This window comes from Lissotriton helveticus, chromosome 4_2 (genome assembly GCF_964261635.1).
Source record: "Lissotriton helveticus chromosome 4_2, aLisHel1.1, whole genome shotgun sequence".
Classification (NCBI taxonomy): domain Eukaryota; kingdom Metazoa; phylum Chordata; class Amphibia; order Caudata; family Salamandridae; genus Lissotriton; species Lissotriton helveticus.
Window position 1 is genome coordinate 146759166 of NC_136064.1, and position 72089 is coordinate 146831254.

At 45.0% G+C, this 72089-nt stretch overlaps 1 protein-coding gene and 1 long non-coding RNA gene across 3 annotated transcripts in view; one reads left to right on the top strand and one right to left on the bottom strand.

The window, feature by feature from the left end:
- LOC144752135 (uncharacterized) overlaps positions 1-1205 on the top strand; it is a 1412-nt gene extending 207 nt beyond the window's left edge. The window contains exons 1-3 of one of the 2 annotated variants that reach the window (XR_013594031.1): positions 1-144; positions 217-324; positions 704-1205. The exon at positions 1-144 is cut by the window's left edge and continues 207 nt beyond it. This is a non-coding gene — a long non-coding RNA (uncharacterized LOC144752135). The remainder of the gene's footprint in view (positions 145-216; positions 325-703) is intronic. The other variant, XR_013594032.1, reaches the window with a different exon arrangement.
- Positions 1206-5470: 4265 nt separating this feature from the next.
- On the bottom strand, positions 5471-52396 carry LOC144751996 (extracellular calcium-sensing receptor-like). Its single transcript, XM_078639955.1, has 4 exons — positions 52385-52396; positions 47415-48254; positions 41942-42169; positions 5471-6400 (listed from the first exon to the last, which is right to left on the bottom strand). The coding sequence occupies exons 1-4, from the start codon at positions 52394-52396 to the stop codon at positions 5471-5473; spliced, it is 2010 nt and encodes a 669-aa protein (XP_078496081.1).
- Between the last annotated feature and the right edge of the window lie 19693 nt (positions 52397-72089).

Here is a 72089-nt window from a genome sequence, read left to right on the forward strand (position 1 = left end):
AATGTAAAAATAGAGTATATAAAATAGTTTAGTGAAAAATTACTGTATATTTTACCATCACAGATACACTACAAGTGGGCAGTTGCCTGACAACTAAACAACCAAGGAACCCCATCAAAAGGAGCTTTTGGTTACAAGAGAGAGGTAAATAGAAAAATAAATAACTATCCCCAAGCGCACAAACGAGGGGAATTTCTATCTAAAACCTAAGAAAAGCTCTATTTTTCATTAACAGAAGGGCACCAAGGACTATATGTGTAGCACCAAAAGAGGGAGACCTTAAGGAGACCCCATTTTTTGAGCGCCCACAATACGGCACCAAGGGTGAGAATCTATACTTTTCTTCTCTCTTTGGTCCATGGGTTTATTAGTTCCTTCTTCCCAATTGGTCTTCCACAAGGAATAAGACTTGTAGGGCCTGTATAGTATATGTGAAGTAAATGTATGCTAAGGAGCTAAGAGGCCAAATCAGAGGCTTTTGAACTAATGCAAACATCACTGTGTAATGATATGTACGAGAGAAGTAAATGTACGGTCACTAGGAACTGCATATGGTTGAAAGAATAACAGCAGTAAGAACCAATAGTGTGAAGCCTGAGTGGGTATACGCCAACCACAAGAGCTCAACCATTAGAGCAAAAACAGACAATAGACGTTAATGCATAATATCTGACAGTGCATATGTCTCCTAATATATTCACAGATACGGTATATTCATCCGTTCCCTGAAACCCCAGAAACAAGAAGTCCTGAGGAAGGTGCTACGATATCAAGTGACAAGCACCGAAACGCGTCGACGCACTGTTTTGATCCAAAAGAATCCAACCAGGGCCAGATTGAGCTTCAGATGGGCATTAGGTCTCTCCACTAAAGCTAGAGAGTATTTAAACCGTCTATGGCCATTGGATCTTGTCAAATATAGTGGCAGAAATATTAAGTGGGCCACTTAGATATGAGGGGTTTATTGTAAATTTGCTTTGTTTGTTGTTTACTGTGAATATATCTTGATTGCTTTTCCATTTATTGTGTATCTTGATTGATTTTCCATTTATTGTGTATCATAATATTGTGGTGATGTAACATTGTTTAATAATTATTCTTAACCCACCGGGATATGTTATCTTGGTTTTTAATTATTTTGGATGAATTTTATCTTGTTTTTATTGTCTATTTGTATGCAATTCGAATAAATCTAGATTGTTTAGCAAGACTATTTCTTTGTGGAAATCCATCCTTATGCTTGTCTGAATACCTATGATATACTGTGACCTCTCCTTGTATTACAAGAAAGGTCTGTGTGAGAAGTAGACTATTCGACTCCAGGGATCCCCCCCTTGACTAACCCTCTCCTGGAACCCCGATAGACTTGACTTAAGTAGAGAAGGAAAGATTCCATGCAGGAGGCTCTCTCTTCATTTAATAATTCAAAAAAGGCTGCTGAGTAGAAAAGGTGACCACATGGGCAGATTAGCTGCTGGGGATAATAGTCTATTTCTTTGGAGTTCTATAGTATTTCTGACCATTATGCCAACATCAAACCCATATAAGTAAGGACTCTCGACAGTGCTCTGGTCCTTGGTCCCCCCTAATGACCGAAATAAGCCTGATGCTAGCTGCAAGCTGGTATGTTGCGAGACCTGCAGATTTTCAACTGTTATTGTAATTTAAGTCAATAATCTACAGTTCAGACCACACTCTTCATTTTGCTAAATTTTGAACTTCACTCATTTGGAAGATTTATCACTAACTCAACCACAATCGGGACATTGAATATTTCATTTTTAGAAACTATTTATGGCAAGCCAGAACCCATTGATGGTGCAGTTCTTTAAAAACACTTATGGCCTCATTTTCTAGTTTTTGACACAGGGAGATCAACACACCGAATGTAGCATGTTACAATGCATACTTTTACATTGCAGTATCAAACAATGCGGTCATTACAACGACTGCGTTGTTACAATGTGATGCTATTACTACGCAAGTCATTTCATCGACTTGCAGTAACATTAGTAATGTATAATTTACTATTCCAACTCAAGCCTACGCAACAGCAGGGATTGTATTGGAATAGTATATTATACTATTGCTTATGTTAGAGCACCATCTACTACAAGTCGATGCAATTACTTGTGTATTAATGGCATTGCATTGTAACAACCACATTGTAAAGGCATGACGGTCTAATGACCATGATAAAAAGGTTGTTTCCCATCACACCACTATGCTGCACTGCCCTGCATCAAAGAAAAGGACAGGAATGCGCTGTATCTATTAGATAGTGTTCCTGTCTCCTTCACTTGCGCTGTCACCCCATTGGCTGCCTTGCGCCAACTCAGGCATCCTTGCACAATGGTGCAAGGGTGTCTGCAGTGTAGCAATGTTTTTTTTCCTGCACTAAACTATCAATGGAGGAATTTCCATCGTTCTATGTTTGGCTCAGAATTCAGCACACATAGAAGGATTTAAAATTAGGAGAAATCCAGATATTTCTCCTGGTTACACCTCCGCTGGGGTGGCGTAAGCTTATGACGGATTTCCAGGTTTACAAGTGCTTGAAAATCTGGGAATGAATCCACATCCATGGGTGATGCGTGGCAACACCCACTGTGTCACCCGTGGAACTTCTCTTTGTTGCAGAGTAGGGCAACGCAGCAACCTGCGCTGATTTGCCTTTCTTCATAGCTACAAGGCCATTAAAAGCCATCCAAAGCAGCTTTGCGTGGCCTTATAGGTATGTATCAGCACTCTGCATAAAAGAAAACGATTCACCGACGGAGGAATGGGCTTGAAAATAATTCTCTTAGGGTCACATTTACTAGATTTTGGTACAGTGCAGCAATTCACTTTGTTGCTCTATGTTGCCCTGTATCAAGAGAAAAGGGCAGGAATGCTATGACTCTGCAAGATACAGTGCATTCCTGTCCTCTTCCACCGTGCTAGCACACTAAGTGTTGCGCTAATGCAGGCATCCCTGCCATGGTGCAAGGGTTTCCACCTTGTAGGAATGATTGTACCATAACCATGCACAGTGGCGTTTGCTGTCCTTGTAAATATGGAGGAGCAAGATACACAACCAGTACCTCACAAAAAGTGACGTCCTAGTGGGGCAGGGGGCTTTGCAGAGGAGGAAAAGCCAACCCTCTATCATTTGGGGGCTAGGCCACTTTCAATTGTATTTGAATGCTAGCAGGCATTAACTGACATAGCACACATACCAGAATAGTTGTAATAACCTCAAAAATAGAGTGCGATTTCCACATAGATACATTAACCCTCTACCTCAGGCACATTTGCATCCCTGGCAGGTAGGAACATTCAGCACTCAAGAGGTGTACATCCCTAGAAGTCTAGCCACACCCCTAGGGTGGACTACCTGGTTTGTACAGCCAAAGAAGGGTTCTGACATTTTTAAAAGTAACAGAACAGAGGTGACCACATGGGCTTTTGGGGATAGAGGTCTATTGGCTTTTAAATCCCACCCCCTAAAGCCCCTAAATAAATGATTTAAGGAGCTCTTCTGACATCAGAACCTCAGATCTGATTGATTTTCAACCAAATGACAATGAAGAGACCCGGGTCTGCAACTTCAGGGCCTGAATAAATTATAGGCATCAAAGACTTCTCCTGTGGCAACCAACCTGCAACTGCTCAACTATGACTCGTCCTGGACCAGAAACTGATTCCAAGGGGAACCGGTACTCCCCTTTGCAAGCCAAAGGGAACTCCAGAACCCCCTTGGACTAGAGGTACTAGCCCCCTGGAGCCTGAAGCCAAAACCACACCCAGATCCAAAGAATCACTAACGATCTGGCTCGCCAATGGAATCACCCAAAAGTAAATGTTCTAGTGTATTGTGAGATAAGTAGTTCTAAACTCCAGCAAGTTCCGAGCGGCATCTCTGTACCCCCGCACTCCAGGGCATCGCAGTGACCAAAGGCTGAGCTTTCTTCTGTCAAGGCTCATTGGTGGCCAGTCTGGCTACTATTACCTTGGTTTCGATTCTGTGCCTTGAAGAAACCCTGCAGTATCCTCGACCTGCCACACCTGTGATTTTGCATCCCATTCCTCAAAGCTGGTCCTGTTCTTCAGCACCTGGGACAGCAAAGGCAACACTACGCCCGAGCTCTACGAGCCAAGTAAACATCAACGGACTATCAGAGCCTGGTCCCGGGACCCACCTCACCTTCCACCCCCTTTCATTGAACTCTACCTGCAAGAGACCGTTTATCACAAGTGTATTTTCTCATTTACCGCAAGGCTATCATTGCAAGATTCAAATGCACTGAGTTATTTTTCCTTTGAAAATTCCTAACTCCGGTTATACTCATCCAATTGTATCCCTTTTAGTGTCTACATTTATATCAAGATGTGCTTTATTTCTATAAACTGGTGTTGAATTTCTTTTAATTCATGACAATTAGTTGTCATCCATGTTGGTACTCCTAGGGATTTATTAGTATGACTTCAAAGGAACTGTTTGGGGTATTGTGAGATTATTGCATAGTGAAGTCTAGCCAGCCTCACTGCATAATAATCCACTATTCTACAATTGCATTCTTCCATTTCATGGGGACAGATATAAGAAAAGCAGGCAAGGCTAAATTATAGATGGATATAGTTCATGCTGGTGATGTTTTGTTCTACTAGTCACTACCCCTACAGAGCTAGCCCCACTATTGTTTACACTCCAACCTCGCCTTTGGTCAGGCCTAGTTGTCCCAAAGGTGCAGTGTACCTTGCCAGCAGAAGAGGTTTGTAGCTCAACCAGGGAAGGATGATACCCTGAACCCTTTTTAACAGGCCCCTCATTGTGTCCCTACTCACTGCACAATGAAAAGAATGACAACTTCGCTCCTTCCTCACCACTCCATGTGTGGGTCTCAATAAAACATGAGTGGTCGAAAGAAGGATCCAGAAAATAAATAGATGTATATTTGCTTGGTGTACAATCCATTGAAGTCATTTCCCTTCTGTTTCTTTCTCTGTAGCAAATATTTCCCATGTGCTCCAAATAATCACCAACAGGAAGGTGCAGTTTAGAAACCTGCTTCTCCTCTTCCTACAATCCCCACTAAAAGGAGGAGTGTAACCACCCTCTGATTATATCAGTGTGTATACCCTACACATTTGTTAGTAAAGACTCAACCCCATGCATCAGCTCAGTGAATTTATATCTTTCCTCCAATTCACATGTGGCACCTGTGTTGTTCTTTTGTATTCTAAGTCTATATAACTATCAAAAAGAGTTCAGAACAAAAAGTGTACATTATTCAGTATTAAATAAGGGATGTTACATTTAGAATTCAAGATAGAACATACAAACAAATCTAAACTGCCTAGGTTTGTAGTCTCTCTGCTGGTCATTGTGAAATATCCGATGATCCGATGCAGAGGTCTTGAATAGCCGTGCTGTGCTATGAACACACAAAACTCACATTTTCAGAAATTGATCAATCACATGTGCACTTTATAGGTTGTTGCTAGAGCTGGTCTTTTGCATTAAGTATTGCTTGGTATTCAAGTCCGCCCTCCAGAGGATGATATAACACTTGGGAATGAAGATGCATCCCAATAACCCAGCAGCTGAAGACAAGATAGCGAAGATCTCCACGGCCACCATATACTTCCCCTGTGTGCTCAGATATGCGGGTATGAAAGAGATCCAGACGGCCAGAAACACAAGCATACTGAAGGTGAGGAACTTGGCTTCGTTAAAACTTTGAGGCAAATTACGAGCATAAAATGCAACCACAAAGCTGACAGTGGCCAACAACCCGAGATATCCCAACATTAGATAGAAGAAGAGAACGGAGCCCTCGTCACACTGGATGATGGTGGTGTCCTGTATCTGTATCTTCACTGGGAACGGAGGATCAAGAAGCAGCCAGACTGTGCAAATCAGGACTGGAGCAAATGAACACAGAAGTACCACTCCACTGGGCATTCTGGCCCCAATCCACCTTGAAGAACGGCTGGTGGGATCGCGAGCATTGAACGCTATAATCACAGTGATGGTCTTTCCCAGGACAGCGGAGATACTGATGGCGAAGCTAATACCGAAAGAGTTTTGCCGGAGCATACAGGTCACCATCGATGGATAACCAATGAAGGCAAAGGAGGATAGGAAACAGAGCATAATGGCAACAAGAAGCACATAGCTGAGAACTCGGTTATTTGCTTTGACGATTGGTGTGTCTTGGTACTTTCTGAAGGCACAGAGAACAAACAGGGTGATTAGGAAAAGAAGGCTGGTTAAAAATGAAAGAGCTGTCCCCAAAGGCTCTTCAAAGGAGAGGAACTGCAGAGTTGTGGCGAAACATTGCGTCTGTCTTTCATTTGGCCACTGGTCTTCAGGACACGGCCAACAGTCAACTGAATCTGAAAGGAAAGAAGGAGGCTGTGGATAAGAATTGTATGGCAAATAAAGCAGTATATGGTCTGCCTTTGAGGTTGAGTTTAGCACAAATTTTAAGCTACAACATTAACAGCAATCCTGTTTACAATAACAATTTGCATAATTCTATTTTCTGATCAACTATTGGCTATAATGCAGGAAATTTCTGAGCCTGGAGGTAATTTTCCATGAATGGGGCCTCCAGCTGTCCAGGCAGTGAGGGTGCCAGCAGGCTCTTACACATTTCTGTTATTTCAAACTACTGCTGTGCCCCAAGTCTCTATTTCGGAGGCAAAAGCAAAAGTTGATGGACAGAATGCAGAACAATGTCATACATTCACACCAGTACAGAGATCTGAGCCTAAATCCATCGTTCTTTTGCTCACCACACCAACCCAGTTCAGACATAGCCATATGCAAATCAGTCTTGACCCTGTGCCCCATGAGAACAGTCCAGCCCGAACTGCCAAGCCAGGTCCTCCCTGGACTGGAAACAAGCATCCTAGGACCGGTATCGGGCTTTCAGCCCTCATCAGCCAGGATAGCTTGAATCCAGTGGCATGGAGAGCATGGGACTCACGTCTGAGCATACCCGTCCCACTCGGGTTGAGAAATGCAAAAACAACAGTTGATGGACAGAATGCAGAACAATGTCATACATTCACCCCAGTACAGAGATCTGCGCCTAAATCCATTGTTTTTTTCGCTCACCATGCCATTCCAGTTTGAACCCAGCCATAAGCAAATCAGTCATGACCCTGTGCCCCATGGGAACAGTCCAGGCTGAACTGCCAAGCCAAGTCCTCTGTGGACTGGAAACAAGCATCCTAGGACCGGTTTCAGGCTTTCAGCACTCATTAGCCAGGATAGCTTGATTCCAGTGGCGTGGAGAGCACAGGACTCACGTCTGAGCATGCCCGTCCCACTCGGGGTGACAAATATAAAAACAACAGTTGATGGATGTGAGAAGTTGGCCTGGCATATGCTGTCCACTATTCTAGTCAATCAATCAATCATGCCATTTGTATAGCGCACTACTCACCCGGGAGGGTCTTAAGGCGCTTGGGGGGAGGGGTATGCTACTGCTCGAACAGCCAGGTCTTGAGTTGTTTCCTGAAGGCGAGATGGTCCTGGGTCAGCCGAAGGTGGATGGGGAGGCAGTTCCAAGTCTTGGCAGCCAGGTAAGAGAAGGATCTTCCTCCGGCGGTGGCTCTTCGGATGCGTGGTACGGCTGCGAGGGCGAGGCTGGTGGACCGTAGCTGGCGGGTAGGCGTGTAGAAGGTCAGGCGGTCGTTGAGGTACTTGGGGCCCAGGTCGTGGAGAGACTTGTGTGCGTGGGTGAGGAGCCGTAACGTGATCCTCTTGTCGACGGGGAGCCAGTGCAGGTACCTCAGGTGGCTGGAGATGTGGCTGCGTCGGGGGACATCCAGGATGAGTCGGGCGGAGGCGTTCTGGATGCGCTGGAGTCTTTTCTGTAGCTTGGCTGTGGTTCCGGCGTAGAGGGCGTTTCCGTAGTCCAGTCGGCTGGTGACGAGTGTCTGGGTGACAGTCTTCCTGGTCTCGGTCGGGATCCAGCGGAAGATCTTGCACCAGTCCAAACGACCCCTTATTGATGGTAGGTTAAAGACAACCTTATAGAAAGCCATTCTAGTGGTAGCTGTGCAGAGCAAACTTCAGGCTAAGTCTTGAAGGAATGTAAAGATGCTTGTTTTACCAGTCTATAATCTTGTGAAAGGAGAACCACACCAGGTATAAATATAAATATATGAATTTAATCTAAACACACCCCTCTAGTCTCTTTTTGAGGCAAGAGGCAAAGGTACATTAAGTAAGCTTATTTAGCCCACAGTAAATTAGCACAGTATACGTTTAGCCCTAGGGGCCTCACAAACCATATACTAAGTGAGTGGTATAAGAACCACAACAGACATATGATCAAGGACTACGGCCTGTAGAACCGCTGGGGTAACCAGGAACCACCCAATTAGTGACACAGGAGACCCACGGGGGAGGTGTGCAGTGTCTAAACACAGCCGCGATTCATCATTGACTTTTATGGAGAAAATTACGGTTAGAATTTTAAAGAATAAGGACACTTAAGAGTGGATTAGGAACAAACCCCTAGAGAACTGGACAGTTCAAGAGTCAAGACCCATGGCAGCACCGAAGTACTCGTGTTACCTCACTCAGGGAAGCCGGGTGCACAGGTGTCTTTTCGTCAGGTTTCCTTGTCGTTTCCTATTTAGAACTGCAAAGAAGTGCTGCAGGCGACCACATGAAAAGTGTCAAGATGGACCCAAGTGTGGATCGGAGATCTAAAGAACCTGAAAGCAGAGGGGATAGAGTCTAGGTCACTGGCCAGCGACCAGGACAGCAATGAGCAGATGCCCACCGATGTCGGGTGATTTCAGGAGCAAGAGTTGAAACTTGACTCTTCAGCCACGAGGACCAGGAGGTGTTGACGACAACCAGGAGCTGGATTTGAACTGTCCCACATCGGATGCCGAGTGCTGCAGCATTGTTATCCAGATTGGACCCAACAAGCCTTGGCAACAGCAACCCATGCAGAATGCAATGATTGGCTTTGGAGCAGACCAGCAAGGTCTGAGGGACTCACCCTTTGGAGGTGAGACAGGGCTCATCTTGGGCAACCAGAGAAGCTCAAGAAGATCGCAAAGGCGCCTCAAGCAGAAATGCTAGAAGCAGGCCCACAGAACACTTGTGTAGTATAGACCCACTTTCTTCGGTGCAGATCGTGCTCAAGGCTTGGACTACGAGTAGCCCAATGCACAACTTCGGGAAAGTTCAGGAAGTAGGTCCTCTAGCAAATGTGCATGGTGTCCAGGATTTCGAGTCCCACGTGTCTCGTGATGGCTACAGGTCTCAGCTCTGCTGGGATCTCGTGTTGGCCTCGGAGATGTCTGGAAGTCCATGTCTTGTGTCTCAAAACCTTCGAGTTCCGGCGGAAGCCTTGGAAATGCAGATTGGCAAGATGCTTCTTTGGTGCCTGTTTGAACAGGGGAGTCACTCCTTAAACCCAAGGGAAATCCTTCCATCTTCTAGTCAAAATAGAATGTTGAAGTTCTAGTATATATGTTGCAGAATTTTGTCCAGGGTAATCTAAAGTCCTTAGGACTGGTTTCCTATACTTATATTAAGTTTTAGGGGTTGGACATACTCTAATGTCCCACCTATGGGAGGACCTGGGGAGGGGGTGGTTACACCCCTTCCCCGCTGTCCAGTTTCACGCCAATTCAGGGGCTGAGAGCCCCTGCAACCGGTTTGAACTGAGGTATGCACAGGGACACCAGGTGTGCCCCCAGCACTGTCTGAACAGCATTCACTGAATGCACACGCCCAGCCCCATTACACTAAAGCCTGTCTGGGGAGATGGTTACACCTCCCTGTGACAGGATACCTATTGTCCAGGCCTCCCCTGCTCGAGTTTCGTCCAGCAGCAGGAGGTCCGACTCGTGTCTGTGGCAGCATCATTCATTTTGGGATGCTGGGGTTCTTTTAAACTATTACTGGTCAGGTAAGTGTGTACAAGTCTTCTCCCTCTAGGAAGGTTGAATTCTACACCCACCACCAGGACAGGTTGGGGGGTAGGTTTCCAAAGTGTTTGACACCAAACACAACATATTTTGATGCAGCCATTCCAAAGTTAGCATTTATCGCAAGGTTATAATATACTTAAGAGTATATGGTATGGCTGTATCACAGAACAGCTACATAGAAGTGATTCCGAAAGCTGCAGAGGGGTCCTGCTCATGCACAGGCACCCTCTCATACAAAACCAAGCACTCTAACTTCAGGATTGTCAAGGCCTGCCATAGGGGTGACTTATAGGTTTGTATGTGTCTGTATTTAAAGGTAGATATAGGTAGCCTATATCTTAGTAAGGGTAACAAGTACCACCTTACCCAGGCTGCAGTAGCAGTCCTGTGGTGCCATTTTGGAAGGCTTCCAAGGGGTGGCATAATACATGCTTCAGCCCCTGGTAGGCCTCTGGGGTACCTATGCTCTTGGTACCTAAGGTACCACATCTAGGGACTCACAAGGGTAAGCCAGTAACCAGTCTGGAGTGTACCTAAAGTATTTGCAATCAATTTAGAGAGGAAGCAGCTAGGCTGGGTATCTGGTTAGCAGGGCCCCAACCAGACTAATGTTGATAAATCAGTGAAACACCAGCAAAAGTGGGGGTAACAATAGTAAGCAGATCCTACTTTCCTACAACGGACTTAACCTAGATCTCTTGATTGAGGGTGAATGTTTCGATTTGTTCTGCATTCCGTCCATCAATTGTGTGTATCTTGCTTTCTCGTCCCAAGTGCGCCAGGTATGCCCAGACATGGGTCCTGGGCTCACTGTGCCACTGGAATCAAGCTATCCTGGTGAAGAGGTGTGAAACCCTGAAACCGGTCCTAGGATGCTTGTTTCTGGTCAAGGGAGGACCTGGCTTGGCAGTTCAGGCTGGACTGTTCCCATGAGGCACAAGGTCAAGACTGATTTGCATATGGCCAGGAAAAAACTTGGGTGGCATAGTGAGCAAAAGAATGATGAATTTAACCCAGATCTCTTGACTGGGGGGGAATGTTTTGATTTGTTCTGCATTCCGTCCATCAATTGTGTGTCTGTTTCAGTTGCTCATCACAGCATGGCCGCATATTTTTCTGCGCAGTTGCTATCAACTTGGCATGCAGCCTTTCTTCTTTGTCCTCTGATCCATATTGTAAAAACTGGGGGAAAGAGAGGAGACCAGTGGGCACTCACTTAATCATTTCCAATTGCTTCACAGGTCCGTTGTCATTCCCGGTCATGAAGACCAGAGCATGTTGTAGTGGGGCTGCCTACGCCCCTGTACGACCATGGCCTCTTTGGCACTTTACTCACCCTGCATATGACTGCCATTTGCAGAGGGCCTGCTAGGTATCAGGGCAGCCTTCACCCTCTCAATCATTGCAGGACCCTCCTGAGCCCCTCTGTATTCACGGTGGGGCCACAGGCCATACGTTAACCACTCTTTGGGGCTGGCCAAGCCAGAACCCCACTGAAGTGCGACCTGTTCCTTTGGGTTCATGGCCATGTCCCATTCACATACTTTCTTTTATCCATTTCTTATCAATGTGTTTTCCAGTGATATGTGGAGCATCTTGTTTCTATTTCTATTTTGATGTATGATCGGTCTGTGGATCCAGAGAGTGGCCTTCGATTACTGCAGGGTATAGATCTGTGTATTGACTTATAGAGTGTGAACCCGGCTCTGTAAACAATGCAAGGGTTAATAAATTAGTATTATTAGCAGTAAGTGAAACCCCAGGGAAGGTTTAGGAAGGAGACAGGGATCTTCTTCATCATGAGTCCATGAAATGGAGCTGTTTACAGACAAGTGTTATGTGCAAAGAGCTCAAGTTTACAGTTCCAAGCCTAGACAAGGCAGGGGGCACTCTGTCGCTTGCATGGACTCAGCATTATACCACCATGTTATCAGCTCATCAACATGCCAATGATGGCCTAACATTATGCTAGTTTACATATAATACTAGTAAGACCTTATGCTCACCTGTCTTATTAGAAATCTCTCCAGCAGGGCAGGGGACACAGTCGAAGCAGCAGATGGGCTGCCCTTTCCTCGCAGCCTGTCTGAACCCAGGGGGGCAGCTCTCACTGCAGAAGGAGCTGGGGACCTGGTGTCAAAGCAGAGGAAAAGTCAGAAATATAAACCCTAACTCAGAAACAGGGAGAGTAAACAAACATAAAATAAACCCTAACTCAGAAACAGGGAGAGTAAACAAACATATTATCAAACGCATGCGCACACTCATAAAGACAAAGACACACCACACGTACCCATACAAACACACACACACACACACACACACACACACACTTACACATATCCTAGCTACATATCTGGGATTTAAGATCTATAAACACACGATGACACAGAATTGCAAATGGACCTCTATGTATGAGATATTTTATGCATTTTTATGTAGGATAAATAAATGACATTCATGTAAGGCACACATCTGAGTGAGAACGCTGTGCTTTTTGTGTCAGTAAACCATTATCTAATCATAAAAAAGGGTGTTGCCCGGTAATTGCCTTCAGTTCCCGGCATGTGCAGCAAAGTCTGACTGAGTGTCAAATAGTAACTGCATTTTGATAGAAAGGTGAGATGGCTCGGAGTGCTTATCCTCTCTGTCCATACTCACCAGCTCTTTACATTGTGCTGTAGTGACGCACTGATTCTGTGATCTGAGTGACGTAGAGCTGTCAGCTCGCCATGGCTCTCCCAGCACTTAGATCACACAGAGGGATCTCAGCAGTTTGAACGGTGTGTGCTGTCAGGGGTTCACAGCTCTCACAGGGCTCAGATGACACATTTGTAGCTTATTATTAGGATCACTCTGAAAGGCTGGCAGTACTAAGATCACAAGGTGCACTATCGAGTGCTTGGAGAGTGTGGGATGTGGGGCGCAGGTGAGCCATGAAACCAACACCTGCATGTTGCTAAAACAGGTTGGATGGGGAGCACACATGGGCAATTCAGAAAGGGAGATGTGGTACACCACAGCTCTGGCATTTTTCCAGCACTCTACCCTTTGCAAGTAGGCAAGAGTGGTTTGGTGGCAAAGCCTGTACCTTACACTTGGGCAAGTTTGGGATGTTCTTTTAAGGCCCTAATAGCTTTTGTCCAAGGCAAGGCAGTTCAAGGATGAATGGCCCACCTCTCTTGGCCCTTGTTAATGTCTCTGGAGCAGTGCTTCCCAAACGTTTTAGAATCACAGCCCACTTTTTAAAACGACAAACACTTGTAATGCACCTAGCTTTAACAGGCATGAGGTAGGTTGTTTTTCTGATGGAATAGTAAATATACTTAAAAAATGCTGTGAATTAAAAGAAATCACATTGTCTTTTATTTTTATTTTGCATTCCCCTCAAATATTAACTGTTGGTAAGTCCATGCCCAGTGCCAGAACCCCTGGTCTTTGCGAACGCCTTGACACCCATGTCTGCTATGATACCAGCACCCTCCACACACTCAACACTGGACAAACTCAAACCTGCTTCCTGGCCACACCGAAACACACCCATGGACCCTTCACCTGCCTTAACTGCAAATTCACCAGCATCCAACCTGCCATTCCACCCCACAAGACAGATCGCAACCACCTCAGATGCATACTCCTGAATACCCGCTCCGCACGCAAACACGCCGTCGAACTCTGGGACCTGCTGGACACATCCTTTCCGGACATCGCCTTCCTGACTGAGAGCTGGATGAACGACTCATCGATACCTGACATCACCATAGCCATCCAGGACAGCTACAAGATCACCCGCAGAGACTGCACAAATGGAGTAGGAGGGGGTCGCCATCATCCACAAGTCCACCCTCAAAGTCTTGACCAACTCCGAAGATACCCTCAGCACCAACGAACACCAGCACTTTCTGATCCACACCGATCCCAACACCACCCTCAGAAGAACTCTAATCTACAGACTGCCCAGACCCCAGACACAGTTCAGGCACTCCATTGCCGACCTCGTCAGTACGTCTCCACGGACTACATCCTCCTCGGAGACATGAACTTTCACCTCGAGAACAACAACAACACCAATTCCACCACCCTAGTCAACAGCCTCGCCAACCTCGGACAGCTCGTGACAATGCCCACCCACATCGCCAGCCACACGCTTGATCCTATCTTCCCTGCTAGCCCCCACGTCTCCTTCAGCCACACCATCGAACTCCACTGGACCTATCATCACTGCATCCACTTCACCTTCCGGAAACCCACCACGCACCACAATACCGAACAGATCCCCGCCACAGCTGGAGCAAAATCACTAAATACCAGCTAAACACCACCCTGGCCAGAAGCCCACCTTCTGACCCAACTAACTCAGACACTGCCGCCAACAACCTCAGATGCTAGATTGACGACTGCGCCAACACCCTCGCCACGATCAAGAATCCCTCCAACAGATGCACCAACAAGAATGCCTCATGATTCACCCTGGACCTCCAGACCTCCAAACAAAACTGCTGAAAAATGGATAGGAAATGGTACCACAAACAGACAACGGAGAACTAAACATTCCACAAGAACGCCATGCACCAACACCATCACCTCATCAGATCCGCCAAAATGTTCTCCTTCAAGGACCGCCTAGACAACAACGCACACAACAGCAAAGAGGTCTTCAACAGTGTGAAGGAACTCTCCAACCCCAGCTCTAACATCAACGACATCCCTCCATTGCAAGACCTGTGCAACTCCTTTGCCTCCTTCTTCCACTGCAAGATCGCAGACATCCATGACAGCTTCGACAACCAGACCACCACGGCACCCAACGATACCTCAGATCCCACGACAACCACCAACAGCGACCTCCTGCTCTCCTGGACTAACATCAATGACGAAAACACCATAAAATTAATGAGCACCATCCACTCCGGCTCACCATCAGACCCATGCCCCCATCACATCTTTAACAAAGCCAGCACCACCATTGCACCCCATCTCCGCAAGGCCATCAACATCTCTTTCGAGACCGCGACCTTCCTGGAGAGCTGGAAGCATGCCGAGATCAACGCCTTACTGAAGAAACCCAAGGCGGATCCGAGGGACCACAAGAACTTACAACCCATCTGCCTGCTTCAATTCCCGGCAAAGGTCATTGAGAAGACCGTCAACAGACAACTGACCCGCTACCTCAAGGAGAAGAACAACCTGGACCCATCCAAGTCCTGGTTCTGCAGCAACTACAGCACTGAAACAGCCCTCATCGCCACCATCAATAACATCAGGGCCCTGCTGGACAACGGCATAACTGCGCCCCTCATCCTCCTGGACCTGTCAGCCACCTTCAATACTATTTGCCACCGCATCCTATGCACTCACCTCCACGACGCAGGAGACCGAGGCAAAGCACTGGAGTGGATCACCTCCTTCCTCTCCAGCAGAACACAAAGCGTCCTCCTCCCCCCTTCCGATCTGAAGCCTCCAAGATCATCTGCGGTGTACCCCAAGGATCGTCCCTCAGCCCGACATTGTTAAATATCTACATGGCCCCACTTGCCCACGTCGCCAGACTACACAACCTCAACATCATCTCCTATGCTGACGACACACAGCTAATACTCTTCCTCACCAAGGACCCACTAACCTCCAACACCAACCTCCACGAAGGAATGAAAGCTGTCACCAAAGGGATGAAGAACAGCCATCTGAAGCTGAACTCAGACAAGACAGAGATCCTCATCCTCTGCTCCACCCCCTCAGCCTGGGACAACTCCTGGTGGCCGACTGCCATGGGAACTGCACCAAACCCACTGACCATGCATGCAACCTGGGATCCATCCTCGACTCAACATTCTCCATGACCAAGCAAGTCAACGCCATCTTGTCCTCCTGTTTCAATGCCTTCCTCATGCTCCGAAAGATCTACAGGTGGATCCCAAACCAAAACAACAAAAATGGTCACCCAGGCCCTCGTCAGTAGCAGGCTGGTCTACGGAAATGCCCTCTACGAGGGAGGCCCGGACAAGCTGATGAAACGTCTGCAACAAATAGAGAACGCCTCTGCACGCCTGATCCTTGACATCCCTCGCAGAAGCCACATCACACCCCATCTGAGAGACCTGCACTGGCTCCCTGTCAACAAGAGGATCTTCTTCAGGCTCCTCACCCACACACACAAGGCACTCCACAACACAGGACCAGCATACCTCAACAGACGACTCACCTTCTATACCCTGAACAGCCAGCTCCGCATCCAAAGAATGACCACCAGCGGCAGATTCTTCTCCTACCTCGCCGACAAAAACCCTGGAACACCCTCCCGACCCTACTACTGCAGAACAAAGACCTAGCAACTTTCAGGAGGTTACTCAAGACCTGGCTCTTCGAGCAGTAGCAGCACCCCCGTCCCCTCCCACCCAAGCGCCTTGAGACCCTCACGGTTGAGTAGAGCGCTCTACAAATTTACTGATTGATTGATTGATTGATTAAGTGTCATGGACTTAACCACGTCCTTAGCTATACCTTTATCAGAGTCTGACACCTTGGCATACTTATGATGTGGACACAGGCGCCGGTCTAAAGAAAGAGTTATAGGTTTTCAGATCAAGTCAAATCTGGCATAAAGTCTGAGGTTGTTAACATGCTAGAGCTGGGGGTGTTTGAGCCCTGCAGTAGTGCATAGGGCAGGTCCACTGGTTCTGGTACCCAAGCCAAACCCAATGATTATCTGTGCAGACTACAGAGGTCTAAATGAAGTCACCGAGACTTGTGCTCTCCGCGTGCCCAGAGCTTATAAGCTCATAGACAAGTTGGGGACTGCCAGGTGTCTAAGTGCATTTGACTTCACTTTAGGTGACTGGCAGTTAGCCCTCACATAAGGAGCTAAATAGAGGTCAACCTTTTTGACTTCTGAAGTCCACTTTCAGTTCAGAGTGAGTGATTTCCTTTGTTTTGACAGATGCACCTGTCACCTCCCAAAGGTTTCATGTTTGGAAAGTGTTGATAATGGGGCTACTTTTTGAGGAAGTAGAATGCTACCCAAGCAGTATCCACAATCCTTGTCAGGGTGAGCGAACCCCAAGTTAACCTGTGCTTAACCCTCTCATAGCTTGGTACAACAACTTTAAAGGTTTAACCTCGAGGCAATGTGTAAAGTATTTATGCAGCACTTCAAACAAAAATAAAGTGAAACAACACAAGGAAAACCCCACGCCATTTTAGAAAAATAGAGTAAAATGTAGCACATAATATAAAACCAAAATCTAAGCACAAAGCACTAACTCTGGCTGTCTAGTTGCACCGGGACGAAGTCATAAGTTCAGGCTGACCATGTTGGAGCACCTGTCAGCTATAGGGACCAAGCTAGTTATGATGCAGAATCTTACGTCAAGGGTGTGTTGTGCAGCAGTGTTTCTTAGGATCTTCGTGGCTGCAATGCAAGGTTCTGTGTTGTCATCAAGGATGTCATTGATGAGCACCTTATGATGCAAAGGTGTGTGTTGAAGATGCATCTTGCATTGGCTGGTTCATAAGCAGCTGCGGGGTATTGCAGTGCAGAGTCCTGAATTGTCATGGAGCATGCCTTCGATGAGGGGATTGTGATGTAAAAACCTACAAGGATGATGTATTGTGCAGCCGCGGCTCTCAGGAGGTTGCTGGCAGCAATGCAAAGCCCAGCATTGAGGATTCGTTATGCAGTGGTTCCGATCTGGAGTTTGGTGTCTGACATGTCAATTTTGTTTCCACCACAGTTGGGCCAGTAGTGCACCATCAGGCCCAATTACACAGGTCCAGGGCTGTTTGCATGCTAGGGGAGAAATGACTCGAGAACACGTTTTGAAAGCTCAAACAAGCAAAAAGTTCTGCAATTTTGGGCAATTCTGCATTCTCTGTGGAACGTGAAATTACCTAAATTCTGCAAATTCCGCAAGCGGAATGGAATTTACCGCTCCGGCCTAGTTAAAACTTATTGACTCATATTTGACCCCACGCTGTTTGGGTGTACAACAGTGTAGGAAATGACCATCCTTTGTGTAGTACACACACAGATTTGCTGGCTGAGGAGCTCTGTGCACTGCACTCTTGCTAACGAGTAGTAAAGTGCCTGTGCTCTCCCTTTAAATGTGATTTATGAGGAGTCACCCCATAGGCTGCAAGCCACTCATCTATGCCATCTCCTACCACATATGTAGGCTTTGTTTACCCTTATAGGCCCTGTGGGACTTCAAGCCATCTTGCAGTGGCTTCTCCTATGGGCCAGCCGAGCCTTATTTTCCTTTAAGCCAAGGGTCAACTTCCTCATATTGATTGGTATTGTAATACATAATTCTGGAACTACCACTCAACTATATGTAGAGTCATTTTGCTAAATATTGCTTAATATATACAAAATCATCAATAGAGTTTTTCTCTACAACATAGATTGCAACTCAAGTAAAACTTTATAATATATCGATCACAGTTAGTGCTTTCAAATCTAATTTTGTCTACTTCTTTTGCTTTCGACTTTTAAGAAAAAATCCAAACCTTCCTGTTTCTGACAAACATTACCAGTACTCTCACTGTCAACATGTACTTTATTATACATAGGGTCCATTGTGTTTGCACTTATGTCTGCGGCAGCGCGGGAAAATTAAAAGGCAAAGGCAATCCCTTCTGTGCCCGTCCACGCCCATACGGGACTGAGGCCAGACACCATGCACAAACTCTCATTTAGTCCTCTGAGGAACTTAGACAACACACTCAGTGTCATACACACTCAATCCTGTTACATGGGCACTCTTGAGCCACAAACTAATCCTGCGGACATGGAGATCCTTCTCTGAAATCTCAGAACCTACTTTCCATACCCCTGGTCGCTGGGAACTGTTAGACTCAGGTATTCGGCACTACAAACACCCGTTCTTTAGCTAAACATCAGCTCGATGTTTTCCTTCTGTTAGTGTCTGAAAAACAAGACATCTACTTCGTAACAGAAACCTGGCTGACACTTGACTCCACCCCTGACATCCTGGCTGCACTACCTAACGACTAGTACATCCTTCAAGTTAACTGCTCACCAGGAAGAATGGGCTGCGGAGTAGCAGCGACCATTCACCCTGCAGTAGATAATATTGCCATCAAATTAAAGTCTGACTCTGCCCCGCTCATCTGTGCTCTGGTCTATAGGCCTCCGCAGCACTGGCCCCTGTTCCCCCTTTCGCTGAGTGAACAAATTGTCAACCTCGTAACTACTATTGATAGGTGACTTCCACTGTTGGACTAATGACACACTAGGCGTGCCTCACTCTGCTGAATTGACTGATCTCCTAACCAACCTAAACTGTGTCCAGCAGGTATCCTCAGCCACATACATCAAAGGGCAAGTCTGGACCGCTATTCTAACAGTGTCTGCATATGGTCAGATAAAATTCACAGTAACAATCCCTACAAGCAGCAAAAACCCCACGGTGGAGGGGGGAATAATTAGGAAATTGAATATCGTTAACAAAATTGAATTTCAGGACACACTGGCCAGCTTAAACCTAACCTTTGTCCTAATGTCGATTTCTTGGAAGCAAATATCTCAGCTTGGCTACTAGCTACTAGTGATAGGCATGCCCCTCTCAAAAAACTCAAATGAGCACGTCGCTCTTGTTAGAAACTGGGGGTCTCTAGTTGGCAGAGGTAGGTACCACTGTCCAAATAGGGACCCTTGCTTCTAGTCAGGGCAAGGAGATAACCCTCTAAGATAACCCCTGCTCGCCCTCTAGGTAGCTTGGCCTGAGCAGTCTAGGCTAACCAGAGGCAATGCGTAAAGTATTTGTACCAACACTCACAGTAACACAGTGAAAACACCACAAACTGATTCCACAACAGTTTATAAAAATAAAGGTATTTAATCTAAAACTACACAAGACCAAAACGATAAAAATCCAACATACACAGTTCAAGAATATGGTTTCAAAGAGTTCTTAAGGTTGCGTTAAAGTTCTTCAAGTTGCGGTAAAAATAACCACAGATGCGTGAAAAGTTCACAGTTGCGTCACGTTTACTCACAGTACCTTTAGTTGCAACAAAGTTCCAAAAAGCAGAAGCTGGTGCGGTGGAAAACAAGCGATGCGTTGCTCCTGAGACCCTGGGGAGGCGTTTGCGACAGCCCCGCTGCAGCAGCAGGCGTGTTGCGACGAATCCGGTCTGTATGGGGAGGAAGGCCACTTGTATGGATTCCGGTGCGTAGGTTTCGTAGGAAGTCTGTTCTCGCAAAGGCACGATGCGACGATCTCGAAGGGGCTGCGACGATCTCCGGGGCGACGATGCGCGGTCCAGCGGTGATACTCTCTCTCGCAGCTCCTCGATGCGATGATCCTGCGACGACTCTCGCAGCGACGTGATGCGGTCCGCAAGCAAGCGGTGCGGCGATCTCACCCAGCGACGACAGGCTCTGCGACGATACTCGCAGCGATGTTCGATTCTCCCGCACCGGTCTGGTGCGTCCCGCAAACGAAGGGTGCGACGTCTCTGGCAGCGGCGTCAGGCGCTGCGACGATCTCGACCTCCGTAGCGGCGGGAAACTTCTCGCACTGTCGGGGATGCGCTCCGCAAGCGAGCGATGCGACACTTTTCAGATTCAAAAGTCACTCAAGCTTAGTTTCAAGCTTCCCAGCACAGGTCCAACCTCCAGAGGCCCCACAACTGGATCAAGCACTCTAGGAGGGACAGAACTCTCTCAGCAGAGTTCAGGGAAGCTGGGGGTGAAGTCCTTTTGTTCCTGGGACTTCAAAACAGGGAGCCAGCTCTTCTCAGGCCCTTGGAGATTCCTTCAAGACAGGGGACACAGCACACAGCAAAGTCCTTCCCCTCTCCTTGGCAGCAAAGCAACAGCAGGTCAGTCCAGCAGAGCAACAGCAGGACAATCTTCCTTCTTCAGAGTCAGCTTTCTCCTTGGCAGAGGTTCCTTCTTGATTTCCAGGATGATCTAATTTTCTGTTGTCAGGGGTCCTGTACTTATACCCCTAAAGTCTTTGTTCTCTGGGTGCATGTGGGCCCTGTGCCCGGTCTGAACCAGTTCTGGGTGGATCCTGAGTACTTTGTTTTGCTGGCTGCATCTTTCCTTTCAGAGTGAGGGGCAGGGTCCTCAGCCGCCCAGCAGGGGGGTGGAGCCAGCATTGTGGAAGGCAGGCACAGCCCTATTCAGCCCAGGTGCTAACTCCTCCCACCACTCCAGTTGCAACTGCAGTCATTCAGCCTAGTGCTGACTCATCCATCCTGCTGGGGAATTCCCCAGCCCCTGTCACTCACAAACCAGACAGTCAATACACAAACAGGCCCAGGCACACAGAAGGGTCAGACAAGAGAACAGCAACTTTCTAAAAGTGATGTTCTCAAACACAGGATTTAAAAACAACCTTTCCTAAAAGATGTGTTATTAAATTCTGAGTTCAGGGATACTAGATACTTATGTCCTATCTTGTTCCTATGGGAAGAAATGCTGTTAACCACTGTAGCCAGCATCCCCCATGTTAACCTATGGAGCAAGATAGCCTTACAGTAGTGAAAAACGAAAATGGCTGCCATTCACTACCAGAGCATGTCACCTGCACTAGTACATGCTCTACCTTTTACATACACTGCACCCTGCCCAGGGGGGTACCTTGGGCCTTCCATAGGGGTGACTGATGTGCACAAAAAGGGAAGGGTTAGGCCTGGTCAGTGGGGACACTGACCAGGAGGACATGGCAGTTCTAAACTGCCCATAGGCACTGCAGTGGCAGGCCTGAGACACCATTTTAGAGATACTCCTGTGGGTGGCACAATCAGTGCTGCAGGCCCACTAGTAGCATTTGTCATCACCAGCCCTGGCACACCCAGTGCACTTTACTAGGGACTTCATGGTGATACAAATATGCCAAACATGTATATTCGATCAGAATAACAATTTACACAGGGAGCACTTACACTCTGGCACTGATCAGCAGTGGCAGAGTGTCCAAAGCATCTAAACCAGCAAAAACAAAATCCAGCACAGCATCAAAAATACAGGAGGTAGAGGCAAAAAAATAGGGGGAAACCACGCCAAAGATGCCAGGTCTAACACGTGTCCCCTCCAGCTGAAAGTGGGGAGAACTACCCACCCTCTTGGGAGTTCTCTTCACTAAGGCGGAAAAACCTGGACAGACCATCAGCATTGGCGTGTTCTGTGCCAGGGCGGTGTTCCACCGTAAAGTCCATTCCCTGTAGGGAGATGGACCACCTCAACAGCTTTGGATTCTCACCCCTCATCTGCATTAACCATCTGAGGGGCCTGTGGTCGGTCTGAACACGGAAGTGAGTCCCAAACAGGTAGGGCCTCAACTTTTTCAGAGCCCAGACCACAGCAAATGCTTCTCTCTCAATCGCACTCCACCTCTGTTCCCTGGGGAGTAGTCCCCTGCTAATGAAGGCTACCGGCTGGTCTCCTCCCTCCTCAGTGATTTGTGAGAGTACTGCTCCCACACCATGCTCTGAAGCGTCTGTCTGAACTATGAACTCACTGGAAAAGTCAGGTGCCTTGAGCACCGGTGCTGTGCACATAGCAGTTTTCAGGGTTTCAAAAGCAGTTTGGCAGGCGTCAGTCCAGTCAACTCTTTTGGGCAACTTCTTGGAAGTGAGTTCTGTCAAAGGGGCGACAACGGTGCCATATCCTTTGACAAAACGCCGGTAATACCCGGTGAGTCCCAAAAAGGCTCTCACCTCTGTCTGGGTCTTGGGGGGCTCCCAAGCCAGAATGGTATCAATCTTGGCCTGTAGGGGCGCCACCTGGCCGCTCCCCACCTGGTGTCCCAAATACACCACAGATCCCTGCCTTATCTGGCACTTGCTGGCCTTGATAGTTAGGCCTGCCCTTTGCAGAGCCTTCAACACTTCGCAGAGGTGTTGCAGGTGTTCCTCCCACGTGGAGCTGAACACAGCAATGTCATCCAGGTATGAATTCCTCCAGCCGGTCAGTACCTGGTTAAGCAGTCTCTGGAATGTGGCAGGGGCATTCTTCAACCCAAAGGGCATGACACAGAACTGGAAGTGCCCCTCTGGCGTTGAAAATGCAGACCTCTCTTTGGCCCCATCAGTTAAGGCAATCTGCCAGTACCCCGAAGTCAAATCAAATGTACTGAGGTACCGGGCAGCTCCCAACCGATCCACGAGCTCATCAGCTCTGGGGATGGGGTGTGCGTCAGTCTTCGTGACCGCATTGAGCCCACGGTAGTCCACGCAAAACCGGAGTTCTGGAGGGCCACCGGGGGTAGCAGCTTTCTTGGGTACCAAGACCACTGGGCTAGCCCAGGGGCTGCTGGAGGGCTCAATCACCCCTAGCGCCAACATCTTGGAAACCTCTTCCTTGATGCTGGTCCTGATCTTGTCAGCTACCCTGTAAAATTTCTGTTTCACAGACAGACTGTCTCCAGTGTCCACATCATGGACGCACCAGTTGGTGACTCCTGGGGTCAGGGAGAACAGGGAGGAGAACTGACCCAACACTTGGCGACAGTCACTCTGCTGTTCTGGGGTCAGGGTGGGCGAGAGGACCACACCATCCACTGACCCATCTTGCTCCTTAACTGCCAGGAGGTCAGGGAGAGGATCACTATCCTCTTCCATTCCTGCATCTGTAGCCAGGAGCATGGTTACTTCAGACCTCTTAAAGTGTGGTTTGAGGCGTTTCACATGCAAGACTCTCAGGGGCTGCCTGGGAGTCTTCAGGTTAACCAGGTAGGTTACCTCACTCTTCCTTTCCACCACCTCATATGGCCCAGTCCACTTGTCTTGGAGCGCACAAGGCTCCACTGGTGCCATCACCCACACTTCCTGCCCAGGTTGAAATTCGACCACAGTGGTATTCTGGTCGTACCATCTTTTCATTTCTTCCTGGCTTGCTTCCAGGTTCGCCTGAGCGAGCTTCCTGAAGCGTTGTGTCTGGTTGCGGATGGCCAGCACATAGCTGAACACATCCTCGGGGGTTTTCCCACGGGACTTTTCCCAACCCTCCTTCACCAGTGAGAGAGGTCCTCTGACAGGGGGGCCATACAGGAGTTCAAAGGGACTGAACCCTAAGGACTTCTGAGGTACCTTCCTGTAGGCAAACAACAGGCATTTGTAACAAGACATCCCACTTACGTCTCATGGGCTCCGCTAGGCCCATAATCATACCTTTCAGGGTCCGGTTGAACCTTTCAACCAACCCATTTCCTTGAGGGTGGTAAGGAGTGGTGAACTTATAAGTTACCCCACACTCCTCCCACAGAGACTTCATGTACTTAGAGATGAAGTTGGTACCCCGGTCGGAGACCACCTCTCGGGGGAACCCCACACGGGAAAATATCCCCATCAATGTACGGCCCACCACGGGTGCTGTGATTGTCCTGAGAGGGACTGCTTCCGGGTACCGGGTGGCATGGTCCACCAAGACCAGGATGAACCTATTGCCTAAGGCTGTCTTGGGGTCCAGGGGCCCTACAATGTCTATGCCCACCCGCTCGAAAGGGGTGCTCACTACTGGGAAGGGTTGAAGGGGTGCCTTCAACTTTGTTTCAGTCTTGCCACTGGCTTGACAAGTTTGGCAAGATCTGCAAAAGGAACCAAAGTGCTTTCTCATCTGGGGCCAGTGGAAGTGGGTGACAAGCCGGTTTAGGGTCTTGTCTTGCCCCAGATGTCCTGCAAGAGGCACGTCATGAGCCAGACCCATTAGGAAGTTTCTGAAGCGCTCGGGTACCACCGGCACACGGGCTGCACCGGGCTCAGCAAACTTAGGCTCACTATATAACAAGTCATCTTCCCAGTAGATAAAGTGATCTCTGGCTGCTCCACCTGCTGCCTGATCTACAGCCTGTTGCCGCAGACCAATGAGGAAAGGGCATTCTTTCTGCGCTTGGCAGAATTCCTCCCTGGAGGGACCACCTTCCTGCTGCCAATGGGTCAGCTCAGGCAAGTCTCCCAGTTCGGCTACCTGTTCCCCTGTAGGTTCCAGGGCATCCCCCTCAGGTTCTGCTTCCTCCTGGACCGTGGGAACGGCTGGGGCTGGTTTCCCGCGCCCTCTGCCTCTTCCTCTCCTGGCAGGTCTCTGGGCCACTGTTTCAGGCTCCAGTTCTGCTGACTCCCCCCTACTGGCTGTCATAGCACGTGTGGACACACAGATCCACGCAGGCAAACCCAACATCTCCAAGTGAGTTCTGTGTTCTACATCCTTCCATGGAGAACTCTCTAGGTCGTTACCTAACAGACAGTCTACAGGCAAGGCATCACTGACAACTACCTCCAAAAGACCAGAGACTCCCCCCCATGCAAAGGGAACCTTCGCCAGCTTGCAGAGGCGCACTGAGCTGTCAGCTGCCACCACAGGGCGGAGTACACCAGGGATGATTTGGTCTTCAGACACCCACTGACACCTCACGGATGTCACGCTGGCTCCTGTGTCTCTCAGAGCCTCAATCTCCCTCCCATTGATGGTCACCTTCTGCCCATATTTCTTAGTGTTAGAGGGCAGCAAGGTTTCCTGGACCATCTCTTGGTCTCCTAGAGAGACAAGGGTCATGACTGCTAGCTCCCACCAGTCACTAGAAACCAAATCCCCTCCCAAAGCTACACTAGCTAACGCTGGGGCGGGGGCACCAGTGGGTGCTTGCTTCTTCTTGGGACACTTTGGAGCTATGTGGCCCACCTCATTGCAGTGATAGCAGGTAGGTGGGCCCCTGTTGTCTTTCTTGTCCCGCCTGCCCTTAGAGGGCCATGGCTGCTTAGGTTTGGGGGTTTGGGATTCCTTTCCCTGGGAACTATTTTGGGGCCCTTCTGAGAACTCCTTTTGGTTACCCTTGTCCACCCCACTCTTCTGCTGGGGACCCTGCCCACCTTTGGCTGTGGTACCCACAATTCCTCTGTGGACCCTGGTACTGGTCCAGCGGTCCGCCTCCTTAGCAAGCTCAATGGGGTCTGTCAGCTTGCTGTCTAAAAGATGCTGGCGCAGCTCTGGAACACAAAGACTACTCAAGTGCTCCCAACTGATTAAATGCAACAACCCCTTAAAATCAGTTACTTTACTGCCCTTCATCCAACCTTCCAGTGCACGCGAGTACAAATTTACACACTCCATCCAAGTCTCATACCTGAGACATAAGGCCCCCTTCATATTGGGGTAGGTCATGGCACCTGCTAATTCTAAGGGCTCTAGAGCACTCCTCCCAGAAGCCTCAAAATGTTTCCACAGGCCCGCCCCCCAATGCTGATCAGGCGCACCATGCATCTTCAATGCAATTTCATACGAAGTGAACCAGGCATAAATATCCTCACCCCTATGGTAATTCTGTACCAGGTCCTTGGGAATATATACTTTACCCCCATGCACTGGCTGCGCGCTGCCACCATTAGAACTGGCATCCACCTCCTTGGCTTTAAGATCCAGTTCTCTCATGCTCAACTCATGAGCCAAAAGCAATTTATTTTCCTCTAGGGCACGAGCCTCTCTCTTGTCTTCCGCTGCCCTTTTCATTTTCATGACTTCCAAGTCATATTCTCTCATTCTCTGATTTTCTTGTAACTCTTCTGGGGTGAGGCCCCTACCGGAGTGGTTGCTGCCAGCTCCTGAGCCTACTCTGCCCACTGGCAGATCTTTGCTTTGAAAACTGTTTTCCACATCCACAACATCATCTCCCTCTTGAGCCTCCCAATGGGCCCTCAAGATTTTCTGCAGCTCCTCCTTTCTGTAGGCGCTTTTTATGGGGCACTCAAACTCAAGGCAGAATTTCCTAAGTTGCTCAACTTTGTATGAACACAAATCCTCAATGCAAAACTCTAATTCTTCTTCTGCCTCCTGACTGGGTGCCTTTCCTTTCACAGACATGATGCTTGGAAGAGTTACTCAAAAATAGGAAAATCAAAACCAAAAACCAGTAGTATGCGGTGGCGTAGTCGTCTGCACTCACTAGTGATGTACACCAATTACTGTGGGTCAAGTACAAATACAAGTTCAAATCCCACCGCCTGAACACCAATGTTAGAAACTGGGGGTCTCTAGTTGGCAGAGGTAGGTACCACTGTCCAAATAGGGACCCTTGCTTCTAGTCAGGGCAAGGAGATAACCCTCTAAGATAACCCCTGCTCGCCCTCTAGGTAGCTTGGCCTGAGCAGTCTAGGCTAACCAGAGGCAATGCTTAAAGTATTTGTACCAACACTCACAGTAACACAGTGAAAACACCACAAACTGATTCCACAACAGTTTAGAAAAATAAAGGTATTTAATCTAAAACTACACAAGACCAAAACGATAAAAATCCAACATACACAGTTCAAGAATATGGTTTCAAAGAGTTCTTAAGGTTGTGTTAAAGTTCTTCAAGTTGCGGTAAAAATAACCACAGATGCGTGAAAAGTTCACAGTTGCGTCACGTTTACTCACAGTACCTTTAGTTGCAACAAAGTTCCAAAAAGCAGAAGCTGGTGCGGTGAAAAACAAGCAATGTGTTGCTCCTGAGACCCTGGGGAGGCGTTTGCGACAGCCCCGCTGCAGCAGCGGGCGTGTTGCGACGAATCTGGTCTGTATGGGGAGGAAGGCCACTTGTATGGATTCCGGTGCGTAGGTTCCGTAGGAAGTCTGTTCTCGCAAAGGCACGATGCGACGATCTCGAAGGGGATGTGACGATCTCCGGGGCGACGATGCGCGGTCCAGCGGTGATACTCTCTCTCGCAGCTCCTCGATGCGATGATCCTGGGACGACTCTCGCAGCGACGTGATGCGGTCCGCAAGCAAGCGGTGCGGCGATCTCACCCAGCGACGACAGGCTCTGCGACGATACTCGCAGCGATGTTCGATTCTCCCGCACCGGTCTGGTGCGTCCCGCAAACGAAGGGTGCGACGTCTCTGGCAGCGGCGTCAGGCGCTGCGACGATCTCGACCTCCGTAGCGGCGGGAAACTTCTCGCACTGTCGGGGATGCGCTCCGCAAGCGAGCGATGCGACACTTTTCAGATTCAAAAGTCACTCAAGCTTAGTTTCAAGCTTCCCAGCACAGGTCCAACCTCCAGAGGCCCCACAACTGGATCAAGCACTCTAGGAGGGACAGAACTCTCTCAGCAGACTTCAGGGAAGCTGGGGGTGAAGTCCTTTTGTTCCTGGGACTTCAAAAACAGGGAGCCAGCTCTTTTCAGGCCCTTGGAGATTCCTTCAAGACAGGGGACACAGCACACAGCAAAGTCCTTCCCCTCTCCTTGGCAGCAAAGCAACAGCAGGTCAGTCCAGCAGAGCAACAGCAGGACAATCTTCCTTCTTCAGAGTCAGCTTTCTCCTTGGCAGAGGTTCCTTCTTGATTTCCAGGATGATCTAATTTTCTTTTGTCAGGGGTCCTGTACTTATACCCCTAAAGTCTTTGTTCTCTGGGTGCATGTGGGCCCTGTGCCCGGTCTGAACCAGTTCTGGGTGGATCCTGAGTACTTTGTTTTGCTGGCTGCATCTTTCCTTTCAGAGTGAGGGGCAGGGTCCTCAGCCGCCCAGCAGGGGGGTAGAGCCAGCATTGTGGAAGGCAGGCACAGCCCTATTCAGCCCAGGTGCTAACTCCTCCCACCACTCCAGTTGCAACTGCAGTCATTCAGCCTAGTGCTGACTCATCCATCCTGCTGGGGAATTCCCCAGCCCCTGTCACTCACAAACCAGACAGTCAATACACAAACATGCCCAGGCACACAGAAGGGTCAGACAAGAGAACAGCAACTTTCTAAAAGTGCTGTTCTCAAACACAGGATTTAAAAACAACCTTTCCTAAAAGATGTGTTATTAAATTCTGAGTTCAGGGATACTAGATACTTATGTCCTATCTTGTTCCTATGGGAAGAAATGCTGTTAACCACTGTAGCCAGCATCCCCCATGTTAACCTATGGAGCAAGATAGCCTTACAGTAGTGAAAAACGAAAATGGCTGCCATTCACTACCAGAGCATGTCACCTGCACTAGTACATGCTCTACCTTTTACATACACTGCACCCTGCCCAGGGGGGTACCTTGGGCCTTCCATAGGGGTGACTGATGTGCACAAAAAGGGAAGGGTTAGGCCTGGTCAGTGGGGACACTGACCAGGAGGACATGGCAGTTCTAAACTGCCCATAGGCACTGCAGTGGCAGGCCTGAGACACCATTTTAGAGCTACTCCTGTGGGTGGCACAATCAGTGCTGCAGGCCCACTAGTAGCATTTGTCATCACCAGCCCTGGCACACCCAGTGCACTTTACTAGGGACTTCATGGTGATACAAATATGCCAAACATGTATATCCAATCAGAATAACAATTTACACAGGGAGCACTTACACTCTGGCACTGATCAGCAGTGGCAGAGTGTCCAAAGCATCTAAACCAGCAAAAACGAAATCCAGCACAGCATCAAAAATACAGGAGGTAGAGGCAAAAAGATAGGGGGAAACCACGCCAAAGATGCCAGATCTAACAGCTCTAATGCACAGAGATGGTCAACGGACGAACTAAGACGACATAAACGGGCCCTTCACCAAAAATAAAGAAAATGGAGACTGAATTATTCTCCAGAAGAAAAATACCACTATTAAGAAGCACTGTGCATTTTTCCTCTAGAATTTTAAACTCAAACAACAGATCGAAGGAAATATTCTCTATTGTTAACAAACTATCTAATGCAGACAGAATCCTACCTAAACCCACACCTACTCAAGCACTTTGCAACTTCCTGAATAACTATTTTATCGGAAAGATCTCAACTATTAAAGCTAGCATTCCAATACATATCTCCAAGGAGACACCACCCTCTATGCAGTGGAACCCCTTTACTATGGATCATTTCCCAGCCATTAGTACCCAGAATTTCCTGGACTTGTTGTCCAAGGTTAAAATCTGGATCCCCTATGGACTGCTGCCCACCTCATATCCTAAAATATGCCCTCTCTGTCCTTTCGAGCTCCGCCATTACTCTTTTGAATTAGTCCGTTTCCCAGGGCCATGTCCCTAAAGTGTTTAAAGAAGCAACGGTGGTCCCCCTTTTAAAAAAACAGGAGCAGACCCTAAAAGTTTGTCAAAATATCACCCCATCTCTCTGCTCCCCTACCTGGCCATGGTACTGAAGGCCCATGTGGCAAATTGTTTGTCCAACTTCATGGAACAATCCAACTATCTAGACCCACACCAAGCAGAATTTCATCTGGCACACTCTAAAGAGACGGTGATATTGGCAGTCTTGGATACCCTACGAGATAAAGCTGACAGAGGTACCCCTCAGGCCCTGGTGCTATTAGATCTTCTGGCCACCTTTGACACCATCGATCACTACATTCTGAAGGACTGTGTCAGGCAGGCTGGCATCCAGGGCTCAGCCTTTAGCTGGATCAGCTCCTTTCTCGAAGATTGCTCCCAATCGTTCTGCTTAGCATCATTCACAACACCCAAACAAAAAAAAACAAGCAGGGTCCCACAGGGATCCTCACTATTCCCCCATCTGTTTAATCTCTACCTTTTACCCTTGATTCAGCCCCTGAAGGAAAGGAATGTGACCACCTTCAACTATGCCGATGACTTACAGTTAATGTTTACCATCGACAATTCACCCAACTCAGTTCTTGATTTCCAGGCTGGCATGTTGTACATTTGCCACTGGATGGACCATAATCACTTAAAACTCAACCCGGGCAAGACCGAATTCATTCTGACAGGGAGCAGCATTAACTGCTGGGGCCCAGACTAATGGCCTACGGACTTGGACCCCCTCCCGAAGCCTTTTCCTCTGCAAGGAGTTTTGAGATCGCTATAAATAATGACCTGTCTCTAAGATCACATCTCGGCCTGCTTCTTTCAGCTGTGAAAGATCAGAAAGGTCAGCCAACTGCTCACACACACAGCACTGATGCATGTTGTGATAGCTATGGTGCTATCACACTTAGACTACGTGAACTCAGTCTAACTGGGCATACCACTTTTTCTAATCAAGCGGCTTCAGATGGTTCAGAAACAAGCAGCCAGACTGATATATCAGCAACCCAGGTGGCAATCTGCCAACCCTCTTTTAAGAAAGCTACACTGGCTCCCTATTTCTCAAAGCTCTGCCCTTAAAACTGGATGCCTGAACTTTAAGTTCCTACATGGTCGCAGCCCCAAATTCATGCATAGTCTTCTATCAAGGCACACTCCCTCTCGCTACCTACGCTCAGCACACCTCCAGCTACTGACTATCCCTGCTTTTAAGTTAAAACGTCAGTGAAGATGTCGGTTTGCTTCCTCGGCCCCAGGATTGTGGAACTCCTTCCCTCTGGAGATTCCGTCATGCACTGATCTTCTGAAATTTAGGAAAATGCTTAAGAGATGGATGTTTGTGCAGGCCTATAAATAACTCTCTCCACTGAGTTTGGCTAATTCTAGATTTAGCGCCATGAACCCTACATGTGCGATTATAACATAATATATGATGCTCTGATGGAATTCATTTCTTTTCACATTCGAAATACACGTTCCTTTAAATTCAGAAAACAAATATTTTAATTCACCTTTGGAAATTACCCTTTGCATTTCTTCAATACTCAATTGTTTTCCCTTCTTCCAGCTTGGGAAGTAAGAATAGTTATGCTTGGGGGGGTCATGGGGTTTACAATACATCAGTATCAGAGAAACCTAAGCTCATGGTTTGTTGAATTGTATTCTTCAGTAAATGGAATATTTAAGAAAATAACTAGTAAGAAAGAATGTATCCCATCCCTGAATTTTCCAACACTCGGTACCCTCTGCCGACTTTATTAGCTTCCTTTTATTGTAAACCATACACCATGTGGTCAGTTGATTCTCCTCAAAATCAAATCAATATATAATTCTGAGCACACAAGTGAGGTATGCCCCAATCAGATTGTAGAAACACATTCTGGGACATTCAGTCATTTCACAAGAGTTTTATAATAAGGAATTTTTACAATACATGCAGGTTGCATATGTGACGTTACAATGCCACATATTACATCGCGGTAGGTAGCAACGCAGACGTTACATCGTCCGCGTTGTTACCACGCATTGCATTACAGCGCAAGTTGTTTCTACGACTTGCACTAGATGGCTCCCTGGACTTAGGAATAGTATAAATTACTATTCTTACTACCAGTTAGTGGAACAGCAGGGAATGTGTTGGACTTAAAATCCAACACATTCACTGGTGTTGCGTGCCATCTAGCGCAAGACCTTAAAATGACTTACGATGTAATGCCATGCGTGGTAACAACGCGGATGATGTAATGTCCGCATTGTTACCAACGTGCGTGGTACTGACAGCGTTGTAAACACTGTCTCCCATGAAGGTTTGCTTTGCTGCATTGGAAGAGGCCACAGTCCATACTGTGTTATGTTCCATATAGGTACCCCAGTATAGGCTCAGGTGGTCACTTAACCTTTCACCTATATTTCCCCTACCATTACAGTACATAACGGTTCTTGGGCCTGACCTTTTTCCTAATTATGGTACTGCTTACAGGATGCAGGGTTTCCCTGAAAACTAGCCTCGTCCACTATGCATGAGGATTCTTGGAAACTCGCAGGACTACAATCTCCTGCATAATAACTATGTAAAAAATTCATTCCTTCTGTCATCCTAGTTCTGACATGATACAGAAAGGTAGAACCGATGAGGGTATCACGTTGGATACATAAACACCATATATCGCTGAGGTAGTCTGGGGAGAAAGGACTTCTATGCCGTCACACTGATGCACGATGCGGAGGTTCCTGCATGCAGACACTCCAGCTCGCAGTGGTCTGACCTCCCTTGCAGTGTGTCCATCTCTATATCGTGATGGGGTCCTACAGTCTCACACTTCATTAATGGGGTTGACTTTATCCTAGAGGGATTCTTGGCTTTTAGACCTACATACGTTTATTCTGTGTATCTCTCTGAGATGTAGTGAGCATGAGTGACTGAGTAAAAATATAGCACTGTTTCCACGATCCTGAGGGATCAGGGTTGTCATGTTCGATGGTTGCCAAGGACTGTTCTCTCCTTGGTAAGGGGTGTTTCTAGTGGCGCTGTGAGGTTGTTGGTATACAGGCTAACATACCCGGTGGGGGTGTCCAGGATCAGCCTGACACCAATCCTACAGTGTATGTTGTCTAAACGCGCAGATTCAATATAGGTTTATAGGAACTAAACAACAACTGCTAATATTGGACTACTGCTCTTGAAGCATGTGATAAATGCAAGGATCGAGCAGCATATTGAATATAATTGTACATTTAATGGTCTGTAAAGTTAGAATCAGCATTATACATGGAGGAATTTGACTGTAAATGTTCAATAATTCTCTGTACCAGTCACTCTCGAAGGGAACTGGCAGCAAGATGTGGAATTTGAACTGTGCCTGGAGCTCTTAGAATTTGATATCTTGTATCTTGACAACAGACATCATCTTGCGGCGGAGTGGAACACTTCTAACTACCCTGTTTGTGTCTGTAGTTTTCTACATATTAGCTCATCCATCCCTGGAATAGGTCCATAGTGCACCACCTTTACTAGAGATATTGCTGTGATGTCCGATCACGAGCGCCGTTAGTATTAATAGTATCCAAACATAAGCCCATGGTGACTTGTCATAGAATAGCGGGTTATATTTCAATGTCATCCATTTTTTCACAATGGTGTTTCTGGCATCATCGTTTCAAGGCACTGTTATTAATAAATATTTCATTCTATTTTTGGATTGATACATCATTTACAGGAAAAATCTTGCAGTCCGAATCTGAATCTCCAGAGCTATTTTCGGCAAATGTATTTTCTAATTTACAAATTCATGCTCCTGGTAGTTGTTGGACTTGGCCCTTTCTGCAAAATCCTCAGCAAATGTTTTGTCTCCACCCTCCAGTTTTCTGAACATGTTTGTCTTGGATTTTAGGTCTTGACCCCCTTTACCACTGCTAACCAGTGCTAAAGTCCTTATGCTTGCTCCTTAAAACATGGTGGGATTGGCTTAGAATCAATTGGCATATGTAATGTACTAGTCCCTAGTAACAAGGTACAACCTGTGCCCAGGCCCTGTAAATTAAATGGTACTAGTGGGCCTTCAGTACCGATTGTGCCACCCACTTAAGTAGTGCTGTAAACATGTCTCAGGTCTGCCATCGCAGCCTTTTTGTGCAGTATTGAACTGCCATTATGACCTGACAAAATAAATCTGTAGCCAGGTCAAAATCTTCCTTTTTAATACTTATAAGTCAACCTTAGGTTAGGCCCTAAACAGCCCACAGGGCAGGATGCAATGTATATAAAAATTAGGACATGTACTTTTCGATTTTACTTGCCCTGATATTGAAAATTAGTTTTTCACATATGCAAGGCCAACCTCTCCCACAGGATAACACTGGAGTTACCTTATTGCATTTAATAAGCAGTATCTTCCAAATGGGAATAAGTAACCTGTTCATGCTTGATGTCTTTGGAATTGTGTTGAAAAATGCTCTCTTATGGTGAAGTCAGCTTTCTGGCTACAATTTTGAAAATGTCACTTTTAGAAATTTGGCGTTAATCGGCCCTTTCTATTTAGAGTCTCTTGGTTGCCTGACTATTTGTAGTTGGTCTTTGGGTATTTGTGCAACACACAATAGATGGCCTAGACATGCCTGGATGGGCTATCACTGGCAGGATGGGCAAGGCAAAGCTAGGCACAGCCCTACTTAAACTTGAAAGGGCTGTGTCTTGCCACCACACAAAGGGCTGCATACCCCCTGTAGTTAGTATGGAACTATGGAAGTGGAAGCAGGAATCATGCGCCCTTCCCTTGGAAACCTGTAAAAGCTTTTCCCACTTCAAAGGAGGCATTGGATGTAAATATTGGACCTCAAACACCAATACACTTCTGGACCAATGGAGACTCTACCATGAAGAAAATTTTGCCACTCTGGGGAACTGCTACGCTGCTGGACAGCTGGCTACCAACTGCATGAACCAGCACCAAGATCTAACTGGAGTAAGTCCCTGACCCACAAGTGAAGCCCCTCACATCCTGGACCTTTGGTGTGGCCTCGGTTGCGCTTAATTGAAGTGTTGGGCCTCTTTGCAACTACAAACAGGCCTGCATTGTTGCTCGTACTGCCTGCCAACTTAAAATTCTGTCAACCGAACCCTTCACCCTTCAGGATCAACTGCTCATGGGGAATACATTAACAGAGCTTCGACCTCACCAACCATGACAAAAGCAGAATTTTCACGCCACAGCGAAGCCCATCTGCAATGCCAGGCTTGCTCTTCATGTTACATCAACTACTGTCTGCAACTCTTCCATGCTCTTCCCTGCCTTCTCTAAAGCAAATTGAACTCTTTGCGCTGGACTTAGAATTAGCTTTTCGGCAAGACTACCTTGCATCCTACAAGTGCTCCATCATTTTCAGCCTGAGTTTGTGATTTTGTCCCAGTTTCGCACAACCACATGGTTGCTAATGGTGTTTTGGGCTTTTCACTCCATTTTTACTTATTTCTTTAAAAATGGATATCACTGGTTCTACTGAATAGATTTCTGTCATTTTGGTCTTGTTTTATTTATTAAAATTTTTATTTTAAATGTCGTGTGAGATCCTTTGTGCGATGTGTTTTTTTTATTGCTTTTTCAAATGTTGCACACATACTTTACACACTGCCTTTAACTTAAGCCTGAGTTGGGCACGGGTTAATTTGGTGTTTGTTTGTGAGTTCACACTGACAATTTTTGTGGTTGCTGCTTGAGTTGGGTTTCATCCCCATCAACCAGTAATCCAATTTCTTACAGTAATATTAGTTCATTGGCAGTCATTTGGTGCTTACCAATTGTCAGTCTGTTCTCAGACCCAGTTGCTGATGATTTTGGGGGGTTTCTAAATGTGACACATTTTATAGTTGAGTCTGGAGTCTGAACATTCAGTAAATGATATTATTCTACCTTAAAATTGTAGCCATAATATCAAAGACAAAAATATCAACAAGTGTGTATGTACGTAACTAAGATGATCCTCTGCACACGGTGTGATCAATCAGGAGCTTTCCTTAATAGAGCAGTAAACATAACACAATAAAAAAGTAATCTGTGTGATTTTTTCTTTTCTGTTTGTTTCGTCATTAGGGGTGTACCCCATGACTCATTCAGGGCTTCAAAATTTCTAGTGTCCAACTCCTCTCCACCGGTAATAATGCTGACCCAGCTGGTCCAGCGGCATAGAGTGAATTCAAGACAGTTGAAGAATTGACTGAGCTTATTCTCTAAAACAGTCCCTTCTGTTCTTATAAAATGTATTGTTGTGTTTAGTCAGGTCGGTTATTAAAACGTCCTCACAAGTCATTCCCCATATACGAGTTCCTGTAGCAAGCTCACTGTGTACTGGATCTCGTGTTCTGCATCCATAGTCGTGAACAGGTTTGAGGACATTTGGGATAATCCACCCAACTAAACCCGACAAAATGTTTTAGAAGCACAGAAGGGACTGTTTTAGAGTATAAGCTCAGTCAATTCTTCAACTGTCTTGGATCTGAATTAGAACCAGCGGAGAGGAGTTGGACACTTTTAGGTTTGTCTGACCCTATGGTCTATTTTAGAAGGCACCACCAGAATTTCTCATCACCATAAACTGACCCAAACTCTATAGGCACCAAGATCTCCTAGAGCACCCCCACACTATATCAAGTATGTATGTATGTACTTTGAAGATATGGCTATGTAGGTGTGTAGTTACAAATAGGAATTTTGTACTTTCATATATGAATGAATGCATTTCAAAGCATGTGGCTACTCAAGAGTGTCCCGGTGCTCTACACGGCATCTCAGGTACAGAAGCATTATCAATTGAATAAGCAATTTCCAAAATGCAGTCTCAGTCGCAGAGTTTATTAATTAAAATGGAGCTCCTTCCAGTGCTCTTGATTTCAATTTGTTGTCCTCAATATTTTGGCTAGGATATCAAGGCATACCAATATTCCATACTCAATATTAAAAAATACAAACTGAGAGCTGCACAGTCAGCGGGGGCTTTGGAAGCTGCAGCTGTATTCTACACAAGATGGGACAAATGAGCTTCCTGTTCACAGTGTAGATTGAATCACAATTTTCATTCCCTTTGTTGCCAGCACTAGTGTGATAGGCAGGGCAGTTCAATAAAAGTTGTGTAATATTCTGAAAAGGTTCCATTCAGGTTATGTAACCAGGGTTATTACATTACAATACATGTTGTTTTGTTTTCTTGCGCATTCATTGATATTGTTATTGATGTTTATAGTTTATAGTTGATAAAGTCCATCACTGATATCATAAAGACAGGCTTGTGTAGAAAAAAAGAGGATGTGCTACAGGGGCAGAGCCTGTGAGAGGAGCCAGGTGTTAAGAAATTAATTTGATTCCTGAACTGCAGAAAAGTTGATTGAACTTTTAGGTGCAAAGGCAACTTATTCCAAAGTTTGATGCTGGCAGCAGAAAGACGTCTTCTTCCCCAGGATGCTTTCCTGATGGCAGGACAGTGGAGGCAAAAGAAGGGGTCTTTTGAGAAGATACCAGCAGAATTTCTTTCTCCAATATTATGGGGCAGAATCATGAAGGGCTCGGCGTGCCAAGCAAAGCGCCATCAAGGCTACTCTCTTCTGATTGGAAGCCAGTGTCGCACGTCAGTGGCTTGAGATGTTGATGAGTATTTGGGAATCTTAAGGCTGCCGCATTCTGAAGTATTTTCACATACAGGGAAATAAATTATTTAATCCTAGAGCGAACTAATGCTGTAAATACTGTCTTTTGCAAATCTAATGGGATAAACGGAAGTATTTTTTCAATGTTCATGAGAGAGCTGTGGTGCAGCGGCCAGAGCGGCTGACTCCGTAGCGCAGGTGTCATGATTTGATCCTCAACAGCTCAGCTCAACATCATGTGACCCTGGGCAACAGCTCACTTACTCCCCAATAACCTTCAGCCCCTTCAAAACTTGAGGAGTGTTACCTGCTTTGCAAGTATGGATTATAATAGTATCTCTGAGAAAGGGAGATTTCTATCAAAAATCTACCACAGGTTTCTAAGGGCCCAGCTCTTAATGACACCATGTAGGATTCCAAAAAGTTGTTTCCGTTCCAAAAAAGAAGGAACTCCATCTTTTAAGAGCTTAATTTGAGACAATTGTCTCCACGTAGCTTATTGCTCCACACATACACTTCCTGAAACGTTTGGCACCCTCAGTAGGATCAATTGAAATTGAAAATACAATTTGGGTATCATCCATGTAGGAGACAGAAGAGAAACCAGAGGATATGATCAATGTGCCTAGTGGTGCCACATATATATTACGAAGAGTCGGACTCGAAGAGGATCCCTGAGATACCGCATGGTAACGTGAATGATAGAGATGTAAAGGCTTCAAAGGCTGCGGTCTGCTCTCGATTTGAGAGAAATGGTGTCAACAGCTCAAGAGCCATCCCTCCGAAACCCTTGTTTTCAAGCTGTTTGAAAAGCACTGATTGACAAACGGTATTGAATAATGCAATCAATGCCTCTACCCTCAACTGTCCATGACAATTTTAATTTCTGGCCTTGACTCAGTACTGTATCAAGGTTTTATCATGCTTGAGAGATATTCTGTGCCAGATTGCAGGTTCTGCGTGTTCGTGATCGTGATCTTGCCAAAATAGCGCCGAAAGAAAGATTGCGCTTCCTAATGACGTGATCGCACGTCAAAATGACGTGATCGCATTCGCACAGTCTCGCGGGATTGTGCGGCCTGATTCCAAAAGTCGTGGCGTACTCGACCGGTAGAGAAAATGAGAAGGCGAACGCAGAATCAAGAAAGGTCGCACATGCGAGAACGCTATTGAGCGCGTGAGGAAGAAAAACAACTATGCTACGCTGTAGATTGCAAAGTATTTGACAACTTCGCGTTCACTGCGAAGCGCGAAGTTACCCTACTTCGCAGACTCCGCGAGCGGAGCGTAGTTCACTGCGCAGGGTTATTTTACTTACCGTCCAGGATCTTCCTCCTGTTTTACTTACCGTCCAGGATCTTCTCCCTGTCTTACTTACAGTGCAAAATCTTCCTCCTGTTTTACTTACAGTCCAGGCTCTTACTCCAGTTTTACTTACAGTCCATGATCTTACTCCAGTTTTACCTACAGTCCAGGATTGGCTTCCTGATTTGCTTACACTCCAGGATCTTCCTCCTGTTTTACTTACAGCCCTGATCTTCCTACTGTTTTACTCATAGTCCACAATCTTCTTCCAATTTTACTTACAGTCCATTATCTTCCACCTGTTTCACTTACAGTCCGGGAAATCCTTCATGTTTTACTTACAGTGCAGGATCTTCCTCCTGTTCTACTTACAGACAGGATCTTCCTCCTGTTTTACTTACATTCAAGGATCTTTCTCCTGTTTTACTTACAGACCAGGATCTTTCTCCTGTTTTACTTACAGACCAGGATCGATCTTCTGGCTGTTTTACTTACAGTCCAGGATCTTCCACGTGTTTTACTTACATTCCAAGATCGTCCACCTGTTTTACTTACATTCCAGTAGCTTCCTCCAGTTTTACTTACAGTCCATGATCTTACTCCAGTTTTACCTAGAGTCCAGGATTGGCTTCCTGATTTACTTACACTCGAGAATTTTCCTCCTAGTTTACTTACAGCGCTGATATTCCTACTGTTTTACTCATAGTCCACAATCTTCCTCCAATTTCACTTACAGTCCAGGATCTTCCACCTGTTTTACTTACAGCCCGGGAAATCCTTCCTGTTTTACTTACAGTGCAGGATCTTCCTCCTGTTTTACTTACAGATCAGGATCTTCCTCCTGTTTTACTTACATTCCAGGATCATTCTCCTGTTCTACTTACAGACCAGGATCCTTCTCCTGTTTTACTTACAGACCAGGATCATTCTCCTGTTTTACTTATAGCTAGTGTCTTCTTCCTGTTTTACTTACATTCCAGGATCTTTCTCCTGTTTTACTTACAGACCAGGATCCTTCTCCTGTTTTACTTATAGCTAGTGTCTTCTTCCTGTTTTACTTACATTCCAGGATCTTTCTCCTGTTTTACATACAGACCAGGATCCTTCTCCTGTTTTACTTATAGCTAGTGTTTTCTTCCTGGTTTACTTACAGTGCAGGATCTTCCTCCTGTTTTACTTACAGATCAGGATCTTCCTCCTGTTTTACTTACATTCCAGGATCATTCTCCTGTTTTACTTACAGACCAGGATCCTGCTCCTGTTTTACTTACAGACCAGGATCGATCTTCTGCCTGTTTTACTTACAGTCCAGGATCTTCCACGTGTTTTACTTACATTCCTGGATCGTCCACCTGTTTTACTTACAGACCAGGATCGATCGTCTGCCTGTTTTACTTAAAGTCCAGGATCTTCCACGTGTTTCACTTACATTCCTGGATCGTCCACCTGTTTTACTTACATTCCAGTAGCTTCCTTCTGTTTTACTTACATTCCAGAATCTTTCTCCTGTTTTAATTACAGACCAGGATCATTCTCCTGTTTTACTTACATTCCAGGATCTTTCCCCTGTTTTACTTACAGACCAGGATCCTTCTCCTGTTTTACTTATAGCTAGTGTTTTCTTCCTGGTTTACTTACATTCCAGGATCGTCAACCTGTTTTACTTACATTCCAGGAGCTTCCTCCTATTTGACTTACAGTCCAGGATCTTCCTCCTGTTTTACTTACAGACCAGGACATTCCTCCTCTATATAAATATGATGGACATAGAGAGATACCTCACAAAGTGGTTTGCTGAATAACTGCTTACACACGTCGCACACAATCTGGTAGCAATCAGACGCCACTGGGATACAAATCTCCATCTTCCATGTACAGATAGTGAATGAGCGAACATACTAAAAGAACCCACATCCAACCCCAGGAATGCCAGATACAGCCTCAAACACTCAAAATAAACAAATATTTTAAGCGCACTGACGTCCACTGTGCTAGATGCAATTTGGTAGATGTGGATTTAGTTCATATGTTATGGAACTATACTGCTCAAACTACTTATTGGCTTGCTGTTGTCACTTACCTGATGGGCTGCACCCGGCGCACAGTTGAGTATGCCTGGGAGGTGTACCTCCTGGGCCTCTATCGCAGGTCCAAACAATACAAGGTAATGTCAAGGTTCATAGTCCTGGTATTACTTGTAGTTTAACACGTGATTACCTGACATTGGAAGCGTTGTGAGCCACTGCCCGTGATGGCGTGGTCTTGCTCGTTGACAAACTTGGAGCAGCCAGAAAGTGTCACCTTGCAGCGCAAGGATATCTCTGGGCGCTATAAACTCCTGATGAGGGCTGCATGTGATGCAGTCCTCCTGGACCCTGCAACATCTGGCAAAGAGATGAGGAGCCACCTACTATGGGCACCAACAAAAAAATGGTGGTGACGTGCTGTGAAGCAGAGCAAACTCACAAACAAGGCTCAGCGGCTAGATGCCTGGCCAGCCCTCTGCTTTAGGACCCTACTCGCACACCCAGGAATCACAACATTTCTCGGGCAAGGTGGATATCAACACTGAGTACAGCTGTGGGTGGACTAGTAACAATTCGACGTGACAGAAAATTCAGTTGAGGAAAAGTTTGCTCTGTCCATACCCTGACTTTGCCCTTCTCCCCTCCCTGCCCCTCCCTCTTTTCCCTTACTCCCCCACCTTTAGCATACTACACACAGACATGGGAGCTAAGAACACCAGCAGCAACAGCCTCTTCTTATTTGTAACATTTCACCAGGCAACAGGAGCTGCAGTAATGCTCAATCCAGAGAACATTAGTGATGACCATGCGCACTGCTGCTTACTTAATTTTTGAGCTTTAACATCCATGTTCCAAAATCTGCTTATATACTATTGGTTGAATGAGTAAAATGATGATGTTATCTCCAAAGTATTAGTATTTTTTATGTCATGTTAAACTTAGAAATGTTTTCCATTTACTTCTAGGCAGTTTGTTATCTTTAGATACGTCAACTTTAATTCTAATAATCTAATTCTTATGTAAGGTGACAGGACTAGGCCATCGATCACCACCCTCACCTGGCTCTTTCCAGTGTTCCACATCATGGCACCATTCTTCATCCTGACCTGCTTCCCTTCAGGGACACTGGAGTCATACATCCCCACTTTTACCAGTTGTACTGTGTCATTCAGCGAGATCTGGAGGTTTAAAAATTCAAACGCAGGGGGCACGTCTCCATTCTGATCAAAGAAGATTTCCTCTCCTGTGCTAGTGGTAAAGCGCACATTCCTCACATAGTACAACATCTGGAATCAAAAATCAGATGGCACAGTGAAAAATCTCATACGAACTCATAACATAAACCAAGAGAATCTTTTTCACACATGGAAATTAAATCTGCAGTTAATATCAATGTCAGTTTGAGTTCTCCTGGCAACATATTCAACTTAACCAAATATGCCTTGAATTTCTGCAAAAACACCAAGCACATTTTATATATTTATTTAATTCCTCCCACAACTGCTGGACATTTCCGCTACCACGATTGATGCTGTTCTCTTCCTTTGATGCTAACATCATCCCTGGCGGTAATTGGTGGTGGAATGTCTCTAGAGGAATCCCTGCTTGGGATCACATTTGCATCCACGTCCTTGATGACTGACCAGGAATCATAATGCCATTCTCATGTTCTTAGGTTTCCACAGCTGGGTTCAGTTTACCCCTTGGCCACGGTGGTAATTCCGCCGCAGTGCTGGGGGGCAGGGGGGTCACACGGCGCCGCCATGCTTGCGACGGAACCACTCCGTCACGAGCCATGGGCGCGCTGTGCTCATGATGGAGTGGTTCCGTCATGGCCCCGCCCGCTCATCAATTCACCCGCACAGCCGCGGAATTGATGCTGGGTTGGCGGGACGGCCGCAGCGTGATGAAACCACTCCGTCATGAGCACAGCGTGCCCATGGCACGTGACGGAGTGGGTCCGTCACTAGCACAAAACGGGTTAAAGGACAGAAGAATGCATGCTGAAGTTTGCATCCAATTCTGGAGCTGCCAACAGCCACAGTGCCCACCCACATGCTTGACAGATTTCCTTATCCACCCAGAAGCAGACAATGAAGAGGTGAAATGGCGAGTATGCAAATGTAGTCTGGATCAATATACAACTTCTGCATGTTTTCAGGAAGAAGGATTTACTATCCAATACTAATTGGTAAGTGTATGTGTGCGGCACTGGACAGCACTTATACAAAGTCAATTAACCAATCTGGGAATTGTAAGCACGCTACTCTCCAGTGAGGGTCTCAAGGCATTAAAAGGGGGGGTTGGCAGGTCAAAGAGACAGGTCTTGTGGGTCTTCCTGAAGGTGTTCAGGGAGGGGGCATGTCTGATGTCTGCTGGTAGCTCGCTCCATGTCTTGGCTGCAATGTGAAAGAAGGATCTTCCACCACAAGGTTGGTCTGCCACCAGGTGCTATCCCATGCAGAAGGGGTGGTTTCGAGGACAATGACTTCTATCTTCTCGGCGTTGAGATTCAGGAAGATGCTGGTCAGTTAGAATGTGAACGTCTTGCATTCCTTTCTGGAAGTTGAGTTTGGCAGTTGCGGGGTGTTTGGTAAGGGAGAGGATGACCTGTGTGTCGTCATCGTATAATACTTTGCTGAGGCCTTGTTGTCAGACAATGGCTGCGAGAAGGGCTAAGTAGATGTTGAAGAGGGTGGGGCTCAGTGATGAACCCTGTGTGACACCACGGGGAATTTACGTGGGGTCAGAGGGGAAGGGTGGGAGTCTGATCCTTTGGCTTCTTTCGGTGAGGAATGATCGGATCCCATCCAGGGCTGTTCCTTGTATTCCTGAGTCATGTAGTCTGGTGACTAGTGTGCGGTGTGAAACCGTGTCAAAGGCTGCTTATAGGCAGATTAGGATGAAGGCTTTGGAGTGGCCTTGGTCCAGGAGGGTGCAGATGTCATCTGTGTTGGTAAGTAGGGCAGTCTCTGTGCTGTGGTTGCTTCGGAATCCGGATTGTGATGGGTCGAGGAGAGCATTCTCTTCAAAGAATTGTGTCAGTTTCCTGTTGACAGTTGTCCCTGCAACTTTGGCTGTGATGGGGAGGAGCAAGATGGGCCGATAGTTCTTGAGGTCGGTGGGATCAACTGTGGGCTTCATGAGCAGGGATATGACTGCTGCGTGCTTCCAGTCATCTCGGAAGGTGCCTGTTTTGAAGGTGGTGTTGATGGTGCAATGTAGTTCGGGTGCGAAGGCAGACGCGGCTCTGTGGTACATGTGAAGGGGGCAAGGGACAGTGGGGGCCCCCGAGTGGATGTTTTTCATGGTTAAGGCAGTGTCTTCGGATGTGATCGGTGTCCAGTTGGAGATGGTGGGCTGGCTTGTGTTTTTGGGGGATGGAGGGCCGTCTGTGGCAACTGATGGATGGTCGATGAAGGTTTCAGAGAGGTTTTTGATCTTGAGATGGAAATGGGTTCCAAGCTTGTTGCAGAGGTCTTGGGATGTGGTGATGTCTGTGACTTCGCTGGATGGGTTGGTGAATTCTTGAATGACACTGAAAAGTTCCTTGGAGGTGGTGGAGTTGGCCAGGATTTTTTTGTGGATGAATTCCTCTTGGTGGCTCTGATCTGGTTGTGGTAGTCCGTCATGGAGTCCTTGTACATGGTGAAGTTTTCGGTTGTCTTGGTGCTTCTACAGTTTCTCTCCAGGCGTCTGCAGGTGCGTATGGATTCTTGGAGAAGGGTGGTGAACCAAGCAGCTCTCCTGGGGCGTTGTCTGTTGGGGTTGCCCAGCGGGGCAAGCTCGTCTGAGTAGTTGGAGATCCAGGTGTGGAGTTCTCTGGCTGCATTGTTTGCATGATTTGCAGTGGGCGCCCAGGTGTGATTGTCTCGGGGGAGAGTAGAGTTTATTTGCTCATCGGTAACCTTGCTCCAGTTCCTTTGCGGTGGGCGTGGAGCTGGTTTGGGTGCCTTGGGTTTGTTGATTGCGAAGTGTACGCAGTGGTGGCCGGTCCATTGCGGCTTCATTATGTGGCTGAATTGGACGCTGTTTACTGCTGCAAAGATGGGGTCAAGGGAGTGTCCTGCTCTTTGTGTTGGTGTATTGAGAAGTTGTTTAAGTCCAATGCTGTGGACGTTGACACGAAGGATAGTGGAGTTGGGGCCCCTGGGGTTGTCGAGGTCGGAGTTCAGGTCTCTAATCAATTCAATTCAAATAATCTTTATTTCGATCGTCGCAGATCATCAAAGATATACACAAAATCACAGCATAAAATTTATAAAAAGGATTCCTTGTTTGAAGATTTAAAAGTTCGTAATTACATTCTAAAAAAGTAAGTACATATTAGATTGAAATTAAGAGTTAGTAAAACATGCCTAATTAGCATCCTTTATGATTCTTATGCGTACTCTCCACATTGCCAACAAAAATTTCGCCATAACAAACACTGTTGGAGGTGTTAAGTCCGTTTTAAGCACTCTGTAGGCTGGGGCATAAGTTCGAAAACCCAGATTCCTTAAATAGGGGACCAGCCAGTAGCTCCTAATCTTACTGTAGGCTCTGCAAAACAGGACCACGTGAAGGTCACTTTCCAGTTTATAGTTGCATGCTGGACAGTTAGCCAACCCCGAGTTACCATCCCAGGATTTAGTAAAGGACCTCAGCGGAAGTAGTTTGTTGATGCAATGGTGTGGGGTGCGTTGAAGTTGGTGATGGTGGTGGCAAAGGGTGTTCGGGGGCTTGGGGGTCTGTAGATGAAGGTTCCTAAGAGTGTGGAGTTGGGGGTGGTCTGGATCAGTCAGTACAGGTGTTTGTCAGAGGGGAAGTTTCACTGGAGGTGGTGAGGCAGAGGGTGCTCTTGTGGGCGATGGGGAGGCCCCCTCCAGGGTGGTTGGGGCGATATTTTTTCTGGATCTTGTATCCGTCTGGGATGGCTGTGCTGATGTTGGGGCGGAGGATGCGTTGTTCCAGGTCTCTGTGAAGAAGGCGACGTCGGGCGAGAGAGAGTCAAGTAGGTTTCAGAATTTCATGGTGTGTTTGTGTACAGAGTCTATGTTGAGGAGGATGCATTTTAGGGTGTCGCCGTTATTGTTGGCTGGGGTGGCGGTAAGGGTCTGGTGGCAGTGGAGGCAGGAACACTAGACATGGGTCATATTTGGCAAGGCCTGTTGGCATTCCCTAAGTCTTCCAAGGTTGAGTGCGAGGAGGATGGTGATGTCGTAGCGATAGGTAGTGAGAGGTCCAGTGTTCCTGGCACTGGCCTTGGTGAGGTCATGGACGGGCGCAGACAGGCTTTCCTTTGGCATGCCTTCAGCACGCCGGTGGTGCACGCTTTGCGCGTGTCTGCTGTGCAACCATGCAGCAGCCACCATTTAAGTAGGGGAGGTGGGAGGGAGGAGAGGCTGAGAGGAAGGAGCGGAGGGATTAGAGGGGGGAATTCTGGGAGAAATTCCAGGGGGAGGAGCCACAGGGTCAGTAGTGGTGAAAGGCAAAGGGAACAGGCAGGCATGAGAAAATAAAAACAGTTGTGGAATTAGAGCAAGACACAGATGGGCATAATAAGAGTGGCACAGCAGGGAACAATTGAGAAAAACAAAGGGCTGGAAAGGTTATGGTGGTTGCAGGCAGTCTAGTCCCAGTTGAAGCGGGCAGCATGCACATGAGCTGGCAGCAGCCTCGAACCTCCCATTGAGGTGGTCAGGGTCTGGAGGCAAGAGACAGCATAGTGGTGCAGCGGGGAGAGAGTGGACCTAGAACGAGGGTCAGAGGTTGAACTCCTTAGTGAGAAAAGGTTTCAAGTTAGTCTAAGCATAATATTTTGCACTGGAAGGTTCCTTTCCAGTACAAATCTTATGTTTGACTCACAGAGACTTATTTGCACTATGGTACAAAGATGTGTCCGTGGTGCACAGCAGCATATTATAGGGAGGGGCATTTTCAGTCAATATGGCGCTCTCCTGCTCTCTGCGTCTTCTGCAGCACAGTGCAGTATTTGCAGCTGCTGCATTGTGCACTGTCCAAGAGAAGGCCCTGGACTGGACCACCTCCTTCCTCTCTGGCAGAACACAGAGCATCCACCTTCCCCCCTCCCGCTCCGAAGACACCAAGATCATCTGCGGCGTACCCCAGGGCTCATCCCTCAGGTCAACTCTGTTTAACATATACATGGCATCGCTTGCCCACATCGCCCGTTGGCACGACCTCAACATCATCTCCTACGCCGATGACATCCAGCTGATCGTCTCCCTCACCAAGGACCTCCACACTGCCAAAACCAACCTTCACAAAGGAATGAAGGCCGTCGCTGAATGGATGATGAAAAGCCGACTGAAGCTGAACTCGGACAAGACGGAGGTCCTCATCCTCGGATGCACCCCTTTGGCCTCGGATGACTACTGGTGGCCGACCGCACTGGGAACCTCTCCGACCATGCACACACCCTAGGGGTCATCCTGGACCCCACCCTCTCCATGACTAAACATTTCAACGCTTATTTTTTGGTTAGAAACGTATTGCAATGTTTGAGTTTGGTCTCTCATATCCTCTTACCTGCCATGGTTTCAGATCTTCCACATCAGCACAGCTGCCGTTCAGGAACGGTCCCTTCCCAGGTTTGCACAACATCATGTCCTGCAGAGCCCATGCCAGGGCATACACGGCCAGGTAGTTTTGATAAGTATAACTCATATCAGAGAATACAAACATTGACTCCAGGTCATTCAGCACCTCTTTGCCAGTGCAGTACTGCTTCTCACCCGGTGATTCTCTGGTGATTGGTACAATAGAGGTGGCATTGCTCGGCCACTTGCAGCCAAAGGCTTCCTCCCAGAAAAAATTGATGAAAATGTCTTCAGGGTACCTGGAGGGGTGAAGGCTCTCTATAAATTTCTTCAGATTTGGCATTTCTGGTGAATTTATCACCAATATCAGGGATCCATTCAGTATTCTCAAAGAGGTCATTGGAAAATATCCTGGAGTTAGAATAAAAGCATTTGAAAAAATCCAGATTTTATCAGTGATATTGAGGTCGATCAGCTCATGTAGAAGCGACTTAAGGTCCAGCTCGAAACAATCGCATACGATAACCTTGGCGGACGAACTCCTTATTCTTTGAGCAACGGCCCTCATCTTTTCCTTGGAGTAAGAGTCATGGATCTTCTCCCAGAAGGACACACAGATTCCCATCCCCTCCACCTCCTCCTTCATCTGCTTCATCCCCACATAGCAGATATCATAATCTGAGGCCAAGATTCCTATCCAGGCCCAACCAAAGTGCTTCACCACCTTGGCAAGAGCAGAGGCCTGAAAGTGCATGGGTGGGACGGTGCGTAGAAAGGACGGATACTGGGTCTTGTCACTCAGGACATCATGTTGTGCAACATAACTGACCTAATGAGGAAACAGCAGGCACAGATTGAAGCACTCTGTGGTAGACAAGTCACTGCTGCACCACTCACCAATGTTGAAAGTCAGTGTAGTATAAGCACTTTCTTTTAAAAATGCATATGTTTAGAATGTAAGAATAACAAAGATGGCAGCCATCCATTCAGACCTGGGGTCAGTGATGGCTGGTCTACATCAGTGTGAGGTGCTCTGCCTCATCTTTGATTGGGAGGGTAGAGTGATGGGCCCCAGTGAGGCAGGCTGAACTACTTCATTGCATACAGTGTCACTGGGGAACTATGTTTTGGTTTTGGTTCATCTTTGCATGATTGTTTCCTTCAACTGCCTCAGTGGGATCGAAAATAGGATTCTGCCTAAACCATCCTGTCTTTTGAGCTGCTTTCAATAACTTGAGAGTTTCGAAGGAAAATGTCTTCCTTCCTGTTGACCACTTCCTGGGTCACTGACTCACCAATCTTTGGCTCAATCACAAGTGAGGTGTCATTAGCTGTGAAGTTTCATGACTGCCTGAATTTACAATTCTGCTTAAAATGGGGAATAACTGTGCAGGCCAGGATTTGCTGGCAATAATTCCACAAGCTATCCCTATTCCATTGGCTTTACCACACACACCAACCAACCTATTCTGAAATTGTGATAAATATGTGTGCACCAGGGAGAAGGTGGCTCAGTGAAGAAGAGGCAATGACCTAGTTAGGGGAAGCATTATGAAATGAAATGAAAGCGACACTTGTTAAGTGCATGGCTGCGTGGTGCCATCCCAGTCCTAGTATATTAAGACCAGCTTCAATAAGCTAGGGCGGGCTGACCGTTTCACTAATCCCGAACTGATCACAAAAAGGATGTGGGGTTAATTAGGGAATCCATCAACAGTCGAAGGAAATTGGAATGGGAAGAGGTGGAATTGCGGAAACCCAGTGTCTGGGAATTTTTATTGCTAAAGACAACTTTACCTGCTGAGCCTTATCTTCTGGATTTTTTTATCTATTTATGAGCAGTTCCTATTAACTAGGTTCCATTTAGATATTTATCACCTCCTGCTTGTAATCCCAGAGGAAGCAGTAGAGGCCACTTGTTAGCAACCTGTGGCTGTGACGGAGAGTCTCCACAGGATTTGTTACTCTTGATATTTTTTTTGTAAATTTTATGATGTGCCCCGGAAGTACTTTTTAGATTAATTTTAATCGGGCTAGTCCAGCTTTATTGTATCTCCAACTGTTGAAGAATGATTGTATTATTTTTATTGTTGGCTATTTGACATCTTTGTCAAAGTCCAGGGCTTGTCTTGACTAGTAGTTTATTCGGACCATGATTTTAGACTATAATGATATTATATTCGGGCTGAGGGTGGGGTTAACTTTTGGTGGGGAATGTTGATTAAAGGGGGATTTTATTTGAACTTGAACCTTGTTTCTTTATTGATTGAGATTGTTCTGGGAGAGTGTGCTATGAATTTTAATTATGTTTAATGTGATTGGATACTATATGGAATAATCCACCCTGTTTTGATTTGTATGTTCTTCAACTTTAATAGTTTTATAACTTTAAAACCGAATAAAATGTATTATTTACCAATAGCACAATTTCCCTATTTCTACAGAACTTTGCTCCTGAGAGGATCCATGGGGACTGACTTAAGGGTGAAACCTTTGTCTGGAGGCTAAACATCAAAGTCTATCCATCAACCTAAGTTTTGATTATTCTCATTACCCAGCTGCTTGAAGCGGTGTCGTCATTTCCTGCATAAGTCCTTCATTCTTCCTCCACTGAGTCTGGATTGAAAGGATGAGAGAAATTGTCAGGATTTGTGCTTCGAGACTATCGAAACACAAGAATGCCTCTGACACTTAGACCTGTTCTTGGGCTGGAATTCCTTTCAGCACAACAAATACATTTTTGATTCCCTGTTGTTGTTGTCAATGAAGTACCTGCTCCAAGCACCTGGATACCCGGGGGTCATAAGTCATGCTTTAAAAATACTTATTGATTGATTGACTCTCTCTGCGGTGTACATGGCCCAGCAAACCCCAAATCTGGCTGACTGTGGGCACCCGTCCAGCTGTTGACATTGCTCCCATTTGGAGTCTGGAAAACACTCCAGAAAAAGGCCACTAAGCTTCACGCCGCAGCCTCTCCCCTCAAAAAGGTAAACACATACCTGCAATCAGTGCTCTGCACTTGACTAGAATGTCATATATCTTAAAAGCAGAATAAAACAAGATGTGAACGATAGGTCAGGGACATTTACACCTCACTATGATGCGGATGGAGTAGTCACCATTGGCCATGCAGATGACTCTATCTCTGCCAGCTGTGACTACTCCATCCGCAAAATTTATAAATGACCACGTAGCGGGAAATCATTTAAAAAGGCTTTGGAAGGAACCCCTGTCACAGCAGTTCCAGAAAAAAATGGGTGGGTGGACATGTAGTCATTTTTCTGACAGCCCTTACTCCCCAAGGCCGTCAGAGAGGATTAATCAAAGCAGAGACTGAATGGTCTTCAACGTGATTAATCTGAAGGTCCATCAACATCTAAATGCTACAGGTGGACTGCATTCTTGCGGTGATAATACTCTGGTGTGATGGAGTATGCTTACTGCCAGGAATTGAATCCGGCTGTATGTAATGAATTCAGGACACGGGGAGAAGGAGGTAATGAGAACCATCTGGTCACATAGGCAACGTTTAAGCACTTATCATATGTTGTCTGGTTAATTGTGTATGTGGGGTAACTACTCTCACTGCATACATGACATTCATTGGTTCTGTGTTAAATATCTGCAGGTCAAACATGCCAATATTTTTTTAGGGCAAATATGTCCAATATATACTGGAGCAAGCAACAAAATTTTAATGCAAAGCTCACAAATAGTTGGGATTTATCACATTAAATAAAGTCAAATACAGTGGAGTCAGATTTTATCAGATGCAATTCATATCACCAGTTACCGGGCTGCTGGTAATGAAGGCCATGGAGTAGGCACAATAAACACAATCAAACACTTATTAAACACTACAAAAATGGGAAACATAGCACAATATATCCTTTCATTATGAAAACTCATACCTGGGGAATTTTGTAGCGGTCTAATATATTAGACATTGCTATGGAGGGTGCAGAGGCACTCCCTCCAACAAAACCAAAGAGGGTGGAGTGAGGCTGGCACTGGTAGTTAGGAACCATCTCCTCTGTCCCAGCAAGCATTGCAAGAATCCCCCCTAGGGCTCTCATCTCCTGCGTGCATGAGTCTGATATCTTCAGTGCCAGGGTCTTATTAGGAAGGAGATGTGGGTTTGCGTTGATCTCAGAAGCAGCAAGAAGTATGGCCAGTCTGTCCCTGTAGTACCGCATCTGAAAACTAGCAAAGGTTTAAATTTGTAGCAGCTTTACCCAGCAGCACTGTGTTGTTCATAAATGTTGGTGGCCTTTTGAGATTTATTACACATGTTTACACTGGGTGGAATATTTGGGCAAAACAACTGTGAGTGTGGGTGTGGATGTGTGAGTGTGTGTGTGTGTGTAGGTTTTTGAGTGGGTAGGTGAGTGGTTTTGTGTTTGTTTGAATGTATGTGAAGTTTGATGTATGGGTATGGGGAATGTGTGTGATGAGTGTCTGTGTGTGTCTGTCTGCGTATGTTAGAGAGAGACAGACACACAGAGAAAGAGAGAATAAGAGAGAGAAAGAAGGGGAGGTAGGGGAGGGGGAGAGAAGAGGGAAAGACAGAGAGAAGGAAGTGGGACATAAAAAGAAAGAGAGTGAGAAAAACTGAGTGGGGTACAGGAAGAAAGTTAGCAGAGAGAGAAACCGAGTGAGAGCAGAGAAACTGAAAAGAGACAACAAGGAAGAATGAATCTTCACCAGGAAAAGTGACCATAATAAAATTATGCAAACTCCAAAGCAAAACAACTAATTATACAAAAAAATTCAATTGGCATCAACTTTTGTAGCTGAGGGGGAAAAATGATGGCGGTATGCATTTTAATTCCAGGGATTGAACACAATTATTTTTTGCCAGACTTTCTTTCCATATTCAACCCTCATATTTCACCTATAATTCGTATCCAGAGCTACTTTGGCCTTCACTGTATGTCATATGCTGAAAACACCAACCTGGTTCTCCATTTCGACTGCTGTACTGGAGAAATTCAGCAATTTCTTGAATCATGACTTTAAGCAATCCAGTCTTGGATGAGCAGAAGCTTTCTCATGTTAAATGCTGACAAAACTGAGATTAATCTATGTATACCGGGCCTTCCTTTTAATAGTAGCCTCATGCCTGTCAGATAGACACTCAAGTCCATGTTAGCATTATAAAAAAATAAGGTGTTCGGTTAAACACAGAGGCGCTCTTGCAGTGCACCTGTATGTCCTTACCATCTGGACCTGATTAGGAAAAGCCTCACAGGTGTTCCCCTTGTTAGCCTAGATTCTTTCCAGTAAGTACCCATAAGGGGCAGTGCAGAGAGGTGTGTAAAAGGGGCGTGGCCTCAGAAAACCTCTCTGCAACGCAGCTCTGTGCCACTTCTTGGAGGTCCCAGGTGGGCTCGTTGGCCCGAGGAATGCTCAGGATTCAAGGGGACTTAATCCCCCCACCTACAACCTGCTAGGAGGCACATTTGCACAGTGGTGCATGGAGGGGGTGGGGCTTGATGTAAGAAGTTAGCAATCTTGCTGTGCTGGTCTTACTGGTGGTAATAAAAGGGATAGCTGGACCCAAAGGTTGATGTTGGGGGCTAACAACTCCTCCTGGTTCCTCCAGTAAATACCACACGGTGGGATTGCTAAGAGGTGTTTTCGGAGGCCACGCTCTCCTTTCCCCACCACTCTGGAAACGCGATTGGTATGTTAGAGTTAGAAATTAACATTTAAAAAGCTTTGAAATTCAGTGAAAAAAATGTAGGTTTCACGGACGTTATAGTTAGAAATTAACATTTAAAAAAACATTGAAATTCACTGAAAAAAATGGGTTTTAGGCACATTATAGTTAGAATTTAGCTTTTAAAAAACCTCAGAAATTCACAGAAAAAAACATAGGTTTCAGGGATTTTATAGTTAGTTGGAAATTTCTCTCATACAAAATCCTAGAAATTGTCCCATTATATGTAGTTCAGCTAACTATAACTTGCGTGCCCACATTGCATTTCTGATTACTTCACATATTACATCATTCATTACATGGTCAGTGACATCACTGATGACATCTCAAATGACATCATTGATGACATCATCCATGTGAATATCTGATGCGGGAAACAACCTTTACAACGCAACTTTTACAACGAACTACCATTACAACAAAAGTTTTACAACGCAAAAACTATTATAACGCATGTAATTACAATGCAGGTTTTTACAACGCAGGTACCTTTACAACGCATACCATTACAACGTAAGTATTGGTAAGTATATAATTATATGTAAAATGTTATATATATTTTTTTTTTTAAGGGGTATTTTTAGGGTTCAGGGTCAGTTTTCAGTTTTTGGGTAAAGGGGTATTTTTAGGGTTCAGGGTCAGTTTTCAGTTTTTGGGTAAAGGGGTATTTTTAGGGTTCAGGGTCAGTTTTCAGTTTTTGGGTAAAGGGGTATTTTTAGGGTTCAGGGTCAGTTTTTAGTTTTTGGGTAAAGGGGCATTTTTAGGGTTCAGGGTCAGTTTTTAGTTTTTGGGTAAAGGGGTATTTTTAGGGTTCAGGGTCAGTTTTCAGTTTTTGGGTAAAGGGGTATTTTTAGGGTTCAGGGTCAGTTTTGGGTTTTTGGGTAAAGGGGTATTTTTAGGGTTCAGGGTCATTTTGGGGTTTTTTGGGTAAAGGGGTACATGATAAATTAAATTAAATTAAATAATTAAATTAAATTAAATTAAATAAAAAAAATTAATTTAAATTAAATTAATTAATTTAATTAAATCACTTTAAATTAATTAAATTTAATTAAAATAAATTAATTATATTACATTACATTAAATTATATTAAATTAATTAAATTAAATTATTTACATTAAATAAATTACATTAAATTAAATTAAATAAATTAAAATAAATTAAATTAAATTAAATTAATTAAATTAATTAAATTAAATTAAATTAATTGTAATTAATTTACATTTCAATAAATATTATATACTTACTAATACTTACGTTGTAATGGTATGCGTTGTAAAGGTATCTGCGTTGTAAATACATGTGTTGTAATGGTACTTCGTTGTAATGGATCCTGCGTTGTAAAAATTGCGTTGTAATGGTAGTCGTTGTAAAAGTATGCGTTGTAACGTCATACATCCATCTGTCACCTCCTCACACACTAATATAACCTTTGATACACCCACTGTAAAATACAGTCTACCATTTCCAAACCTTCGACACGCCAATACCAGTTACTACATACACACTCACTGATTCCTAGGTCTACACACACATCAACTCATTCACCCATAAAGTCACTCATACATGCAGTCACTCATCAATACAATACTATCATAAACACTCATACATCTAAACAGAGACACACACCACCACTCATCCTTGGAGTTACTCACACAGCTAGTCAGTCACACAAAGAATCAATACCACTTCCATTTACTGACCTATACAGTTAAACACACACCACATCACTTATACAAACAGAAACAGATGCATACGTACTCTCTTATGCAACCATTGATACAAGTACACACCCATCCATACAGCCACTCTCACTATCACTGACTCTCACGTATCAGTCATTTATATACTCCAACTCTCACATGAACTGCCTTTTACATATGTAGTTACTTGGACATGTACCACTGAGACATCCATTCTCTCACCAACAGACCCATACACACACTCACCCACCCATACATATGTTTGCACATTTACTCTTGAACCCATACACCCAGTGAATCAACCACTCACACATCTATGCAGTTACACACCTCCCACCCACCCACACACACACACTCAAGGATCAATAGAAATACTTAGGAAACCAATCAATAGCCCATATAGATACTCATGTAGCTACTGACCAACCCATGCAGCAGCTTACACAACAACAGAATGACTGATACAGACATTCTCACAGTTTAGTCACTAACCCATGCATTCAGTAAGACACGTTCAATCCCTTACTTATACAATCAGTCACTCACCTACAACATCCTCCATCCAGACACTTATACACCCACTAATTCTGCAATACACCTTGACATATATATAAAACATATTTAAACTTTATATAAATACACAGTCACTGGATGACATCATCAGTGATGTCATTTGAGATGTCATCAGTGATAGCATCAGTGATGTCACTGACCATGTCATGAATGATGTAATATGTAATATCATCAAAAGCTCAACTAACTATAACGGGGGAATTTCTATGGTTTGTACGAGTGAAATGTCCAACTAACTAACGTCAATGAAACCTATGTTTTTTTCACTGAATTACCAACTGGCAGTTGCCGGTAGGTTGTCATAGTTAAGACCTAGTTTCCATAGGAAAAACGTTTTTTTGATTTCAAAATAACTTTGGCGCCGGTTGACAAATCTTCCAGAAATTTTCAAAACTAGTGGCCCACTCTGGTCAGCTCCGGTCTTAAAAGTTTTGGGGTGATTCGTTAAGTTAAGCAGGGGCCAAGAAAAAAAGGGGGGTCCCAAAATGTGTTTTCCCCATGTTATTTTCCATAGGAAACTTTAGACAAAGCCACAGCCCAAACTGCTGAATGAAATTAAACCAAATTTGGCAAAAAAGGTAGCCCTTGGTTCAGAAAGAGACCTTTTATTAAAATGGTGTAAATCCGTTCATTAGTACCTGAGAAATTAAAAAATAAAAAACGTTATACATCTGGGCGGGACCTAACCACACAAGCTTGGCTCTAATTGGCTGCCAACACTTCAAACAGGAAGTGTTGGCAGCCATCTTGATCCCAACTACTTTGTAATTATAATGTTTTCCCAGCCACTCCTAAATTAAAATGTTACCAGCGATCACAGTTTTATATGCTTTCTATTAAACGCTATGTAGGGTTTTCTTCCCCAGCCTTTCAATAATATTAGGTGTTTGAAAATGATCTAAATGTGTGCATTTTTCTCCCAAATCTATAGATTGCAATGCCATGCGCAGGTACTCCTTGGGATGACTGTTCTGCGCTACATCAATTCTGAGCAGGCATTTGTGCTTCAGACCTTTGAAATATGTGAATGTTCTCACTTACTCTGGTGAATACACACCGCTCCCTAGGCCCTTTTTTATTGTTTTTGTACGTGAAATGACATTTGGGCACAGTATCGGTATTGCGGTAGGTGCTAAACCGTAAGCACTGTCTTAGGAGAAAATGAAAATACGCAGTAAGCAGCGTCGGATTGGTAACGCGGGCACTTGGGCAAAGCCCGAGGGGTTGGCGTCCAGGTCCAGCTGTGGGCTGCTTTTTTGAGCAGCCTGGGGGTCGAGTTGGCGGTTTCTGCGTTCTTCGGATGCCACCAGTGGGTGCCTGAGTGGACTTTTGGAGGCAGATGGGCCTCAATGACTTCCCATTTTATCAAAGGGCAGAGGTTTCACTCCCTTTCTCTCGCTGGGGCCGGTCCATTAACATATGCTTATTGAGCGGGGGCAGGGGGTCGGAGCAAAAGTGGCCTCACTGGTATTCAGGGGTGGTTCACCAGGGAAAGCTAATCTGTGGATTTGTTTTCCCACCTTTTTTTTTATAAAACTTCGCCGAAGCAGTGTTTTGCAAAGGCAGTATACAAATGTGGGCCACTTTTTTGTTATCGTGCCCGGGCCGATTTTTTATCCGAATCCAACCCTGGCAATAAGCGGCCACTTTGGATATCAGTAAGGCGTTTTTTGCCATGTTTTATGAAACAATCGGTTAATTTTGTTCACTTAGAAAACAAACTCTTGCATGGACCGTATCCATATGGTGTAACCTTGCATTTGATGTTCTTATTACTCTGTTGATTGTTTCTAGTGGCCTGCCCCAGGGATCCTTTCCCCAGTGTCCTGGTCATTGGTACGTTTGTGTTTTTCATTGATGAAAGTGATTCTCGTCCGTGAAATGGTGTTTTGACTATTCTGGCTTCTGGTGTTTTGAGGCACAGCATCGGCCTGAGTGTGTGTCATGCACTGGGCTTCTGTCACGGTGGCCTTGGTTTTCCTTAAGACACTGGGTTTGGGTTTTTTTCAGCAGAGAGCAGTGTTTTCAGGGTCATTGCTTGAAATCGGACGTCTTCATCTTAAATTCTTTTCTTCCTAAATGTATTCCTCTTTATTATGTGGAATTTGATGCTTCCCGTTAGTAGCTAGCCAAGTATCTCCTTCTGATGCTTGTTTTGTTTTTAAGATTGGACAACTTCTTTTTTTTTATGACTCCCGTCCACTCTTTTTTGAAGTTGTCAAGGCCAATATGCTCATGGACTGGGTGTAGTCTAACAAGTGATTCTCCTGTCCTGCTGCAATCTTTAAAAATCTTCATATTCATTGAATGTATCCCCTGCATGCATAGGAATTATGGATATTCCTCTGTCGAATGGAATGCCCCTGACTTTGTGGGGCCTGGCTTATCTGAGCCTGCCTCCTATGAAAGGAGTGTGATAGGGATTGTACTCTACTTACGGTTCATAAGGCTGTGGGCTGATTACTTTTATATCTTAAAGAACATTGGGGCATATTACCAAGCAATAGCGATAATTATCGCTATTGTTTGGTTAGAGAGAAAATTTTACAGCTAAGCTGCGGCGATTTTTACCGCAGATAAATCTTGGTATTACCAAGGTTTATCGCAGATGCGATAAAAATCGGCCGCAATGCATGAATATCGCTGAAAAGTCAGCGATATTCATGCATTACCGAGCTAATGCTCTTAGCCATGTTATCCACCTCCCATTGGATAACATGGCTAAGAACTGCTCAGGGGCAGGTGTTAGCTTTTGGAGATATTCGCCCTTAGAGCGAATATCTCCAAAAGTTGGTAATAGGAGATAGCGATGTTAGCGACTGTTTCCAGTCGCTAACATCTTGGCACGCCCATTTTGCATGTCATTAGTGATAAATATCACTGACATGCAAAGCGGGGCCCAAGATGGTCGCTATCTCCTACTAGCTGTCGCTAACTGGATAAACCCCCTTGATAATATGCCCCATTGGGTTTTCAAATCCAGTCTTGGAATTAGAGGCAAAAAGCACTTGCACTCTGTAGACACACATGCGTGTGAAGCTGCCAGCTTGTATAACCTCTTCCGTGCTCATGACGAGCTCAGCTCGTCATGAGTGACGGTGCCGCTGTGCTCATGAAGAGTTCGCGCGGCTCTCACACGCGGGGCTAATTCCCCCGCTGTTCTGAGCGTTCTATTAAAACAGGCGTGGTCATGAGGAGCAGCATAGCACCACCTTGCTGCGTGACAAGCTGAACTCATCACGAGAACCACGGCGCTGCGTGCGCGGCCCTTCTCCCAGCACAGCGGGGGAATTAGCCCCACAGGGAAGGGGCTAGAGGTTATCGAAGGCACACTGTGCATGCATATTTGTTTGGGGAGTCTGGTTATCTGGCCTATCTACGTTTCAGAAATAATTTGAATACTTTTAGATTATAGCTTTATTACCTTTTTGCATCCCTTTTTGGCTTTTAAAGGGCAGAAACATACCAGGACATGTATCATCTCTGTATTTCCATTGCCATTGAATCCTAACTTTTTTATTTTAAAGATACAGCACATTAACCTGAGAACTGTGCTGGGATGCTATCGGCAAGCTCTACAGATACTTACAGGCACATCCATAATTATCAACTCACATGCACTTATCGCATTATGGGTTCTGGAGTAGTGTGCTACTCACTAGAAAAGCACTTCAACGCCCCTCAGGGGTTACAAGTGCTATATGAATGCAAACCTTTCTTCTCATTCTATCCTTCCGCTATCCTTCTCTCTCCAAGTACTTTCATATTTCACCATACTAATTCACCACTAATCCCTTGTGAGTTTCCGGAGTAGCGTAGTACTTGCCCCACAATTAACAACTCACACGCACTTATCGCATTATGGGATCTGGAGTAGTGTGCTACTCACAAGAAAAACATTTCAACGCCCCTCAGGGGTTACAAGTGCTATATGAATGCAAAGCTTTTCGCATTATGGGATCTGGAGTAGCGTGCTTCTCCCCAAAAAAGTGCTTCAACACCCATCAGTAGTAGTAGTAGAGGTAACTAGCGCTAAACAAATACAAACCTTTTTTGTTCTTCTATTCTTCTGCTATCCTTCCAAATCCAAACAACTGACTAACCTATCCACCACTTTCATGTTTCTCTATACTAATTCAACACTAATCCTCTATCGGTTCCGGTGTAGCGTGCTACTCGCCGAAAAAGTGCTTTGACGCCTCATCATGGGTATTAAGAGCTATATAAATGTAATTACAATACAATATAATACTACAGGAATGGCGATAAGAGGGGTGAAATATGTCAAGTGTTATTGACAGCGCTGTAAAACACTTCTTATGTAACTGCTACGCTTACACTGGCAGTTTTTCACCTACTGCATGTATTACTTGGGTAGTAAATATTGTATGTTGATGTTCAGACGTCTACAGTATTGGGTTACCAGTTATTCCCATGGCTTTGCACATACTGGGGTATTCATTAGTGACCAGCAGTATCTGCTGATACCCTGTACCCGTCTAAGCCGTCCGCTTGCACCGAGCCAGGGGTCTGCGGGCACCAATGAACAGTTTCCTAGGCAGAGTTTTCCATTGCCGAAACTTCCTACAGCCCAAAGTTTAAATCTGCCGGCAAAATAAAGCAAAGAGCTCACCTGGGTTACGAAATTGAAATTTTTGGTGTTGAAATTACCAAAGTGGAATCATTAATTTTTGTTGTTGTTGCAGTTGTATATAGCGCAGACTCGACCCCAAAGTATCATAGCGCTTTACATAAGCACCAGTTATATTTCACAAGGACTCATTCATTTTTCAGGCAACGGTGAGATCAAATGATGTGCCCAGAATCAATTTGAGCCTCCCACTGCCAAGACCCGAGCCTGGTTCCCTAGCTTCAAGGTCGGCTCCCCTGGCTCTTAGGCCACATCCTCTCCAGTACCTACTCGTCACAGCCGCTTCTCCTTCCAGTAATCAAACTCCCGGTCCTGGTTGTTTGTGCCCAACTATCACAGGCACTCTATCTAACACTTCTTTATTTTGTGAACACTCTGGTCATCTCCAGTTGCCTTTCACAGCGCTCCACAGGCCAGGCAGAGGAAAGCAAGATGATCGACTCAAGCACAGATTGGGTAAGAAAACGACCCCGGCCAGGGCACTATATAGAGGTTATAAGGTCTCGAGGACTCACCCTACAGCCTGATCTTCCCCTATATCGAGTGGACAAAATCAGGGGATTTCAACCAATGGCCTCTCGGTTTTTATAGGAACGCAACTTGATTTTTTTTGTTGCTCCTTCAGGAATAACTATTCTACCCCAGACGGGGCACAGCCCAGCCGGAAGCAAATTATGCGCCTAGCTATTCCATTGATTGTCAAATAGGCTTTAAGAAAGGATCTGGGTCACGCTGCAACATATGGCCTTGCTCATTCTACCACTGGATTCAAGATAGCCTGGCTGATGAGGATTATGAATCCGAAACCGGTCCCAGCATGCTTGTTTCCGGTCCAGGGAAGACATGGCTTGGCAGTTCGGGCTGGACAGTTTCCATGACGCACAGGGTCAGACTGATTTGCATATGGCCATGTCTGCACTGGGGTGGCTGAGTGGGCTAAAGAACGGTGATGGATTGAACCCAGATCAGTTGACGGGGGTGAGTGTTTGATTTGCTCAAACACTCTGTCCATCATCCCCGTTGGTTTCCTGGACTGCATGGGTACTACCAGGGGAATTGAAGGAGTTAATGAGAAGTGTGTAGGTGGTTAGAGGACTGCATGGATAGTACACAGGGATTGTAGCAGTGCATGTATTAGTTCCTGGATCACTGCATGACTGCATGGGTAGTGACTGGATGATTAGAGTACTGTAAGGAGAGTACATTGTGTATTTATAAGTGCTTGGGTTTTGGTACAGTGATTACATAAGGACATAGGACTGGCTGGGTGATTGGAAGACTACATAGGTAGTGGCAGCGAGATTACTGGACTGCATAGGTAGTCCTCAAGCAATTGTAGCAGTGCATGTGTTAGTGACTGAGTCATTGCATGAGTACATGGGTAGTGACCGGAAGATTAGAGTGATGCAAGGACAGGGCATGGTGATTTTATAACTGCCCGGGTTTTGGCGGAGTGATTGGATATGTACATAGTGCTGGCTGGGTGATTGGAGGAGTGCATGGGTAGTGACGGGGATTTCTGAAGTGCGTGGGTACTACCTGGGTAATTGGAGGAGTGAATCAGTAGTGAATAGGTGGTTAGAGGTCTGCATGGGAAGTGCTCAGTGGATTGTAACAGTGCATGTGTTTGGGCCTGGGCCATTGCATTAGTACATGGGTAGTGACTGGATTATTACAGTACTGTAAGGAGAGTACATGGTGAATTTATAAGTGCTTGGGTTTTAGCGGAGATAGCATGGTCGGGACTCACGTCCAGTGGATAGGGGTAAACTGGGGTTCGGTTGTAGTCAAGGGGGATGGCTCGACTTTCCTCATCAGTGAGGTCTGGTGGACATGGGTAGCCAGGGTAATTGTGCTGTAGGAGAGGAAGAAAGCTAGGATAGTAATGTATTCCCTTTAATGTTGTGTGCTGCTTACCTGGTTGGGGTGGTTACAACGTAAGATAAATGTGATTCAGTGTTTTTTTGTAATAACTGGTCAAAACTTAAATTAAGAAACTTTTTCCTGTGCCAGCTTGACCACTAATATACATTTGAATATTTTGAAATGATGTGCAGTTGCAATATTTATTTTTATGAAGTAATCTGTACTGTAACTTGCTGATATATTTCTTTATGTTGAATGTTTAGATTTTCTTCCATGTTTCCCAACTCCATAATATCCTGTTGATCTTGATGCATTGCCATTTCTACTTCACTCACTCACTCATGAAAGAAAATAGGGTTGTTTGTAAGAGCGCATGTTTGCTGTGGAGGCTTAGCGTTAGCTGAAGTCAATCTGTACAAGGACCGTTGCAGTTGGCTAAGGTGTGTGAGTGAATAGCCATGTTTTCAAGGCCTTTCGAAACAGTAGCAAGTTGCTTTGCTTTCTGAGACTGATAGGCATCGTGTTCCAAAGTTTAGGTGCCTGGTGCAGGAAACTTCTGCCACTCAACTTTAGCGTCCTAATCCTTGGGACCACCGACAGGGAGGCTGATACTGATCTAAGCTCTTGTTGTGGGGTATAACGCTCAATGTGTTGAATAAGGTAGGCTGACCGATTACCATGCAGGGTCTTATGCAGGATGCACAGGGATTTAAAATGCATCCTTGCCTGGACTGGTAGCCAATGATGGGTTAATATGTACGCAGGCCACCGCGTTCTGTAACATCTGCAATTTGTGTATTACACTCCTTTTTGCTCCCAAGTAGAGGGCATTCCAATAATCGATCTTGGAAAGAATACAAACACAGTGATGACTGTCTTTCTGAGGACCATGAGGATAAAAAGTAAAATATTCACACCCATACACACTCTCATCCACCCATTCAGCTGTATCCACATGCACTCTTGAACCCATACACACAATGAAAGAAGCCCTTACACATCTTTGCACAGAGTCACACACCTCCCACCCACCCACAAACACACTCAGGCACCCATACAAATATTCAGGCAACCAATCAATAGCCCATATAGATACTCATGTAGCTACTCACCAACCGATGCAGCAGCTTACACAGCAATAGACAGACTGATACAGACATTCACACAGTTTATTCGATGTTGGTTGTTGCAATACTTTATTCGAAAAAAAAATTCATAGAAGTACGAACAATCACACATACAAGAATACCTAAAACAGTATTACAAGCAATACAATACCATTAATTTAAAATATCATTTGACAAAACAGATAACAGATAAAACACGGGGCGTCACTAAAACGAGGAAATCCATATGATACAGATCAGCCATTGGGTAACAGTTTAGATCTGGTGAGCCAAGCGCATGTCACATATTTAGCGACCCCACAGACAATATACATAGAGGAGGTGCTAGTTAGAATAATACGCAGGGCTGTTCTATAGTCCCTAACTCCAAGCTCCCTGCAAACAGGTTTTAACCATTTTGATCTAGCTTGTTTGTATGCAGTGCAAGCAAACATAAAATGGCCAAGTGATTCTTTCGGACACAAGCAACCTGGACATTTTAAGTCGACCTCCCTCCAATCTTTCCACCCTTCCTTAAAAGTATTGAGGCGGAGGGTTCCGTATCTTAGTTTAAGAAACAGGGTTCTATCACGGGGAGTCTGGATAAAATCTAAAAATGACTCTAACTTCCTGAGGGACTTGTGTTCAAGGAAGTTATTCATCAAAGATCCCCATTTCTAATTCTTTTGGTCCTTTCCCTCAACCCAATCCCAATAAAGTTTTTTAACAGTTTGTTTCGGAGGGGGGAGGGGGGATTGGGAGGCCCAGGACTCACCCAGTCCTATAGATACAACCAACTTCTTTAGATTATTAAGCCATTTTATTTTGTTCGCTGTATTCAAGCTGAGAAGCTCCTCCAGTACTAGTGCATAGCTAGATAATTCTGGGGTCCTTCTAAGGCGTACCCAAAATAATAATGGGCAAATTTGAAATAAATCAGAAATAGATTTTTGACCCATGTCAAGGAATAATGGTTTCAAGGGGGTCGAAGAAGGAAACGAAACTATATCTCTTATAAACTTGTTTTCGGCCACTACTAATGCTTTGATGTTCTCAGCACCCCAAAGTTCAGAGCCATATACTGACCAAGGTAGCGCCTTCCCCCCGTAGACAGCCAAGGCGGGAGCTACAGGTCTACTGATGGAAAGGCGCTGATTTTTTAATATCGCTCCAGATGACCTTTTAAGGTTCAAAACCATTTTAGATATATGGGATATCCAACTCATGTTATTACTAATCCTCACTCCGAGGTAGTCAAATTCAGTCACTACTTCCAGGGGGGTGCCATTAAGAGAGAGGTTGACCCTCCTGTTTTTTTTTTTATTGGCGGACAACACCTTCAGCTTAGTTTTGGTGGTGTTGACCGTCAAACCTCGGTCTTGACAAAAGGTGCAAAAACGATCGAGTAGTCTTTGCAAACCCATGGGGGTTTTAGATAACAGGAGGGTATCGTCTGCGAAGAGGAGTGTTGGTGTTTTCTCACCGGCAAGGACTGGGGCATCCGCAGGGTCCTCCCTCAAATGGTCCACCACCCCATTTATAAAGAGGGAGAACAGAGTGGGGGCCATTACACATCCCTGCCTCACTCCTCTATTGACCGGTATCCTCCCTGTCAGTTGGCCCTGGCTTTCCCAGCGGATCCTTGCGTAGTTCCCTTCATGAAGTTTAATAAGAAGTTGCAGCAAATAACTGGGGAAACCCATGTCAAAAAGGACCGACCAGAGTTTGGCGCGAGGAATAACATCAAATGCTGTTTTGAGGTCTATGAAAGCCAGATATAAACTACCTTTGGCGATTGACACTGACTTCCAATAGACTGCACAGAATCGAAAGACCTGGTCCATTGCACCGACATTACGGCTAAACCCTGCCTGGAAGTGGGATAAAATATCCTCGTCCATAAGCCATGATTCTGTTCGATTTATTATGACCCTGCCAACTACCTTTTGGATGGTATCTATTAAGCTTATTGGTCTGTAGTTGGCAGGGTCCTCTCTGTTGCCTTTCTTGAATATAGTAATGACTTCTGCTCCTTTCCAGGATTCAGGAACAGGGTGACCCTGCTGAATAAGATTCATTAAACACGCTATAAAATCTGCCCATAATTTGGGATCGTGCAGTAGTAGGTCTCCTGGAAGCCCATCTGGGCCAGCCGCCTTCCCCGGTAATATTTTGGAGATGGCGTCCTGTACTTCTCGCTGGGAGAATTGGTCTACCATGAGGCCTTGCTTTGTGGCGTTCTTACTTTGGAGTTCGATAGCTGGAGATGTTATTGTGTCTTTAAGACTATCCTCACAATATAAATTTAAAAAATGGGAAAACGGTTGCTGTTCTGTTATATGATTTAAAATTGGCTCTGCCCCCCTTCTATCAAGGAAAAACCAAAGGTGGTGATGGACGGAGCGTTGACAATACAAACACTCACCCCCAGTCAACTGATCTGGGTTTAATCCATCACCGTTCTTTAGCTCACTCCGCCACCCCAGTTCAGACATGGCCATATGAAAATCAGTCTGACCCTGTGCCTCATGGGAACAGTCCAGCCCGAACTGCCAAGCCATGTCTTCCCTGGACCGGAATCAAGCTTCCCAGGACCGGTTTCTGGCATTACAGCCGTCTTCAGCCGGGCTTGCTTGACTCCAGTGGCAAAGTGAGCAAGGGACTCACGTCTGAGCATACCCTGCCAACTTATGGCGGCCAAAAGCGGTACAAAAGGGGGTGGTAATGGACGGAGCATCTGAATCAATCAAACACTCACACCGAGTCAAAAGATCTGGCATGGCAAGTTCAGACATGGCTATAAGCGTATATGACGCACAGCGTATGCGCACCCGGAAGCATGCGAGCGCATACGATCGCGCAACGTCTTGACACGCTTACGCTACGCGCCCGCGGGCGCGCCACGGGGCGCGAAGCGTAAGCGAGTCGGGTCATGTGACCTGAAAATAACACTTTCAATTGGTGCAGAACATTTTTGGTTTCCAAATGAGTAAAGCCCGGGTCATATGACCTGAAAATAACACTTCTCATTGGTTAAGGACAGTTTGTTTTTTCCAAATGATGAAAGACCCCACCTTTTTTCCTTATTCTGACTTTGTCCTTTGACTGAGGAAGACCTGTTTCAGCAATAGAGAGAATTATTTTGTACTTTCAAATGGCTACTGTAGCTGCATCAGCTGGAGCATCTGCACCACCACCACCTCCACCACCACAAAGAGGACCATCACAACAGTACATTGGTGGTCAGGAAGACGAGGAGGAGGAAGAGGAAGAGGAGGAGGGGAGAACATGGCTGCCTGAAGAAAATACCCCATACAAGCCAAGGCCAAAGTTAATGCGGCCAAGGTAATTTGTCGAATCTGTGGCATGGAACTCTCAAGGGGCAATTCAAACAAAAAATATTCCTTTGGTAATAATACCATGATTCGACATATGACCCGCAAGCATCCTAACAACTACTCCGCTGCAGAGATCAGAGAACTGGCCAGTAACCTCCCCCAGAATTCAAGGACCACCTCCAAAAGAAAGCAACCCACTCAATCGGGACCAGAAACAACGGAGACGATGCCTTGCATTCAGCCACGATTTGCTAATTTCAGAATCACATGTAGTGAATGTGGCAAGCTCATCGCCTATGGAGAAAAGAGCGTAAAGCTCATCGTCCTTGCTGGTGACAAACACATTTGCCCCCCCAAAAAAATAATTTTTTCCGTTGTTTGATTTTTGCTCCAGTTGAGCCATTTTCAATTCCCTTTCTCCTTGTTTCTTTCCATAAAAAATACAAAAAAAATATAAAACTGTTTTGAAAAGCCAAAAAAAGTACAAAATGTTCCAAAAAATTAAAAAAATATAAAACAACAAAAAGAATTAAAAAAAGATGTTCTTTTTAGTACTACCTTTCATTTATAAAATTAAACCTATATTTTTAAAGGATCTCTGTCAATTTTTGTCCTTAGGGTACGCGTACGGGGGCGCGCCCCCCCAAAAAAAGAAGAAAAAAAATTATGAAGCAGTTAGCATGAGGGAAGGTCACAAAGAGAGTTATGTTAAGAGAAAAAGAGCTACAGGATGAACACAGAGGGATTGTTTATTACATAGTAAAAAATAGAGAAGGTGTAATTGGATGAAAGTGAGAAAAGTAAAATGACAAAAGGAGCAAAAGAAAGGAAGAGAGAGGAAGAACACTGAAGTAGAGATAGTGTGAGACTGTGTCTGGCTGTTAAAAGAAAAAGAAAGGACAGTAAAAAATGGAGAATGAAGGGTAGTGGCAGAACCGGGATAAATGAAGAACGATGAGGGAAAGTGAGAAAAGACCAGGTAGTATAAGTAAAGAGGGGTGAAAGAGGGGGGAAAATTGAATTAGGATAAGATATGGGGAGTGACAAAGAGAAAGAACAAAGAGATTAAAGGAAACAGTACCTGAATGGGTTTGAGTGAAACAGCAAAGAAAGATAAGTAATGCAGTGTGTGTGACTTTTAGGGAGTCAGTGGGTGTAGGTCGGGGTGTGGGTGTGTAAGGTGTGTCTGTGGGTGCGGCTGTGTGGGGTGTTTTGGTGTGGGTGGAGGTGAAGGTGTGTGAAATATGTGTGAGGAGAGTATGAGTGTGGGGTGTATATGTGTTCGATGTATGTGTGTGTATTCAATGTGTGTGTGTGTTTGAGGAGTGTGTGTGGGAGGATTTTTTGTGTGTATGAGGAGTGTGTGTGCTGTGTGTGTGGGGTGTATGTTACAGGTGTGTGTATGTGTTGGAAGGGGGATGAGGTGTATGTGTAGGAGTAAGGTAAATAATTAAGAAAAAGAGAATGAGTGAAGAAGCAAAGGAAGGGAACAGAGGGTAAGTGAAGTAAAGAATAGGGATTGAAAGAAGTTGAATATGAGAGTGGAAATCGGGAAAGGGGAGTAAACATGTAGAATAAGAATAAGTGAGGGAAGCAGAGTAAAGACACAGGAGTGAGGTAGATTGAGAAAATGTTAGTGAGCTTAAAGCAAAGGGTGATGACAAACTACATTTTTTTAGTCATACTTACCATATAATAAATGTAACTTTAATTAATTTTTTTTACTACACTTTGTATCTGTGAAAGAGAGAAGAAAAAATAAGTTATAATTAGTAAAATATGTATTTTAAATTAAAAGATACAAATGAAGAGGTTAAAAATCATAACACTCTATTTAGAAATACAGTTAGAGTGAAGGACACAGAAAGGGAAATAAAGTAAGGTAGAAGGACAAAAAGAGAGAAAAAGAAATAGAAGGAGAGCAAATTACAAAGAGTAAGGCATATAGATTCACTGACAAAGAGAGAGAGAGAAGAACAGAGAAAAGAACTAAATGTAAGAAAGATACTAAAACAATGTGAGTTACCAAAACTAAATCAGGAAACAAAAGAGAGTAAAAAGATAATGACTGAAACAGAAAACAGTCTAATTAAGGATGCATTTAGAAGAATGAGGAATAGAAGATAACTGAGAGTAAGTGAAGAACAGTCATAGAGTGAAAGGATGAAGGGAGAGAGGATAATATACAACGATTGAGAGAAATGGACTGAGGAAGTTAGTAGGTAGACACACTAAGAAAAAAACTGAGTGAGGTGGAGTACAATGAGTGAGAAAAGGAAATGAGTAAGGGAGCAAAAAGAAGGAAAGAGAGGAGAAGACGACTAAAACAGTGGTACTGAGAGAAAATAATTTGGTGATGAAAATAAAGAGAAGGACATTGAAAGAAAGGAAATGAGGGATAGTAATGGAACCAGAGTAAAAGAAATGGGATGAAGAACGATGAGAGAGGAGTAGTGAAGTTGTTGTAAAAGAAGTTATAGAAGGTAGATAAACACAAGTGAACATAACACAAGTGGAGTAAGGCATTGAGGACATAGAAGTAGTGAACGAAAAATAGAGAGAAGAGGTCAAAAGTAAGGAGCAAACAAAGATAAGTGAGGGAGAGTGGGTGATATATAGTTATAGAGTGCAATAATACTGCTGAGTGAGTGAACAGGAATTACTAAAAGAGCAAAGGAGGAAAATACGGAAAAGAGAAGGAAAGCAGAGAGAAAAGTTATGCAAGGGAGAGAGGGGATGCACACAGTTGAAATGAGAATGAGGGGTTGTCAAAGAAGTGGAGGAAAGGAACGGGGGTTACAGAGAGTGAGAGAAAGACATTATAAGTGAGTAAAAAGAGCTGAAAGAAAGAGGATGGAAAAAAGGAAAGTGAGTGTCAGAGAATAGGAATACAATTTAATTTACACAATCCAAAGTATAAAATAACTTGTACAACATGTTACATAGTTTATTTTTGCTGTTCTCAGAATATATTGAATTTCACTTAAAACAGTGAGTTCAACTTACTCATCATATGACAGCGGGAAAAAAAAAACACAATCTAAAAGATTGTGTTTTAAAAAAAAACTTAGATACTGACAAATAACAAATGTACGCTAATCTTTGATTGACTTACTTTTCCTTGAGGCCAAATACTGTATCATGGAGGTCCTTTTCTCATTGCAAAGTACTTTGGTGTTCACTTAAAAATCCATTTCATCGACTTTCTACAAGAAAAGCTCCAAGAACATCTGAAATATTTTCAATATTTTCATATACTCCTTTTATTCAGTCATGACTCTTTACTCATTCCTGCACCTTTCCATTTTGCCAAATAGTGTCAGAAGTAGGAGTATATTTTCAAATTAATTCTAAGGCACTATGAAATGACCTTTTTCCCGACGTTCTGAAAGAAAGGCTCTACAACATTTTCACAATATTTAAGTATTTGTAAAACCATCTCTGACTCACTCATGTTCATCATTTTGTATAATACTAATATCATTTACTATGAGATCCACTTACAGTAATGTAGTAATTGACTCCAGGCTGGTTGATGTATTTCATGAAGATTTATTGTAAGATGTTAAGTATCCTGGAATAAGCCCCACCAGGAGCAGCCAGCAGTCAGCTCAGCCCCATCATAACTGTGCTTATCTTCAACCAGCACCAAACATTCCGTAGTGCATCATAGTGCAGAGACATTCCACAAGAAGGGCATTAAGTGGGTTAAGGCATACATGGGAACATGCAATAGGTAGAATACAACATACCTCCTTTTCTTCCAAAACAAAACAATTAACAGAGGAGCATTGAAACTAAATTAAATATAATGTAAAACAACTTGACTTGAAGAGTGCAAAACTCATAGTGATACAGAGAAGGAAATGAATAAACAATATAAATTGACCCATTCCTTTCCTGTAAACAACGATGTAAAATAACAAGACTAGATAAGCGAGAACTCATACAATAGACTAGAAACTAGATTGAACTGCAATCCCACCAAGTGAATACTGCAAAATTGATATTAAGACTTTTGAGAATGTACAAACTGGAAAACATTGAGCAAAAAAATAAAAACTTGACAAACATTCCCAACAAGACAAACATTGAAATGTGCAATTATAGATAGAGAAAACGGCACAAATAGAAATTGAAAACATCGAGGAGTTGAACTTTGCAATACCTCGTGAAAATGCTAGGCTAATTGAGAAGCGTTGCACAAATAGAAAATAGAGGATAAAGGCATGCAAAAGAATGAGAGGGATGAAGGCATTAAACAGCATCTAATAGTACTTTTGAAAATGTATAAGTTTGAGAATGTGCAAACCTGGAAAACCTCAAGCAGATGTCACCTGACATGCACAAATCGAAAAATATAAAGGATTGAGTAAAGTGCAACCTGGACAACCTCAAGTAGAAATATCCCATTGAATTTGAACAAAATTACACACATGCAATCTTGTAAGAAAACAATTTGAGAAAACATTTGACTTGAAAAATTAAAGTCAAGTCCAGGCATGCATGTGAATTAAAAAAACAAAAATAACAGTAGAACAATTTGCAGTAACATTTGAAAACATAGATTAGCAAATAATAGCATTTTGAAATTAAGAAGTATACCACCACACTGCACATAGTGAAGCATTGAAGTCCAAGGTAGATACAGTTAACAAGAACATCATGGCAGGAAAACAAAACTTTGCCAATGTGGAAGAACATGAGGTAAACACCCTGGCTTGTAAAGCATGTCCTAGTCACACTGTCAGAGACGTGAGAAAAAAAAATTCTCTTTAAAAGGCACATGAAGAGAAATAGAGTAAATGTTGAGGCAAAAATAATTCCGGGGAGTCAAAGTCGTGCTCATGTAAACACGCATGACCAGTGGACTAGACAAGCACCACAACGACATAGAAGAAAGCAAGGCACGTAAAATATTTCTTGGATTAGGGCTAGAAACACGAGATAGAACTTGTGTTCAACACTGCCATTATTTGAAGAAAACTTTATTGAGGGTGAACATCTTGAATGAGAAAGAGGACCAAAATCTTGATGTGAGGCGCCAATACTGAGATGGCGACACATTACCGAACTGTTGTGCCGGGTGGCTGTAAGGTCAACCACACACCAAAACCTCTTAAAATTGACTCACTGCAGCAAATGTGCTTGAAATAAAACATCTGCGTCGTAAAAGTTCATGGCTCTGTCTACCCACTGTATAAAATATGTCTACAAATAGAGTCGTCACCCTCCCAGGCACATTTAAAGTACAAGTTAAGGTGCGTGTCCCCAACGTGTCTATAATCTAGTTGATCTAAAGTCCTATGTCAAAACTTGGAGCACTGGTTGATAGACGGGAGGAGGTACTGCAAAATGGGAAGAATAGTAGATTCTTGAGGCACGGTAAAAGTAACTGGTAGGTAGGTACAATGGATGTGTGCAGGAGCACTTCGAGACATGCTTGCCCTCACCAAAGGCACAGCACAGGTTGAATTGACACACTTGACATGTGAAATAGAGATGGACTTCTAGAGTAGCAGGGACAAGGAAGTGAAAACTTTGATTCAATAGGCTTTGATTCTGGGAGGCGGGAGCTACTGAACAACTTGAAAATTGGCAGAAAAATATACTGCACTACAAGAATAGAATTGAACCCCATCCTTGAGTAAATGAATTGAAAATTGAACTGTACAGACCTTGGCAGAAAAATACTGCACAA

What these genes read in the sequence shown, in the direction of transcription:
- LOC144751996 (XM_078639955.1), bottom strand. An exon ending in AAGATCTGAAACCATGGCAG is followed by an intron (nt 42,170 to 47,414) that starts GTAAGAGGATAT and finishes TTTTGATTCCAG; the next exon opens with ATGTTGTACTATGTGAGGAA. An exon ending in GGAACACTGGAAAGAGCCAG is followed by an intron (nt 6,401 to 41,941) that starts GTGAGGGTGGTG and finishes TCTTATCCACAG; the next exon opens with CCTCCTTCTTTCCTTTCAGA.